Source organism: Lutra lutra, chromosome 11 (genome assembly GCF_902655055.1).
Source record: "Lutra lutra chromosome 11, mLutLut1.2, whole genome shotgun sequence".
Taxonomy (NCBI): domain Eukaryota; kingdom Metazoa; phylum Chordata; class Mammalia; order Carnivora; family Mustelidae; genus Lutra; species Lutra lutra.
The window spans coordinates 87,152,895-87,216,153 of NC_062288.1; the positions used below are offsets into that span (position 1 = coordinate 87,152,895).

At 44.7% G+C, this 63,259-nt stretch overlaps 1 pseudogene; it reads left to right on the forward strand.

Moving 5' to 3' along the window:
• The first annotated feature begins 45,243 nt into the window (after positions 1-45,243).
• On the forward strand, positions 45,244-51,343 carry LOC125080526 (homeobox protein OTX2-like; annotated as a pseudogene).
• Positions 51,344-63,259: the final 11,916 nt, after the last annotated feature.

The following is a 63,259-nucleotide window of genomic DNA, read 5'->3' on the forward strand; positions in this document are numbered from 1 at the left end:
TTCAAACTACATTCCCTCTCAAGTTCTTTTTTTTAGGTGGGCAGCCCCTTTCTGTGAGCGGGGTTGGGGGGGGGGGTGGGGGGGGTGGGGAGGGGAATAATTGAGGTTCTAAGGGCAAAAACAACTGGTGATATAGCGGTCAGAGATTTACTTTTTTCTTTCTTTTTTTTTTTTAGATTTTATTTATTTACTTGACACAGAAAGGATGCACAAGTAGGGGCAGCAGCGGCAGAGAAGCAGGCTCCCCACTGAGCAGGGAGCCTGACACAGGGCTGGATCCCAGGTCCCCGGGACCATGACCCGAGCCCAACACAGCTGCTTCACCGACTGAGCTACCCAGGCGCCCCATATCACAGATTTACTTAATTTTTTTTAAATGACAATGGGAAAGCAATCATCAAAAAAGAGGGTACTGCCTAGGGAAGGTGGCTGCTCAGAGCATTGTCACCAGATGACATTTACCTCTGGGAATTCAGGACTGTCTTTCAAATCTCTTGCATCCAAAAGTCTATCTCACTACATTTCCAGAAATGAATCCAGTACTGATTCAAGCTAACAAAGCTCATAAAAGACTGATGTATAAGGCTATACTACCTTTATATTCACATATAATGAAAACCGTCATTGCCAGTCTGGACACTTGCTCCATCCAGCTTGACCAATATATTTACATTTCTCTAGTCAACAGGTATTTCCTGAAATCCCAGGTCCAGGCAACTTATAGGCAGGTGAAAGGCAAATCAAGCCAAATCAACTGAAGCTTGTTCAGCAAACATATCAGAGCAATCATAACCTCGAAGCTAATGGCCTCCAACACTCTCCCCTCCAGATAAGTGTTCTCCTACCTCCTGCACCACGTCGCCCTAGTCCAGGCTCCATCAACCGTCTCCTGGACAAACTCAAGATACTCCCACGCACTCCCAGCTTCCACACTTTCCCTTCCGGACCATTAACCACAGTGTGTCCCAGGTTTACATCCAAAGATATGAAAATAGCTCATGGCCCAGCCTGACTCAAACCCCTTCAGTGCTGTGCACTGGGCTCATGATAAAGACCCAAAAAGCTGCCCGGAAGGCCTCACGCTGGCCCCGCGCACCTGCCCAGCTTCCTTCAGCATCACTCGCTCTGCCACCTTCATTCACTGCAGCCACGCTGGTCTACTTTCACTCTCTTGAATGTGCACAATCCCTCCGCACCTCAGAGATTTTGCATACCTCATTTCCTCTCCCTGGAAATTAATACACAATATTCTGCCCCTTCCCCCCTCAAAGCACACACTTGCCTAGTAAATGGCAGATCCTACCTTGAATGTGACCTAACCTCAGGACTGGGACAAATTCTTCTATTTAAAGCTCCCACACCATCTTGATCTCCTTAATAGCACTTACCAATAACAGCTTATAATCGCACATGTATGTGATTATTTATGCGTATTTCTCCCATTAGAGTAGTAAGAAGCTCCATGCAGGTGGACGCTGGGCTCAGTTTACGAGCACATTCCACAAGAGTGGACATGCAAGAGAGATTTTATCAAAGGAAGAAGAATGGCTTTGGGCTGTAAGAACCTGCTGCATCTATCACCGCAACAGGAACCATTCTGCCAGGTAGACTATATGGCTTCCCTGACTGGCTCCATCCTCCCCAGGGTGTCCTCCCACCCCTGCAACAGCAATAATCACATGGGCACTGTCTACACTCTTCAGTAACACTACTGCTACCTTGACTTCCACTGCCACAATAAATCTTGCGATACTAAAAGACAACTAGCACAAAGTTCGAGATACATTTGGGTAGCAACTCCGCACAGAGGACTTGTGGCAGTGGGTTACTAAGAAACGCTATAAACAAAAGGGAAAACATAAATTGTGGCCAAAGGAAGCCCTCGATGAGACAACACCAGCAAACATATACACAGGCACACACGCGTGCACATGAACACCCAAAGCGCAGCCCTTGGAGGAGGGGGGCACCAAGGCTGAGTGTGCGTGGGATCCTGCCATAAGGGCTGGTAGCAAGGAAGTGTGAAGACTCCTGAAGAAGGCCCCAGATACTGCTCTTCTGCTTCCTCCCCGGGCCCTGGTGCACAGGGGACCTGCTATGTACTGTGTGAGTCTCCCATTTGCCTTACAAATCAACAATTAGCCGGCATTTCCTAACATACTACGTACAATGCTTTCAATGGCTCACAGCTGTGCTTAATATTTTAAAGATGTTCTCCTAACATTTCAGTCCTCTTATGTGATGTGAATGAGAACAGTACTGGTGGGAAGAAGTCCCACAATGCCCTTGGATCTAAATTCACATCTAGTCATGGCGCTGCAAAGGGGGGACTTCACTCAGTCATTTCACAAATACGATGCTCCTCGAATAAGCCAGGCACTGTTCTAGGTGCTATGAACACAAGACGAACAAGACAAAATCCCTTCTTCTCAAGGAAGTAATATTCTAGGAGGAACCAAACAATGAACACATACTAAGTAAAACATAAAATATGTCCAGTGGTGGGGCGCCTGGGTGGCTCAGTGGGTTAAGCCGCTGCCTTCGGCTCAGGTCATGATCTCAGGGTCCTGGGATCGAGTCCCACATCGGGCTCTCTGCTCAGCAAGAAGCCTGCTTCCCTCTCTCTCTCTCTCTGCCTGCCTCTCCGTCTACTTGTGATCTCTCTCTGTCAAATAAATAAATAAAATCTTTAAAAAAAAAAAAAAATATGTCCAGTGGAGAAGGGTGGGAAGGGGAGATTAAATTTTAAACAGGGTAGTTAAGAAAATCCTCAATGAGAAACTGACATATGAACGAAATCCTAAAGAAAGTTTGGGAAGGAGTTATATAGATAAATTGAGAAACACAGTGCCAGACAAGAGAAATCAGCAAGTACAAAGGCCCTGAGGCAGAAGTGTGGCCGGTCTGAACTGGAATATGCAAGGGAGATGGTAATAGGATAGGGGGTCAGAGAGGTAAGCGATGGGACTCTTAAGGCCCTATAGGCCTTGGGCTTTTATTCTGAGAGCCCTAGGACACAACTGAGATGTCTGGGGCAGAGGCAAATATGATCTGGATGCTCTGGTGAAGACAGAATGAATCAAGAGGGAGACAGCAAGACCAGATAGTGGGCTCCTGAAATAATCCAGGCAAGAGTGCAGCCAGCCTCTAATCTAGAACAGAGGGGTGACAGGGCTTCTAAAAAAGAATCGATGGATTCTCCAGGGTCCTTGAAGGAAGTGCTCTGGGATTTAACTTTAACTCCTGCAAGGACTGATTCTAGTCTTAATCCTTTTCTCACTAAGAGGGTTTTTTGGTTTTAATTCTTCCTTTCATAAAAGCAAACTCAGTGGATGTTTATCTATATTCAAGTAACATACAATCATCACAGACAGTGGGGAAAAAACCAAATACAAAAAAAAAAATCTTTGCATCACTTGATGAAAGAACACCAAACAGACATACTTTTAAAAACCAGACTTGGGTCAGTATGAGCTAACCCTGACATTTGTCAGCTGTACCAGTCTGAGTTCAAACCAGAAAAAGAAAAAAAAAAAAACAAACACAAAAAAACGCTTGGCACATCACTGAGGAAGCCACACTTTTTTTTTTTTGCAGACTTTTTCCCCGACAAACCCATGATGATAACGTGATGTAAAGTAAAAAGTGGACATGATGAATTCCTAAAATTTTTTTTTGAAAATTTTAAGTAAGTACTCTTTTTATTCTCTCCTCTTTGGTTAAGGGTACGGTGGGGTGGGAGGGAGCAAGGCCCAGCTGTTGGCATGGAAACCATTCTGCCCCCGGGGCAGAGAAGCAGCGCTAGGCTGGCAGTCAGCAAGCCAGGGGTCAGCACCCGTGCAGTAAACAAACCCCTGCCCATCCCTAAACAGGGCGCCGAGGTTTGGTCAAACGCTGTCAGTGGGCCTGGTCTCTAGCTGCAAACAAAATTAAACTCTGACTGCCAGCCTTTAACACCTACAGCTCATATGCCTCATCTGTTCAGCTTTTCTCAAAGTGTGCAGGTGAATCTCTCACCGCCAATCCACTACTGTCAGGGGCCCTCTAAAGCAGCCCCCTTCCATTGGTGAGGCACACAGGGATTGCCTGGGGGTCTGTTCACATGCAGATTCAGTCTTGCTACCTCTGGGTGGGGGCTGGAGATGCTGCATGCGCTTCTAGTAGGCTCTCCAGTGGTGTTGCCCCTGCGGCTGGTCTGTGGCCCACAGGCTGAGAACGCAGTGGTCCAGTATTTACCGTCCTGTCTCCATCCCCGCTGCCTTCCATTTCCTTTGTAAGTACCAGTGACAGAGCCTGAGACATGGCCGTTTACGACTCTGCCCTTCATCGTGGGGGATAATGAAATCTCAGCAACAAGCAGCCTTCCCAAGGCATCGTTTGGTAACGGATCTGATTGGAAACTCCCGTCTGACCAACCGTGTAAGGTTCTCTTTCTCTTCTCCCTCCCCTTCACTCATCCCCTTTCCACGCGGAGGAAGGGTCCCCACAAAGGACCATGGCTGTCGGTAGGCTACAGGCTTCGGCGTGAGGTGAGGGTGTGGAAGAACCGAAATTGCTCAACATTTTCTAACATGTCCGCTTTTAGTGAAGAAACTAATCCACAGACAATTGTGGCATTGGCTGAGAACGTGCAAAATTCTCCTCACGAGGGGCGGGGAGGGGCGGGTGGCCTGGGCTGCTTCAGGTACCGGCACTACTGGTTTCTAGAACAAGCCCTAGAGGGCGCTTCCACAGGACCCGATCCCTCCACCTGCTAGTGGAGGGGTCTCCTGGGGTGTACACAGGGGTAACACACGCGGCCAGGTCGCTCCTTCAGAAGATAACTGATATTTCCTAATCACAGATAATTCATGTGAAAGTTTAACCCGAACCAGAGCACGCCCCTCTCCGCCCTGAGCCCTGAGCTAATATTTGAGTGCGTCCTCTAATTTTTATTACCATTTCACAGGTATGTATTTATTAGTCTGTTTCTAAATCAGAAGATCATAGTGGTGAGATTGTTTAAAAAAAAAAAAAAAAAAGGTACTTTCTGTAGGGTAAGAATCCCCTGTACATGTGTGAAAAAGGCCTACTTGTTTCTCTGAAACCTAAAGATGACCAAAAGGAGACAAGGCTGTGGGAAAAAGGAGACCATAGGGACCAGGGATGCAGAGGAGAGGGGGACTCACAGCCCCGAGTGCACCCCCCTCCACCGTCAGGGATCCTGTAAAAAGCCCCGGGAGGAGGAACCGGGCAGAAAGGGGTCACTGGACAGGAGGGTACGGGGACAGTGACCGCCCGGAGATCTACCGCATCAATCCAGGAGATGGCAGTCACTGGTCTGCAGACTCTGAAAGGACGAACCGGAATTGTCGTTGCTTATATTAAGGAAACAAGCTATTCACCAAAATCTCTTGGAAGGGATAAATGAAGGTATACACAGCTTGGAGCAAGATTTAAAGAAGCAAAATATCACTTACATACACAAAGGCGTGTGGCAAAGAACAGACAGGCTCATTCCACGCTGCTGCTGCAGTTTAAACCCAACGTGAGAAAAGAGATCTAACTTGGCACAATATAAGGCAAAACTTCCTAACACAACACACTTCTCGGCCATGTTTCTGTTCTGGCCAAGTAGTGAGCTCCTGTTGAGACGGAGAGAGCCTCATCCTGCCACCCAGCCGCTCCCCACTTTTGTACACCACAACGGAGCCAGGCGGCCGGTGGTCCCCAAACCCAGCTTCGGGATTTGAGGCCTCACAAGGGCTGTGCCTAGTACGGCTCCTGGTTTCTGGGCCACCCTGACTGGAAACCTCGGCTTCCACGTAACCTCCGTGAGTCCTGTGAGGTCTCTCTTCTGAGGGCAGGTGCACAGCCTGCCCCACGTCCAGGGAACTTCCCGCAAACGCACTCTGCTGTGCACGCCCAGACCAAGCGGCCTCTGCGGGCAGCATCCCAGGGACTTACCTGTGTACCTGCAGCTCCGACCACAGCGGCCACACCCGGTGTGCAGGTGAAAACTGGAGGAAGGCAGAGGACAGGGGAGGAGGTGAAGAGAAGCCGCTGCCCAAATTATTATCTGTTAGGTTTATCATAGAAGGACTTCTGATACTGAGAGGAAAGGCAGTCTGCATGAACCTATTCTATGGAGAAAGACATGAATTTCTGTGACATTCCTAAGGCATATCATTTTACATATTTTTTATAAGATTTTATTTATTTATTTATTTGAAAGAGAGAGAGAGGGAGGGAGGGAGAGCGAGAGAAAAACCAGGCTCCCCACTGAGTAGAGTGTCCAACACAGGGCTTGATCCCAGGATCCGAAGATCATGACCTGAGCCAAAGGCAGACGCTTAACCGACCAACTAAGCCACCCAGGTACCCCTATGTTTTAATCTAATTATTCTTTAATCTAGTAATTGTCTAGAAATAGTCTTCAAAATTTGTTTTTGCTTATGTACGTAAGTGCACATATGTACTTATTATTTAATAATAAAAATAATTTCCTTATAAGTTGGCACATAAAAAAAGAATCTTTCATAGTTACTCAGAAACCCACAAAAAATGGTCCAGGGTATTTCCCTAAAGTTTGGAATAAATCTATCATTAAAGCAGGTACAGAGGCCACGACTGGCAAAACACCTCAGCAATACTTTATAGGTGTTTCTGTTTAAATTCTGCATACCAGAAAGCAAATGATGTCGTCAAACTTTCCCTAATTCATGCAAGCCTTTACCTTAATTACCAATAAATACAAAAAGGGAATTTCTCCCCCCTGCCTTTTTTTAAAGATTTACTTACTCACCTAAGAGAGAGAAAGAGAGCACACATGCATACGCAGGAAGTTAGAGAGAGAATCCCAAGCAGGCTCCACATCCAGCAGGAAGCCTGATACAAGGCTCAATTCCGGGACCCTGAGATACAAGGCTCAATCCCGGGACCCTGAGATCATGACTGGAACCAAAACTGAGAGTCAGACACCCAACCAAGCCACCTAGGCACCCCACAGATAAAGGAAATTTCATTTCACCTCCTATTCTTGTTTTCTTAAGAATCTTCACCCAAGGGATGCCTGGGAGGCTCGGCTGGTTAAGCATCTGCCTTTGGCTCAGGTCATGATCCCAGGATCCTGGAACCAAGCCCCGCATCAGGCTCCTTGTTCAGTGGGGGAGCCTGCTTTGCCCTCTGCCTGCTGCTCCCCCCGCTTACGCACTTTCTCTCTCTCTGACAAATAAATAAAATATTAAAAAAAAAAAAAAAAGAATCTTCACCCAAGTTAATTGACTTCTTACCCTATCACTGGCAATACTCAAAAACAGGACAAGTCCATGCTCTGTGGTCACTTACAGGACCACAGAGCATGGACACAGGTCACTTACAGGACACTGACTGGGACTTCTCAGCGGAGTGACAGACAGGTGAATAAATGTGGGAACTACGGAAGGGTTGCTAATAACAATAATTATCATCCGTAAAGATTTCCATAACCTGCACCACCACACCTTTCTCAAAAGAACACATGACAACAGGTAAACGCACACCTGAGACCAGAAAACTGTCCCACAAAGCCCAGCTCTGCATCAACACGGCCCTGGGATCGAGTGTCCTCCCTCCTCCTCCTCCTCCCTCACAGAAAAGCCACAAACACATCCCCATCCTCACCTCCCCGGCATCTCGCTGCCTTCAGTCCCACTGTGTTTCCTGTGGTGCTGCCCCGGGTGGGGAGAGGATGGTTTTCGGACTCCGCAGGTGCCACATGGGCAACCCAGGTGGCTCTGGGACCAAGGCCTGACAAAGTGGCCGCAGCCTCCTTCTAGGGGGTGGGGGGCCGCCCCATGTCCTTTATTATGGAGGGAAGCACCGTGGACCTTCTCCATAACGAGAACCTCAGAAGCTGGTGAAGGTCTTTAGTTCAACTCATGAGGCTGAAAAAAAGAGCTCTGAGATACAGATTTCAGAGGCATTCGCCCAAGTTTTCTGGCCTGACATAGAGTCACATGATAGGATAAAGTTCTTCCGGCGGTTTTTTTTTTTAACGGAATGTCCTAGATTTGTGAAGTGGAAAAGGGCAGGGTGACGCGGCAAGCGGGCCAGATGCTGATTTCATCATATCGGCTCTCCAGGGGCAGTGAGAGGCGGCTTGGTGCCGGGTGACGGCGGGGACGTGGGTCTGTCCCCAGGCCAGGGTGCCCCGTGCAGAGCCCCGGGGACCGCAGCGCCTGACCAGCACACAGGCTGAGCGACAGGATGTCTGGTGGTTACTCTTGATCTGGGGCCGTTCGCAGATAGGGTGTCATTTTCAAAACAAGACTGTTTTACTTTTAATTTTGCCGGTTCTTCCTTACAACCCGAGCAAACGAGAGGGAAAATAAGCAGAAGCATCACACGTGGCTTTCTGCGGCCTCGGCCGTTCCTCGTCCAGCCACGGCGGAGAAGCACGCTTCTCCTTAGGTGGACTCATCAGAAGTCTGGCTCCTGATGGCAAAGCCCCCCAGGAGCCAGTCCTCCATGTGGAAGCCCGGTTAGGTAACTAGAAAGAACTGACCCAGGACCCACCAATCCCTACAAGAGGCCTGTGTTCCATAAGCCGAGACAGAAACAGGGGAAAAGGAAGGACTCGTTCCTGAGAGTTCCCCCAAGTCCCGCGTGGTTTCTCTCGCAGGCGCTGCTGGGCACAGAGCGACTCTTCTGGTCAAGTCACTTTCTGAGCTCAGCTCTGCCCCAGGAGACTTCCCTGAGCCTGAGAAGCAGAAGCCCTCCTTCCACTGCATCCCGGACTGCCTCCCACAGGAGAGTGCCTGATGCACGCCTGTTCTCATACTCAGGAACTCAGAGCAGACCTGCTCTACCGACAGCACTTCACCAGGACAAGGGATGAAGTGCCATGTAAAATAAAAAGAAAATCCAAACAATACAGGAACCAATAACTGAAGGTCACACAGACCCCATGTCACAGGCACCAGCCTCGCCCACGTCCCCAGGATGCAGACAGCAGGCGGACGTAGGTAGAAGCACCGGCAATAGGTCCCCGTGCATAGAGGGGGTCTCTATCCCTGCCTACAAGAACCAACAGAACATTCCAGGGCACTTCCAGGAGGGCCCTGCTGCAAACCCTGAAACTGGGGCACCACACAGGGAGCCTACAGTTCATCAGCAAGACATTGTACACTGTGTCCCTGGACTTGGGAGAAATGAGCACCAGTGAGATACCAGAGGACAACTACGAAGCCAAACTTGAGAAAACAAACCAACGGGGCTGGGGGGGGGCGGGTGGACCCTAGAGTTGGGAAAGAGAGAACATGAAAGACTAAAATGTTTGTTTCTCTATTTCTCCCACTGAGAATGGAAAGCAGTGACCAGGAAGCACTGGTAAGGCGGAGGGAGGGGGATGACCCCAGCCTCAAGCAGGAACAGGGAGTTCACATAAGCCTGGGTGTGTACTTGCTTCCACTCCCGCCCACCCACGGTTCCTGGGGCAAACAAATTCTTGGCTAAGCAGGTATGTGTGGGAGGCCTGATTTATTTTCCAACCAGTAGAGCTTTGCCCAGAATTACTTAATCAGAAAATTTCAAGGTCATACATTCAAATATAATGCTATATGGCCTTACAAAAGAAGGAACTCGGGGGTTTGTGGAGCAGGAGGGTGGGAATGTGAATGTGGGAAAGGAAGGCTTACTCATCTCGTTTTGATTTAGCTTCTTAACCACTCTTCCTTTACAGCTACTCTGTATTCTCAGAAAATAGAAAAACTGGAAAAATGCATAGCTGAAAGAAGTAACAGCTGATCTTCACTTAAATGCTTACTCTGTGGCAGGCCCAATTCTAAATGTTCTGAATGCATTCACTTATTTGACCTTCGGCAATCCTTTGAGGTAAGTACTAGTTATCATTAAAATCTGTATTTACAGGGGCGCCTGGGTGGCTCAGTGGGTTAAAGCCTCTGCCTTCGGCTCAGGTCATGGTCCCAGTGTCCTGGGATCGAGCCCCACATCGGGCTCTCTGCTCAGCAAGGAACCTACCTCCTCCTCCCTCTCTCTGCCTGCCTCTCTGTCTACTTGTGATCTCTGTCTGTCAAATAAATAAATAAATAAATCTTAAAAAAAAATCTGTATTTACAGATGCATACAGAGGTTAAATGACTTGCCCAAGGACCAACAGTCACCAATAGTCGCACCGTGCACTGGGGTGCTCTGTACGATACTCCCCCCTCTCCGTGTACTATTCTTCCAGCCCTCAAAAAGGCAAAATTGTAACAAGAACTCTTTTCCGTTATGGTATATCTAATTAACCATCCCCTTCCTGTAGAGTTTTCTTTAAGCGACTTTCCTGAGAGGAACATTAGAATATTATCAGAGCCAGTCCCCACCTTAAAGTACAGTTAGGACAAAACTAACCCTGCTTGCTTAGAAAGCCATATAAGCTGGAAAAGTCCCAAGGCTCGAACCACAGTTCCCTTTACACGCTGCCTGATTACAAAGTAGTTCTAGGCGAAGCTTTGATCCTTGTTAAAATGTGAAAGTTCTGGGATGTGCACACTTTAGGCTGTTACCAGTTTGTGGGAAAAGTTGCACTGTTATCTTTTTAAGTGTAGTTCAATGATAAGAAGGAAGGTGGTTTCCAGGCGTCCAAGTCCCCGCACCAGGGCTGACTGGTTCACTGCTGGGTGCCTAGAACTCTCCAGGACCTGCACTTTGTAAAGGTGCTGGATAGCACCAGCGGGGGTGAATGAAGGGATGAATGAATGGCTATCACTGGTTCAGAAGCCAGGTGTCTGGCAAATGTGTGGGGTGGGTCAGCCCAAGTTGAGCAGAGTATCACTGGGAAAGTGTAAAAGGGAATGAGTGAATCACTGTCTGACCGTAACCACTTTCAAGGAAACCTCAGGCAAGTTTAAATCTACAAAAATAATTCTTTTTTGAGATTATGAATGGATTACATTTTTAAATGTACATAGAGCTCATTTACTAGTGAAGAAGGCTGTTTAAGACAATAATGATATCTACACTATTTTTTACACTATTTTTGCATAAAGTTATCCTCTCCAAAAAAGGTGAAGTGCCCTAGAATATCATTTCTCCTCCCTAATGTTCTCATATCCGAGACCTAAACATCCTCAAAGGCCTCCTCAAATGTCTTCTCTTCCAGGAAGCCTTCCCTAATTTTCTGGCCAGAAGAGGTCCCTTCCCCACGTGTGCCCAAGAGTACTTTGTTCTTTGTGTATGCAAACTCACCTTCTCAACTGGAGTATTTTTTCTCATCTGTGACGACCTAGTTGTCCCCAACTTTCTCTGTCTTCCGCAGGAAACCATTTTTTCCTAGCATAAATCAGTATCAGACGAACGTTTCTAAAAAGGGCATTTCTGTGGAAGTGCTTCACGGATACCACCATCTGTGTCTCCTATTTGAACGGATTTTAGGTATTTTTAAAAAGCTGTAGTTGTTTTCAATGACATGGAAATGGTTAAATGACATGGTAACCTTTCATGTATGGCAGGTCACACCTAATGGCCCCGTCTGGGGAACCCACATGGCCCCCACAGTAGGCTCCTGGGCCGCCCGTCCGGGTACACATGGACTTCTTGGAAGTGTGACACGAATATGGGAAGTCTCAGCCCCGCCTCGGTCTCCTGTGGTCTCCAGTCGGCCGAGGGAACACGCCAGTAAAACCACACCCAGTGCAGGCCTCCATTGCACGCCAGGCGGGGCTCAGGGGTGTCCTCATGGCCTTGCTTTCACCGCAGTCAAAAAGTCCTTTGTGATAATATCCTACTTGAGAGAGGGTAAATATTTATTCTCAGAATTAGAGGTTTCCTGTATGACTTCTGATTTATGATAAGGAATGTACGCAATTGTTTCCATAGGTTTCGGTACAGGGTCAGGGCTCTGAGACAAATATTCCCTACCTCAGGCTGGTGCAAGTGAAAAGCATCCTGGGATTCCAAGGCAAGTTATTTAAAAACAAAACACACACATACACACAAACCCTGTTATAATTTATGAGCAATTACCTGGTAAGAGCAGATTTCTTAAATATTATGCATTTAAAGCAAAGGGTACAATTTTATTAAACACAGAAGCTGATGTGAATATAGCTATTACCACAGTTACTATCAACACCGGATTTAAAGGTTGTTTTTGTTTTTGTTTTTTCATTAAAAGCCTCACTCTTCTGACTCTTAAGTAAAAAATTATATGTGCAGGGGCACCTGGGTGACTCAGTTGGTTAAGTGACTGCCTTCAGCTCAGGTCATGACTCTCCAGTCCCAAGATCGAGTCCCACATACGGATCCCTGCTCTGCAGGGAGCCTGCTTCTCCTTCTGACCCTCTCCCTTCTAAGGCTTGCTCTCACACTCTTTCTCTCTCAAATAAAATCAAATCTTAAAAAAAAATTATATATGTAGACTTCAAAAAATTTATACTAGTGCTATATCACTTTATCTGTTTTACATGGTAGAGTTTCATACAAAATTTTATTTCAACAGGGGATTCCCTGCCCCCACCAAAATCTGGAAACTTCTGTCAAAGATGTTTCTCAAACAGCAGTCCATAGAATGGCTACGGTGGACCTGGATAAGCTTTTTTAACATACGGATTCCTGGGCCCTTTTCTCAATAATTCTCTTCTAATAGAGAACAGACATGAAAATCTGGTCTAAGGGGGAAGAAAAAAAAAAGAAGAAGAAGAGGAAGCTACTGATCTAATCAACATATCACCATCTTCATAGAATTCTCGGTCAAATGCCTTAGTAAAATTAAGACAAAACATGTCAATGACATACCCTTTATATGCGGACTCCTTCAAAACAGGAAATAAAGTCAGTATAGTATTTGTCCTTTTGTGAAGTACTAGACCTACTAATACCACATGATTTTCTAGAGGTTGAGAAATCATCTCTTTGACTCTATGTTTCACTGGGGAATGGAAAGTCAAAGCATCTGGTGAAGCTTCTGGATTCTTTTGCTTTATTTAAAATTTGGACAAAGGTAGTTTTCCTTCTCTATTGGACCCCTTTCAAGTCTGCTGTGATTCTTCGAAGGTAGTCAACACTGGGGCCTTCAAGTTTCTCTGCCATCCTCCAGCAAACTAGAGGCTGAGAGCTACTAATTTTCACCAGGAGTCACTGGATGTCTCCCCCATTGAGCTACACTTCCCAGGGGACCACTGCAGCTCTGTCCTCTTTACAGGGTCAAAGTTGTTCCTCTTGCTGACAAACATGGGCAGTAAGACAGCAGTGATGCACTGTCATAGACTTTCAGGTGCAATTACCCTGTACCGGCGTTTTCAGAGAAGGGAAACACATTTAGCAAAGATACGCAAGCTCAAAGGGTCACAGGCAATGGGAGAACCCAACCCAGCAAGCATGTTTCCAGGGTTCAGTAACCAAACATCTCTGTTCACCTAGAGCTTCTCCCACTCACAGGCTGCAGGCACTTGGTTAAAACCAACCCCCCAACCATAGGCCACAATCTCCTTACATGTAAACGTGGGAAGAACAGCACCCAGAATTGTTATGTAAAGTTAATAATAAATTATTTAATAATAAGTAAACATTAGTTAATAATAAAGATACTTAATGGTCTTCTAGGATAGCATCTGGCTCCATGTAAACACACAATCGTGCCAAAAGTAGCTGAAAACAGGTTTGGGGGCTGTTTTGGAAGGAAGTTGGTGTTTTAGAATAAACCTATGGAAACAATTTAGAGTAAAAAGAGAAGTTTCTAGGTGGGTGAACTGACCTAAGGGCTCTGAATTTTAAAGGTGGAGACCAAAGGAATTTGAGCACTAAAATCCCACAAAGCGATGGGGATGAAGGCTGGGGGCTTGTGGGACTGAAAATGTAAGTTATTCAACCCACAGAACTGATTCTCCCCAAACTGGGAGGGGAAAGGGTTAGGGTCCCATGAAGAGCAAAGCCCTGACCCATCTACACATCTGCTGGAAGTAAGACCTCAGATAAACATGTGGGCACAGTTCTTGTGGAGACTGTAGTAAACACAAGGTTTGGGGTGTTCTGCAAAGACCCCTTTAGTGGGCTGGCCAGGGGGGAAGCAGAGCTACTAACGAGCCCCCCTTCTGAGTGATGTCAGGGGTCCCCGGCAGGCGCACGAACTGTGGCAACCAGGAACAGATGAGGACCAGAAGTCCTGCTCTCCTTCTAGGAAGTAAGGGATCCCAACAACAGCCGAGACTGGGTTTCCCACACACCCCAAAAATGGGAACCTTCACCAAACATAATTCCATGTAGAAAAATGTCTTAGATCAGACTAGTAACAGTGGAGCTAGGAAGCAAACCCAAGCTTGCCTGACTCCAAAACCCTCACTCCTGTTACCCACACTGCCTTTGTTCAAAGCAGGAGTTTCCCTGGTAGTGTCTTCCAAGGTGAAGGTTAGTACATGATTTTCCAAATTAAAAAATTTTTTAACTGGAAAATAATCTTTTTGGTAGGACTATTTAGATGGACTAGATCTATGAGGTTGCACTACTTCTCTCTGTAAAGAGGAAGGTCAGAAGAAAGAATGTCCTGTGAAAACTGCTCAAAAAGATGCTTTGCATCTCCAAAGAGATGTTTAAGCCCAGTGTAAGAAACAAGAGTTCTAGAGAAATGAAGGCACCAGAGCAAGGGACCACAGCCATACCTCTAGGTTCCCTGGTTCAGAGGAAGTCTTGGGAGTGTTGTAAATAACACTTTGATTCCATTTCTACCAGCTAGTACCTGACAAAAACTGGCAAACCAGACTGTTTGGCCTCTATCTACGTTGGCATTGAAGAAGAATCTGATACAAGCACAAGTCTTGTTGATAGCCAGATATGAGAGTTTTGATAAGAAATCCCTGAGGGACTCATCAATTCAACTTAAACCAAAGAATTTTCTGTTTTCCAGCTACAGCCAATAACTAAGGCCAGATTTATACAATGACTTAGTGCCATATGCCACAGGAAATAAAACTGAGCCTTAAACAACCTGGGGGTTAAACACCTCCCCCACTTCAAACAGTCGAAAATCCATACAGAACAGCATATAACTTCTGATTCTCCTAAAACTTAACTACTAAAATAGCCTACTGCCAACCACAAGCCTTACTGATAGCATAAACACGTATCGATTAACACCTATTTTGTAGCTTATATGTATTACTTACTATATTCTTACCATAAAATTAGGTACAGAAAAGAAAATGTTATTAGGAAAGTCATAAAGAAGAGTGGGCACCTGGGTGACTCGAGGTCGGAAAAGCGTGAGACTCCTGATCTTAGGACGGGAGTTCAAGCCCCACATTGGGTGGAGAAGTTACTTAAAAATAAAATCTTTTTTTTTTTTTAAACAGAAAATCCTAAGAATGAGGAAATATATTTACATGACTGTACTGTATTTGTTGGAGAAAAAAAAAATCCACCATAAGTGGACCTGCAAAGTTCAAACCCATGTTGTTCCAGGGCCAATGCTAGTTTAAAATTTTTTAGTTTAGTTTTTTTTTTTTTTAAAGAATTTGTATTTATTTATTTGACAGAGAGGGAGAGAGCATACACGCAGGTGGAGTAGCAGCAGGTAGAGAGAGAGGGAGAAGCAGACGTCCCACTGAGCAAGGAGCCAGATGTGGGGCTTGATCCCAGGACCCTGGGATCGTGATCTGAGCCAAAGGCAGAGGCTTAACCAACTGGGCCACCCAGGTGCCCCTGTAGTTTTCGATTAATACCTGTTTCCCCGTTGTGAAAAACAGGACTTGAGCCTGTGAGAAAAGATGCGAAAAGGACTTCTGTTTGTCCTGCCAGAGGTCAATGTCACACACCAGTGTGTGTGGGAATGAAGTGGGTTTAGCTTGGAGCCTTGGCCAGGAGAGGAACCTCAGAAGGGTTAGGTCCACTAACGCCAGCAGTCTCGAATCACTTGGAAGCTCATCAGACATGAATACCCAGAGCTACCGAATCAGAATCTGTATTTTGTAACGTTCCCCAAGATTCGCGTGCACATGGGAGCTTGAGAAGTACTACACATAAATAAGTACTTCATTTTCAGAAATGCTGTCATTTGGTACCATCGGCTTTCTGTTCTGGAACTGTCACCAGATCTTTCTCATCATCTGCCAGGTCTTTCTCATGAATTAAAATGTTCCTCAGAGGGGCGTCTGGTGGCACAGTCAGCTGAGCGCCCGATTCTTGGTTTCAGCTTGGGTTGTGATCTCAGGGTCATGAAGTCAAAACCCGCATCGGCCCCCCTGCTCAGTGGGGGTCTTCTTGAGATTCTCTCTCCCTCTGCCCCTCCCACTCATGCGCTCTCTCTCTAAACTAAAGACATCTTTCTAAAAAATTATTTTAAAAATGTTCCTCAGATGTTCCAAAGGAAGAAAAAGGCTATTACTCTCCTTGAAAAAAATGGCCTGACATTCATCAAATCTTTCAGATGGGACTCCAGACGAGCCATGTCACATCATTTTCCTTGATATATTTTAATACCATAGATGCTTTGTTTTTAATTTTTGATCTGATTGTCCTGAAATGACAGCAACACCTAGAACTTAAAAAAAAAAACAAAAAAAAACTTGTAAACTTAAAAAAATTAAGAATTCCTCTTTCCCTCTTACTTCTGTTACCAAGTAATGGTGTATTATAATGAATTCTTAAAATATATTAATGGGGAGTTTTAGATGAAAACAATTCGCAAAAGAGAAACATTTATAACAAAATCTCATCCTCTACTGAACTTCCTCAGCCTCTTCCAACTGATCCGTTTCTTAGTTTAGATTTCTAAATCTGAGCTTCCTCAGAGCAAAGGGCAAACTTCATTCTCATTGATGTCACATACCCAGAGTGCCTACAAAATAAAGGGGAAGGACACTTACGGTTCACCATTTAGGTAAGACTTATAAACACAGAGACAATTTGTAAAAAATAATCATATCCAAACAAAAGACCGGGGAGGGGGGGACACAGAATTACAGGAAAATTCTGTACTTCCAAATTTAAAACAAATTTTAAGTTATGTTTGGGTGTGTGTATGGATGGGGGAGACCACAGAAAAACAGCTGAATCATCAAAATAAATAAATACATAAATAAGTAAATAAGCAAAGATTACAAAGGGGATCATCTACATGCAAATTAACCTTAAAAGAGATGAGTTGTGAACTATCCTGCATTGAAAACTTAGATCACTCCTTTCATAAAGAATATTAAATGAGCTACTACCCTATGCTAGTGTAGCATGTTTTCTTAGTGCCCCCCTCCTCCCCCATGAACCATGACTTCTGGAATTCACATCCTGCACGGCGCTCTCCCACACCAACTCTGGGCTGGACTAAAGGGATGTCAGCAAGCACGAGGCAAGCAGAAACTTGACAAGTATTTGCACAGCAGGGCTTGTCCTCTCAAATAACTACTGAATGCAGCTATCAGATATAGAAGACGACGAAGCAAGCCGTGTAGAAAAAGAGATCAAAACCTTCCAAATGACCAGATGCACATGAGTGAAGCTGTCTTGGATACTCTAGCCCCAGCCACCATCTTGCCACAACCACTGTAGGTCAGCAGGGAGACCGCAGAAGAGCCCCCCACCTCCGCTGAGTCCCAGCCAACTCACGGAGGCAGGAGCGGATAAAACAATTGTGTTAATCCAGTAAGTTTGGGGATGGTTTATTATATAATAACAGATAACTCAAAGAAGTAGGAACTACCTCTGGTTTAGAATATGAGAGTCTCATGAAAGAAACCTACGGTGATCCCCCCCCGCCCCGTTTCTGACTGACAAAAGGATAAGCTCGTACTTGAGAGTATTTTGTAAGTTCAAATGGGGTAAGTGGCTGAAGGTGTCTCCTTCAAAGGATTAGATAAAAGAAGATTCATCTTTTCTCTATAAATACAGACATGGAGTTGAAATACAGGGAATGCAAAAGCAACCAGAAGAATATTTTGGAACTCAAAGACCCTAAAGTCAGTTTTAAATACCCAAAGCCCTGGTAGAAGTTGGAACACAGCACCATCAGGAGGAGAAGAAGCCTAGAGCTGAAGCAGAGACTGGACAACTGCTTAAATCTGGAAAATTGTACTCATGTTTCTATTCTAGATCTTCTGCAACTAGAAGAAGGAAGCAGAGATGGGGAGGAGATACTACAAAAACTTCAATGTGTTTATTGAGGAATTCCAAAAGAGACGAAATACAAACTCAGTGATCTAAGCAGAGAGTGATTATAAGCTATTTGGAACAATGCTGTTTTTCACATTGCTAAAGCACTCTGTATCTATTATCTTTTACCAAATTCACAATAACTTCCAAGGCAGAGAGAGATTCTTAATTTGGAGGAAGGGAGTTCAAAGACTCCTCTGAGGATCCAAGAAAAAGGGTAAGGGCCCCAGACATACGTAACTACGTATGTGGTTTTAAGGGAAGACCATCTATGGATTCCAGGTTACAAATCTATGTTCTCTAATGAAATAGGTATCATTAGCCTCATCTCACTGATGAGTAAACACAAGTGTTCAGAAACTGTTACCTGAGATCATACAGGAGGGGACTGCCAGGACCTACAACAGAACCCCAGAGCTTCTACCACTAGGCTCTTGTTTCTGACTTCGTCTGACAACCAAAACAGGATTGCTGAGCCTGAGGAAAAAGAAATTCTTCCCAATTTCCAATTTAAACAGTACATGAAATGGCGAGGCAACTGGAGGTGGGGAAAAGAAGGTGAACAGCCAGGAGAGACCAGCCCTTTCCTGGCTACAGGATCAGTAGTGGGGTCAGTGGAACCGCATTCCTGTAAGATACACCAGGCACCGCCCCCCCCCCAAAACCAAAGAAGTGCCTGTCCTCAAAAGCAGTTTCTGCTACGCACATTTCTACACAGCAGTGTGTCACTGGTTTTCTAGCTCTAGGGCACGTGGGTTTAGATCCTCTCCTGTGTTCCCACTGGCTGAGCGAGACCCTCTCCAGCTCCTGTGGGCTCTCCTCAGAGCGGCAGGGCCCAGCTGGTGCTGAGGGAAGCAGAGGGCGAGAACACCACGCGACCGTGCTCAGACCATTCCCGAACGCTTTCCGAGGAGACTGCAGTCCCAGCACCCTTATGCGAGGACTCTAATACCCCGTTTCTATCATTGGCTCTCCTCATTGTTTAGAGTTTTAACCTCTGAGGGGAGCGTATAAACCTGATTCCATTACTTAATGGACTCAGCAGTCTGGGCGGTAGAGCTCTGTGCCCCCCCTAGGAGCAGTAATGTCAACTTTGTAGCCTAGAGACTGCACATTAAGGTCCACACTTGAATCTGGGTGATCCAATACCCAATAAGCATAGCACACGTCATTTCTTTCTTGGATGATCTACATTTACATGCTTCTTTTACCCCCTGCCTACTTCAAAGCATTTAGAAAAATGTGTACACAGAAAAGACTAGGGTCTACCCTGTATTGTGTGTGATTATGTCACCGTTAAGCTGAAAAGCCTCTTGCTGACGCATCTTTAGAGAGAGTCATCAAGTTGATTTTCCCCTTCTCTGTACCCACGGGAAATGCACCCAATACTGTGCTATCACCTGCCAAACCCAGAATACTGGTGATGTTGCTACCAATCTGTTTAACCACTTCCAACTGGCCTGGTAGCAACTACCATACTCGGACCAAGAACAGCAGGCCATCCAAACGCACGTGTGGGCAGCTCCGGCAGCTTTCGGAGAAAACTACTGGCAGATCAGTAGGTATTCACCTCCACTCTCAGTCTTTCACTGCAAAGTTCTACCACACAACAATTATTTTTTTAAAAGATAAATCTCTTAAAGTATTTATCTACCTCTCTAGCCTCCAGAAACACTGATTTGAGCCCAACCCACAATTGCCACCTTTTATATTAAAACTCTCTATAAACTAGATCCATTCTTTCTCTGGGAGAAAGACAGGCACTCCTGAGGCGCTGTTCCCCACCGTGTAACCCTGTATGGCTTTATTTCTTCTTTATGCAACACGAGCCTCAGACCTACATGGTATTGCCTTCGAATGCCTCGCATCTCGCACATGCACTGTGTGTGTGTTTGGTTGCGTGTGTGTGCATGTGTGAGAGAGAGAGAGAGACGTTGAGATCACTGAGCACCCACTGTGCCCCATGCACTGTGTTTTCCCTACTCCGATGCTTTTTATTTCTACAACATCTTGATCAAGTATTCGTTCTGCAGATTAGGAAACTGAAACGCAGAGAGGCTTAGGCTTGGCCAAAATCGCAGAGCTGGTCAACAGCAGAGCTTTTCAAACCCGGGTCCGACTGATTCTAGGGCCCATGGCACTGAAGAAGTTAATACGCGATGCTTGTTCAATAAAGGATTTAGCGGGCAGCGTTTCTGTTCAGGGCTTTGTGTGGAGAACTACTGGGAACCAGGAATGCTTTTAAGTTCAACTGTAAAGAACTGTACTACGAAGTAGTAAGTGACAAGGCCAAACCCGGGTTTGCACAAATGCGAAGGATGTTCAGGGGACCATGAGGTCATGTGTTCTGGAGGCAGGTGGGCGAGTGAAGAGGGCTGGGAGGAGAATTAAAGATGATCACAAAGAAGAGGGTGCCGTGTTGCAACCTGCATTTACACAAGCATCGGATGAGTGAGTGGTAACGGGACGTGAGCAATGGAACTGGCCTCACTCTACCATTCTTCCTAAGGCGGGAGAGTGGACCGACATGAGACTGTGTGTAACCTGGGCAGCACCATTTCACACACCTGCTCTTTACGCACTATCCACCCTGGAAAGATTCGGTAAATACGGATGGCAGAAAGGACAGCAAAAGGGTGAAAGGAATAGGTGGTTCATTTGTAGGCCTCCTTAGAATGTTTAATTAGCTCACTCACGCGTTCAGCACGCAGTCTGGTTTTCCAATGCATTATGAATAAGCCCTACCTTGGTCATTCACAGCCTCTCATTAGGTGGTCTGCGCTCTGCACCCAAGCACGCCTCCCCGTGTGCTCTATCCTTGTGTCCGCAGCCCCAGCTGCCATCACAGAAGCAGTCTTCCTCCCCAAACTACATACGAAGGTGTTCTGATCTATTTACCTGTACATTTAGGGCTTCTGTTTGGAAAAAGCTTTGTTTAAAAACAGGTAAAATTGGGGCACCTGGGTGGCTCAGTGGTTAGGCCTCTGCCTTCAGCTCGGGTCATGATCTCAGGGGCCTGGGATCGAGTCCCACATCGGGCTCTCTGCTCTGCAGGGAGCCTGCTTCCTCCTCTCTCTCTCTCTGCTTGCCTGTCTGCCCACTTGTGATCTCTCTCTGTCAGATAAATAAAATCTTTTAAAAAAAAAAAAAAAACAGGTAAAATTAACAAAAGGAAGCCCACCTACCTAAAAGGGAAAAGGGGAGCCATCCACATGCAAAACAATGTGATAGAAATGTAAAGGCAAATTGTTACAGTAAAATGTCAGATTCGCTTCAAAAGGGAAACGAGGGCTCCTTGAATAAATAAACGTGGTTAGCAGAGAAAATCAGCCAGCTGTATTATGCCCGAAGCAATGAAAACCTGTTTCCTCCTTTCCTTCTTGTCCTTTTGGAAAGACAATATGTCACAGTCAGACTTTTTTTTTTTTTTAATGCCATTCATTCTTGTGACAAATGTTTGCTAAGGTGAGGGGGGGCTGGGGGAAGGAGGAGGAAGGGGGACAGGAATAAAAAGGCGAAGAAAGCAGAAGAGAGGAAATCGCAAGACGCCATCTGCTGACAAAAGGGAGGAAAGAAAGAGGAGGAGAAATCTGAGAGCCCTGCTTTCAGACCAGCGCGTCTCAGGAAACACACCACCATCGACTTGTAATTCATCTTTGCGAAACAGAAAAATTTAACTGGGAAAACAAGTGAAATAAAGTTTTTTCACTTTTGTATATTTCATGTCCTGGGAAGTATTATTACTCCTGAATCAAATGATAAAGACCACCACGGCTCCCCAAGTGCAGAGAGAATCACACCCAAACTATTTTAAGCATCTGAGTAGTATCAATGGAACCTAAACATCCCAATGATATTTCAGTTCTCCAGGCAGAACAAGCTGAGGGATGAGTTCTTTGGCTAGAAGAAGTCACCGATGTTTAAAAAACAAACCTGGGACAGGAGAAGACTATAGGCTACTAAAAGAGTATCATTATTTATAAATAGGATGTTGGACATTCCTCACCACTGATTACAAGCTGGCCAAGCAATCTGTCAGTCCCTCACTCTATGCTACAAAAGGGCATAAAAGCTTACGAGAAGAAAAAGCCCCCCATGACTGAATGAAATCAAACTAAATGATAAACCGCAGGACTTCGGAGAAAGGCGGGAAAAGGGGAAAAGGGGTTTCTCTGCATGCACATCTTCAAGAAGTTGTAACACACTGGTTTTTTTCTCTTTTCATCAATCCAACCATACCACACACACATACACACACACACACTCACACGTATACACACGCACGCACAGCTGTTTCCATTTCTAACACGTCTATCTTTTCACTTGAGTTAAGACATCTCTGCTTTGCAGGCAGCTTCTAATAACTCCATTTTCCATATACAGCACTTCTCAACATTTAAGAACCACCTGTGTACGCAGCACCTGAGGGCCTATGCGGTGGGGGACAGAGGGTACTAGTGGACATGGCCCTGGTTTTAGAGCTGAGTGTGTTGTATGGAAGTTCTCATTCCACACCATTTGGGGCTCGTAAATTCATGCACTAGTATTGGCGTTTAACCTACACTTAACCCACAGCACAAAGTTTTCATTGATTTGTCTACAGACTATTTGAGTGTTTTGCATTAAGCAGATTTTAAGAAAGGTTGATATCTTGTTACCAAACTATGTTTTGTTTTTTTATTGTGGTCTTAGACTCTTGGTGAGCAATAGCTCAAGAAAAGTGGACAGAAAGCCGTACTATAGAGAACATATAATGCCTTTTTAGGTTATGTTGTGGTTAACTATGCTACTCCTTCAAGCAATTATGTCAATTTCTAACTGGACTTAATGCTGTGTTACCACAAATGAATGTCAGCTTGAGGAATGAAAGTCACTTACATTTTTCCTGTTGCAATTAACTGAATTATTGACAAGTTTTAAGAATTTGTTCTACAAAGGTTTTTCAGAACAAAGAATCCATAAAAAGCTAGGGCTTTATAAGTTGTTTTTTTTTAATTGCAAAGTTGTTTGTTTTTTCACTTAAAAGACTTATAAAACATCTTGGAGGGGAAAAAGAAATGTTGATAGATGCTAATACATTTTCACAGAAGAAAAATGCACCCGGGGCTTGGTGATCGATGCAGTTAAAGTGCCCGAATCCACTAACAAGCTCTCATGGAGAACCACAAAGGGTTAGGGGCACGGAACCAGCTACATTAGTTTCCAGAAAAAATCCCTCATTAAGAGAGCACACATGCTGTAGTGCTGAGAGGCTTGGAACAGCAGTCAGAAAAGCATGGCTCTTGTTCCCAGTTCTACCCCTAGCAACTTGGAATCTTGATTCCTGCCAGTCTTCTCTCTGAGTCCTTCCTGCCTTGTTACCATCAGCCTCACTGGCTAAGAAAACACACACACACAAAACACCTATCCACTGGGGCGCCTGGGTGGCTCAGTGGGTTAAAGCCTCTGCCTTTGGCTCAGGTCATGATCCCAGGGTCCTGGGATGGAGCCCCACATCGGGCTCTCTGCTCGGCGGGGAGCCTGCTTCCCCCTCTATCTCTGCCTGTTTCTCTGCCTACTTGTGATCTCTCTCGCTCTGTCAAATAAAAAAATTAAAAAAAAAAAATCTTAAAAAAGAAAAACACCTATCCACTAACTGAGCTTCCAGACAGAGCGTTTATAACTTAGGACTGCCGCATCGTGCATTAATAAGAAAAAACGGGCTCTGCTCAGACCGCTATCCTGAATTTAGTGCTTATTCAGCCCATGGGTATCTACATACACTTATCTCTACGCCAAGAGAAGTTAATGGGTGGGGTCTTCCTGAACTTGTCCCACCACATGTCCCACCATCTCTCTAGGGTATATTCCTGGAAGGAGAAAGGCTAGATGTGGGGGGTCTGCTCACATTAAGTCCATCTATACATCCTCAGTCCTAAGTTACTCACACAGAAGGGCTTCCTACAATGGAATCTACTCTTAATTCCAATTCTCACTGGTTTCTGACCCACATGGAGTTTTGCCCTTCATAATTTACACTCAACCCAGCTTTTACCAAATGGCTTTGCCTCCCCCCATCCCCGGGGCCCCTCCTGCTTAGGGATCAATCCTACCCAACCTCAGGACCGATTGAGGACCACGCAGGCTGTGTGCGGTATGTGAACAGCATTCCCACAGATACCACAACTCCCAATTTCAAAGGCCACCACTTGATATTTCAAAAATCGTCAAGTATTTATTGAGTCTTTGCTCTGTGCGCTTCACAGAGACCCAGCATGTATGTGCAGAGTCTGACTTCCCTACACAGACTCAGTGAGTGCTACACATCAAAGGCTTCAGTTAATAGATTTCAATGAACCAGCTGCCATGAGAAGCCCCCATCTGAGGTCTGGGGACATTTCCAGGTAAGGGGACAAAGGAAAGAGGTGTGCACGGGACAGGAAGGCAATATTCCAGCCCCTACCGTCCACCCTATTTCAAGGCATATGTTGGATTGGGGGGGGGGGCTGGGTGGTGAAGACATTTCTCTGCATGACAATGAGGATCCTGAACCTTGTTCCAACAAGCACCATCCTGCCGCCTCCTCATGCTGAGGGGTCACAATGGACAGGCAGCTGCCCAGCATGCCTGTTACGTCACGCCCCTGGCCAATCACTTGGTCTCTAAAATCATTCCGAATCTTCTGTCTCTGAATCCCAATTGCCTTACCTGCTGGACTTGTTATGGAGATTAAATGAGAATGTGTAGAACATACATTTGCAATGGGTTTTTGTACTTTGTTCCCGGAATGGGGCTAGAGGGCAAAACCGGGAACATAGGCCAACGTCCCCATATGGCAGATGTCCCCTCAATACAAGAACGATCCTAACTGCTCTAATAATTAGAGCAATCCTAAGACAGAGGAGCAGTTGTGTACCAAAGTTCAAGCAGAGGCTGTAAGGCCTGCTCAGTCAAAATTATCTCGGGGTGCCTGGGTGGCTCCGTTGGTTAAGCATCGGCGTTTGGTTCAGGTCATGATCTAGGGGTCCTGGGATCGAGCTCTGAGCTGGGTTCCCTGCTCAGTGGGGGTCTGCTTCTCCCTCTCTGTCTGCCCCTCCTATCCTCCTCCCCAGTGCGCACACTCTCCCAAAAAAAAAACCTAAAAATTTCTAAGGGAAAAAAAAAAAAATCAAAATGATCCTTCATTAACCTTCTCCCTTCTGAAGGAAGAATTACTCTAGTTCGACTAGGAGAAAACACTGCAGCTTTATTATTTCTCTCTGAATTTTAAGACTGTAGACAGTATTTCATAAAAACGTAAGATGAATACAAAAACCTGATGCCACAAAAATTGATGACAGATGAAATCATGACACTTAAACCAAAAAAGAACCTCTCCTAAGAGAAAAATCCAGTTGCAAGAGCCTACTAATTTCACCACGGAAAAAATAAAAATCTAAATTAAAGCGAAATAATAATTTGGACCCTAAGGACGTCAACGCTCTTGACCTTGCAAAAAGCAATTTCAGAAACCCTTCTTTCCAAACCCTTCAATGAAAACTAGACAAGTGGCATCTCTGGCAGGTAATGAGCACTGCCTGATGGGCTCAAGGCAGCTGCCGGTCTACAAAGTATGGTGACAGCTGCAAGACGGTCTGTTCAGTTGTTAACCTGGTCACTGCTTAGGAGCGCCCCACCTCCAACCACCGCCAGAAGTAACACAATTTCTACATTCTCTTTCACAGAGAGCTTATTTTAAGTCATTCTTAGCCACAAAAATTAAAAAAAAAAAATTTTATTTTGGGGTTTCCCCTGTGGCCCTTTTTATGTAGCAGCATCTACGCCTCCCTGGACACTCCCTCTTCTCTCATTTTGTACCAATCCCAAACGCTGGCAGGAAATCAAACATCAGTGCTTTTGCTCTTATCCATCCCAAGCAGGAGGAAGCACTAAAAACAAACTACTGAAAGTCAGGAACTAACTCAAGTAATTTCCACTAGGAACCGAGGAACGGCACATGGAGAGACTTGGCCCCTCACTTACTAGCTGTGTGGACTCTGGCAAACGACTTCACTTTTCTGGGCCTTAGTTTCCTCAACCAGCACGTGAAGGGGCACAATTTAGATGACCTAAACAGCCATTCAAGCAGGAAAGTTTTGCTGCTCTGAACTACACAGAGACGCATTACAATCTGGAGAATAAGGCCCGGCAAATAAGGACAAACAGGATGCAGGGGCGCCTGGGTGGCTCAGTGGGTTTAAGCCTCTGCCTTCGGCTCAGGTCATGATCTCAGGGTCCTGGGATCGAGGCCTGCACGGGGCTCTCTGCTCAGCAGGGAGCCTACTTCCCCCTTTCTCTCTGCCTGCTGCTCTGCCTACTTGTGATCTCTCTTTCTCTATCAAATAAATAAATAAATAATCTTTAAAAAAGAAGAAGAAGAACAAACATGATGCAAAGAAAGTCCCATGTTGTTAGATGCAAATCTTACATCTTCTCAGGAATCCAACCTATTCACATGGCAACTTCCAATGCCATTATTAACGGCTTATTGAAAGAATCATGAAGTAGTTTCCGTAAGAGGTCAAATTTTAAAAAAATACAATTTCTATTTTCAAATATGTTTCAGAAACTGGGTTAAATGAGGTGCAATAGATTTCTTACTTTAGGCTTTTAATTTTTTTTTTTTTTTTTTTTTTTAGGATTTTGTTTATTTATTTGAGAGAGCACATGCACACACACACGAGCTGGGAGAGGGAGAAGCAGGCTCCCCGCTGAGCAAGGAGCTGGACATGGGCTCAATGCCAGGACCCCGACATCATGACCTGAGCCAAAGGCAGACACTTAACCCGATGAGCCACCCAGGTGCCCCTCACCTTAGCCTTTTAAAATGCTAACTGTGCAGTGTGTATTTCCAAGACAGGTATTAGAACACAGCATTTTCCCAAACCTGTTTGCCATAGAATTCTTTTTTATACAGCAAACCCTGCAGATCCAGTGTTCTCAGGAACACACTCAAGAGACTGCTGTTCCAACCAATTAAGTGTCCACTGTGAGATTATAAAAATGAATGGACTTGAAGCATCGCCCAGGGCACCACCAGGAGCCCTGACAGCAGGTCAAGAGCCCCTGCTCGATTACGGTTGGCTGCCAGCGAGTTGCTTGCACTGGCCCCACTTCACCAGCCTCCCCAGACCTGCTGCGTCCCACCTGTGCTCCGGGCATCAGCTGCCAGTCTGCCCACTCCACCCCAGCCCCAAGCAGCATGGCACGCGGCCACCTCATGTCTCCGTTCTCCTGTCTACATTTTGTAGAAGTGCTGGCTGCCAAGGCTGCCCCATGTGACAATGGAAATAACGCATACCCTTCACCCCACTGTCATCCTAATTTCTACATCATCATACAACAGGTATGGGAAGGGAGGGATGTTCTGGAGTTGTGGCACAGTAAGGAGAATTCTAAAAGAATCCTAAATTTTCTTGAAATATCCTCCCATGTACATGTAACTAAAGAAAATGAACCACGCGGTCTCTCTTTGAACTATCCTCTTTTCACAGAAACGTCCTAATTAGAACATGACAATTAAGCAAACACTGGAAACTAGAGGAACAACACAGCTTTCTTTGAAATTGGGGGAAAAAAAAAGTATTCCTGATAAGTATTATTGACTGAAAAACAGTTAACATGTTTGCCACTTTCAAAAAGCCACAAATGAATTTCTCTGAAAAGCCCAACGTCTTTTTTTTAAAAATCCACAAAACTGGGGCTCTGCCAAAGCATGAACGTTACAAAAACCATGTGCCACATAGCCTTTATGTTTAACATTAATTACTAAAGCAAGGATTAAGCTCCCGGTGATTTGAAGTCAGAAAGATCTGACATGGGTTCAAATGCTGTTCTGGTATTTGGGAAAGTTCCTTCATTTTTTTTTTTTTCAACCTCCTAACCCATTAAATAGGAACCTGAAGACCTAGTTCACAGGAGGGTTAAGAGTTTAAATAGAATAGAATTTGCCTAGCGCATTAGGGACCTACAAGTGCTAGATTTAGGTTTGGCTGGGAGTGTCTGCAAGCCCAAAGTATCTGTGGTTTAAACAAGAGAAGTTTCTTTCTTCCTCAGGCAAGAGTCCAGAAGTTGAGTATGGCACTCTACCCATACTGTTGCTCTACCACGAGTGAGATCAACGTCATGGTTCACCATGGTGGCAGCCACATTCCAGGCAGCAGAATGGGAAAGGCATAAATAGAGAGAGGGCAGGGGGGACACATATTGTCCCTTGAGGAAGGTTCTAGAAACAGCCATGTAATGATGTACCTCCCATTAACCAGAATTTAGTCATAGGGCCACAAAGCTACCAGCTATGAAGTAGGGCTGCAATGACTCTAAAAGATGTGTGTTACGGACACTGAGAGGACGACCCACAGGTTCTGCCACAAGACCCAACAGCAGCACAACGGCTCACTTCTGGTCTCAAATGGACCTTGTTGCTCCGCGGGAGTGACACTCAGCCCATACACACGGGTAAAGCCACACCAGTAAGTGAGGCTGGCATTTATGCTCAGTGTGTGAATTCCTACACTGGGCTGGTTGTTAAATATTATGAAAATTAGCCTTGGCTTTGGGAAGTCCTTGCCTTAAACTTCCACAACAAACAAGATCTCCTTTGTAATGCATGTGGTTTAGGGTATCATTTTTCCCTAACTGATTTTCCCTTACTTTTCTTTGCTGAAAAAGTACAAATCCCACCATTTGCTTTAATAGAAAAAGATCAATTCTGCTGAACTCCAGGGTTCTGTAACACTTCCCTTTGGCTCTCTGGGCACTCCACGCTTGATGTCATGGTTTCCTGGAAGCTGGGATACACAGACATGATGTAGAAGCAAGCAGCTCTGTCTGGTGGCCCATGCCTCCCGCCTGCTGGACCCTCCCACCCCACGGTCACTGATAATGGTTGTAGGCAAAGGGTGGGGGAGGAGATGGGGCAGTGTGGGCTTCCAAGTCCATACTCGGCATACACGTGACTTTTATGTGAGCAGTACATGTTGAGCAAAGCTGTGGTACATCACTGTTCAAATTAAACTCAGTTAACACCAATATTCATCTTCTTGAAAGACTGACGCTAAAGCAGGGTCCCTAGAACTACAACAATTTCCTTTCAACCTCTTCTTTCTGGGATAATGATTTCCAAGAGTTTAAATCAGCATTTCCTAAGCTGTGTTCCACGAGTGCTAAGGATGGTGGCATGAAAAAAAAAACAAAAAACTCAGTACTGGGAGTGTATTTTTTCTGCTAAAATGTATTAACGTTGAAGTACCAATACAGTTGTATATAGTTTTAATTACTGCAAAATATCCAGCCTGTAAGAAACAGACTGCCAAACGTGGGACCTGGCAGGCCCCGAGGCCTCACGAGGTTTCATCTGATGGTCACATGAAACGTCAGACCAGCCCTCTGCTCCCGCTGAACGAGAGAATTCTTTCTGTTCTAAGTGACCCTTATCTCCTAAGCCATCTTTTCTGCACCTTGCACATTTTTTTTTAAAGATTTTATTTATTTATTTGACAGAGAGAGATCACAAGTAGACGGAGAGGCAGGCAGAGAGAGAGAGAGAGAGAGGGAAGCAGGCTCCCTGCTGAGCAGAGAGCCTGATGCGGGACTCGATCCCAGGACCCCGAGATCATGACCTGAGCCGAAGGCAGCGGCTTAACCCACTGAGCCACCCAGGCGCCCTGCACCTTACACATTTTTAATGATGTGTTTTATTTTGTCCTTCACTGTTTTATTTATTTATTTATTTTTTACTAAGGAACATAGCACATAGTTACAAGGTACATAAAGCAAAGGGTATAGAGTGATGAAGTCACTCTATTATACCTTCGTCTCCCTCTTATACTATCTCCATTCCCAGAGGGAATGTGTCCTGTGAATCCACCCAGATTACACATTTTCTCACATAAATGCAGCATTTTTCACAAAAGGGTGTCTTTCCAATATCCTTTTCTCACTTTAAAAAATTTAAACCTAATCTATTGTCAGCACTCACCGTAACTAATGCGTCTAAATACTTTCCATTTTTTTTTTAAGATTTTATTTATTTTTCTGACAGAAAGAGAGCGCACAAGCAGCGGAAGAATAGAGTATTCAGTTCAGAACAGAAAGTGCAGGGGCACCTGGGTGGCTCAGTCAGTTAACTCAGGTCAAGTCTTCAACTCAGGTCAAGATCCCAGGGTCCTGGAATTGAGTCCCGCATTGTGCTCCTTGCTCAGTGGGGAGCCTGCTTCTCCCTCTGCTTGTGCTCTCTCCCCTGTTCTCTCTGACAAATAAACTACATCTTAAAAAAATACTGAACGGTAACATTTACTGGATATATAGGTGCTATGTAACAGCATCTATACATTGCCAATGATCAAAATAACATTCTAACCTTGAAATACCATTGGTACCAATTTTCTTTCCCAGAATTAACTTACTATGGAACACTAACTCTCAACAGATAGTCAGAGGACAGACACCTTCAAAGGGGATCAGAATCTTGAGAGGAAAGGGCGTGGGGTGAAAGCTCTCCACTCACTCCCATAAATTCTGAGATATCCTCCTTGACAGAGTCCCCCATTCCTCAACCATGGGGAAATCACTGCAATGAATGAACTGTGTATTTGAAGGAAGCTTCTGGCCTAGGGCTGTCCTACAGAACCTTGTGCAACATAGCAATGGTGCAGATCCACACTGTGCACCAGCCACAGACAGTTAATGAACGTAGACTAGTACAACTGAGGAAGTAAATGTAATTTCCATTTAAATAACCACCCATGCCTCATGGCTACCATTTTGGACAGTGCTGGTCTACTGAACAGTGAAATACTAAACAGGAGAAGGTTACTATACCTGCTACAAAACAGGAATAAGAGGAAATGTGTGTGTGCGCGCCTGTGTGAGTGTTGAGCATAGTAGACTAAACTCAAGCTACAGCTTCTGAATCGTCTTTCTTCATATACCCAAGGCTGATTGGACTATCTCCAAAAATAATTTATTTAGTTGAAGTTGGGACAAGCATTAAGGATGTGTTGCAATTACCTCTAAAATCTGGAATTAAAATACTTTTAATTTACTAAAACTCTACATTTGATTATGCTCTCGGTTTTAAATTTTTCCTGGCATGATGTTGCGTGTGGATCACACCAAATTAACAGTTTCTCTGTTAGGTGGAAAAAACAAATTGCAGAAGAGTATGTACAATATTATGCCAACTGCACAGATATATGTGTGTGTGTGTATGCGCATATATCCACATACACACACACATTTGTATATGAATAGAATTCATCTAGAACCATGCTGCTCGACAGCCCGTTCTGTGATGATGGACATGCCATCCGGTCTGTCCAACACGGGAGCAGCTGGTCACAGAGGGCCACTGACCACCTGAAATGGGGCTGGAACGACAGAGGACTCAACTGTTAATTGTATTTAATTTTATTTCATTTAAATTCGAATAGCCCCAAGTGCCAAATGGCTACTTCATCAGACGGCACGGGTCTAGCAGAATAAGGGCTGCTCAAAAAAAAAAAAAAAAAAGAATAAGGGCTGCTCAAAGGGCCACCTCAAAGGGGTTAAGACTGGTGGAAGAAAAGAAACTTTCACTTAAATTGTACACACCGCTGTAGTGTTTGAATTCAGTATTCAGGTCTATCCGCCTGGCATGTAATAGCTCATTAAACCAGTAACTAGGAAGGGAAGGTGTTTTAGAGCTTGGGCGGCTGTAACAGAACACCACTGGCTGGGTGGCTTAAACAACAGAAATTATTTCCCTCAGTCCTGGAGGCCTTAAGTCCAAGATCAGGTGGCAGGAGGGTGGGGTTCTGCTGAGGGCTCTTCCTGCTTGCCCATGGTTGCCTTCACACTGTGTCCACGCATGGGGGGAGGGGCAAGAGCTCTGGTCACTCTTCCTCTTCTTACAAGGACACCAATCCCACCGTGAGGACCCCGCGCTTATGACCCTTAGATGTAAACCTAATCACCCCAAAAATCCACCCCCTAATACCATAACACTGGGGGGGGTTCGGTCACACCCCACAACTGATGTATCAGCAACGATACCAACTCTACCGTCGGGGTCCCCACTCCAACCACCTCTCATAACCCCCACTACTACCAACCCAGTCTCATCCAGAGCATACCCCGCTTCCACTCTTCGTCCCCACCCCTAGCCCCACAGCATCCCAAGTGACCTTTTTAAAATGAAAAGTCCTAGCAGATCCGTCCCTGCTCAGCAAGGTTCCCCAAGCCACTGGGAATCAAATCCAAGTTGCCCACCACTAGGGCCTTACATGGACGGGCCCCTGGACCTCTCCAAGTTCATTTCCAAATGCTCTCGCCTTTGCTGCCCGCTCTGCCCCAGCAAAAACACTGCAGCCCGCAGAGCTGTTCCTCTGGTGTGTCTCATCTTAGGTCTTGGAACCTGCAATCCCCAGGGCCTGGAAAGCTCTTCTTACTTCACTTAGTGCTGGAAGACTGAATGCTTGTGTTCCCCCAGGACTTCTCCACTGAACTCCTAATTGCCCGTGGGGCTATTTGTACATGGCCTAAGCCATGCACGTGGAGGACCAGGGCCCTTCTAAGAGGGAGAAACGACCCCTCTCTCCCTCTGCCACAAGAGGACATGGCAAGAAGGCAGTTGTCTGAAGCGGGAAGACTGGGTTCACCAAGAACCCGACCCCACCGGCACCCCGCTCTCAGACGTCCAGGCTCCAGAACTGTGAGAAATGAATGTCTGTTGTGAGGCCACCCAGTTTATGGTTATCTTGTTACCGCAGCCCAAACTAAGACACTCTGGTCTCCGGGTACATGTCACCTCCTCAGAAAGCTGAGGACTTCGCTAAATGGAACAGCAGCGTGTCCTGCCACCCCCATGTCTCCCCGTCCCTGTACTTGGCTTTACTTTTCTTCACAGCATGTATCAGCATAGGGCACTTATCATGTTCCTGGTTTCCTGGGTGCCTCCCACACCAGAACGAAAGCTCAGAGAGGGCAGGGAGTGCGTGCCCTCACCAAGATGGCAACCGAGGCCACTGGGAATCAAATCCAAGTTGCCCACCACTAGTGTCTTTCTTGTTCCTGACTTCACGCCCTTCACCACAACAACTAACATCTGTTGGAGAACAAGGCACCGCTGAGAGAATCCTAGAACACAGGGATGAGGCCAAAGCATCCCCTGCACCTTGGGGACCAAGAAAGACCGCATCCGAAGGGTAAGGGTTAAGAGAAGCAACTACGTGTTGACCACGTTGCACCGCCCCCAGGCCAGTGCCGCACACGGAGAGGTCTCCAGTGGGAAAGGAGAACTCAGGAGGGACAAACAGCAACCAGCGTTGTGGGTCACTCTGTAGGAGCCCCCACTCTGATTCCCCACCACGGGGACTGCAGGGGAATGTGAGGGGCTCCATCACTGGGGCTGAAACTCTGAGGGAGGGTGGGGGAGGGGCTTACAACAATCAGCACAAGGCTCTTGGCAGATGAAGACCCTCCTGGCAGCGCCCTCGGAGTCATCCCAACCAGTGGGCCTTGCTCATCTACAGAACCAGGCTGGTGGTGCACCCTGACCCGGGAACCCGGCAGGGTGCAGATCTGCCAGATTCGGATCCCCAAATGAGGAGTTTTTCCAGTGCCTGGTTGGCAGTAATGCTCAGAAAACATTTATTGGACACATCAACTAAGCAGTTCTCACAAACCAGCTCCTAGAATAATCTGTGAATTGGGTGCCTGGAGGGAAGCGATATGGGCTCACAGTGGGGGAGAGGGTAGGAACCACTAGGATCAGAACAGAGGAAACCGAAGCCCCTCCCACCCACCCCCCACCTGAAGCCCCACCCCCATCAGGACTCCAGGCCCAGCCCAGGACCAGAGCAGGTCTGGCTCCTCGAAGCAATGCCAGGGGCTAGTTTGCTACTAACCGGAATGGACAGAAGTGGACCATTAATGTTAACACTGTTCTCTTCAGTGATCCAGAAAGCAGGTCCTTTATACCCTCTGTGACAAATAACCCCATTTTTTTTCTCTTCTAGCTGTAAGCCACTTAACATTTAAACCTATACTGAAGTGGAAATTTGAATCTGGCTCTTAAGAGGGTAACAGATGGGCAAATAAGATATTTTTGTATAGAACATGTTACACATGAGAAGCCTAGTGATAACAAACGCATTATTAACTGCGTAACGGCGGTATCATTTCCAGGCAATTCCACAGAAACAACCCAAGAATAAAAACACACCAACCAAGGACTTCTAGCCCATTATAGTTCCCAGCTCCTCACTAATATTCAGTAGGTCAAGAGTCTATTTCGAGATTCTACAGTTCACGGTCAGCCCTCGGAGACTGGGAGGCGGGACACTGGATTCACAGTGGCAAAGAGCGTGAGCGTGGCAGCTCAAATGGGGGACTGTATTTCCCATGGGGTGACCTGCTGTTTAAGTGACCCTGACCAAATGACTACACTTCTCAGAGCCTCCGTGTTCTGCTCTGTAAAACAAGGACCAAAAAACCAGGAACCTCACGGGAATTTTTTTTAGGATGATATGAAGGGATGTAAATAAAATACTCAGCACAGACTTCAACAGTCTTTATTACAATATACTGGAACGCTGCATTTCAATGTTTCTCTCTTACGGTCACCAGAAGGGCAGCACTGTCATTCTCTTAATGTTTGCATCCTCCCCAGGTGCCCAGCTCTGGAACTAGACAGTTAATAAATCAATGAATTGTGTCTACCACATGTTTGTATTTTTTTTAATGTTTTATTTATTAATTTACACAGAGCGGGGGGGGGGGGGGAGTAGGGGGAGCAGCAGGCAGAGGGAGAGGGAGAAGCAGGCTTCCCGCTGAACAGGGACTTGATGCCAGGACCCTGAGATCATGACCTGAGCCGCAGACAGATGCTTAACCGACTAAGCCACCCAAGCGCCCCCAAATTTTTGTATTTTTATGTGAAAGCCAACAAAGAGCTGACACAAAGAAAGAGGAATCTTGGGGCGGGGGGGGGCTGTTGGATGACAGGAGTAAGGACCTGCAGAGCAGCAATCCTCCAGAACAGATCAGAGAATCAGCACAAGCAAGTGTAGAAAAGAAGATCTGAGGTCTCCTTGGCAGAAGTGGGGGCCAAAACACCCACCTCACTGCACCCTGATAACTTGCAAAAACACCAAAGACAACACATACAGCGCACTGTGATGATGATCAAACTGATCTGTCTAGGAGATTCCTGCCCGTTGCTAATCTGAAAGATGCCCCTGTATGTTTGCAGAATAAAGCCCAGGGGACTATTTCTGCAGGGTGCAGAACCCCTGAGCCGCCGAGAGAGACGGTTCCTGTCTAGGGCTCGACGCAGCAGCGAGCTAGATCACAGAGTGAAGTCCTCTGGCCATGCAAACACCCACATGCGCACCAGGGACATGCGAGGGGCCTGCCACCCGACAGTAAATCCCGGTTCTCTCCAGCAGTGCGAAAATGTGTTACTGTACTTGAAAGAGGAAACAGACATCTTGCACTTGCCTTCTGACAGAAGTCACTTTGACCAGAGATGAAACAACAAAGATGACTACGATGGTATGAAAAGCAGAAGAAAAAGCAGGTTGCCGTCAGCTCATGGATGCCAAGGGACAGGAGGCGGCTCCGTGGCAGGGAGGACAGAGAGCCCTATGGCAGGAGAGCGTCCTCTGACCGACCAGAGGAAACAGGGAGGAGGAGCAGTCCTAAGGCTTAGTGAGAGTCCGCATGAAGAATCAGCGTGGCAGACAGCTAGCCAGGAGAGCAAGAACTGTGCACAGTGCTGAGCAAATCACCTGAATGGATGTGACCAGGCACCAACCTGCCCAGTTGCCGGACTTTCTCCAGCGCGGCTCAGAGGCAGGTGGCAAGCCAGAGGACAGAATGGTCAGGATGCGTAGAGCTTGGGCGAGAGACTGATTTTGCACCTGGACCATGGATTCTAAGTTGAATCAGGACAAAAAGAAAGATGGAAAGGTATGGAGCAAAGCAGGCAGCCAATGAGAGGTCTCAAAGGGATCAAAAGAGAGGTGGGGTACCCGATGGCTGGAGCGGGCAGGGTGTGGTCAAACAGGAGACTTCTGACCAACTAAATTGAGCCATGAGTAGCCACGGTCTAGAGAGAGGGGAGATGGAGGAAGTTGGGGAGAACAGCCCTGGTGATGAGAAGCCCCCACACCCACACAGTTGGGGAAGCAGGTGGGCCACCCAATGTAGCTGAGACAGGGTGGGGGAACAATAAGGCGGTCACAAGTGAGGGTGGGAGTAAAAAGAGAGTCAGCAGGTCATGGTTACGGGGACAACAGAAGGTTACCCATGTGGCTTGATGCTAGGAAAAAGCAGGGGTTGTTACCGGAGGGAGAAAAGCAAAAATCTAGTACCACCGCGCCAAGCATGGGGGCCGCCACTCCACTTCCCGAGTAGTCCTGTCCCTCCCCAACGATAACGTTCATCTACCTAATCGAGTGGTTCCTGCCAGTTTTTGTTCTGAAGGAAACCCATCTTTCCCCAGCATTTATTCAAAGTAAATACCAGAAGGCTATCATTTCTCCAGGTGAGCAGAGCTTTCCTAAGGGGAAATCTTCAGGGATGGGGAAATTCATCTCAGAATGCGAAAGGGGGTCACACACACTCACCCCCATGCTGACAAAGTATAAATAAATTAATGGTTTTATTAGATTTTTTTCTAAAGGCCAAGTTTTTGTTTTGTTTTGTTTTGTTTTAAAGGCCAAGTTTTTATCCTATCTTCCGCTAACTAGAAGCAAAGGTTTGCCTCAACACTGGAAATCTACGTCCTTGTCATTTATACTGAAGATTGTGGAGACTGGGTGCATTTTTTACTATCTCCCTGTCACCAATACTCTGTCACCGACTGGTTCAACCGATGAGCCCATTTATGAGGCAGTACTTCAGGTCACTAGAGAAGGATTTCGGGGCTCTCCCACTCCTCTGAATAGATCTGCTCGGGGATGGTCTGCTTTGGGAAAATTTCACGGATTCCCATGCATCTGGTCCCTGTTCTCCCAAAGAGATGCTATGCCGTTCTGCCAGGCCTTCCCCGGGCAGGTCTGTTATTGCATTTGACACACCCAACAGTTAAGTAAGACAAGCCTTATGATGGAGGCCAAGCACCTAACCTCAGAACATATGCACGTATGAAAGAGTAAGAACTTCACGGCGCTTTTGTATCCCTTCATGAGTTGAAGTTCATGCCTAGAAAGTGCCTGGCATATGGTAAGAGCCACAGAAGTATTTGCTGTTCTTATGAGGATATGTACTTGCAGGTCTCCCTTTGTGGACTTACTAGCACCTTTTTTTTTTTAAACTAGCATCTTTAAAATAGAGACTAAGTCTTTTTTTTTTTTTTTTTTAAAGATTTTATTTATTAATTTGTCAGAGAGAGAGAGAGAGAGAGCGAGCACAGGCAGACAGAGTGGCAGGCAGAGGCAGAGGGAGAAGCAGGCTCCCCACAGAACAAGGAGCCCGATGCGGGACTCGATCCCAGCACGCCGGGATCATGACCTAAGCCGAAGGCAGCGGCTCAACCAACTGAGCCACCCAGGCGTCCCGAGACTAAGTCTTAATCACTATCCCCAGAGCCTAGTACAGTGACTGGCTACTTAGAGTCATTCAGGGAATGAACGCATCAATCCACTGACAGGCCAATTTTTATCTCACAAGAAATGTGAAGACGTAGATATTTAAAAATAATAAAACAAAGGATTACCTCATTTGTAACCCACCTCATTTAAAAATAATCTCAGGCAGTTCATAAACTACGGTCTGACCTTTCAAATAGGTAATTAAATGAAACAAGTTAAAATTAAGGGTAGAATTCCATTATCAGTATCACTGAAAAGTCAGTGGACTTAAGAATTAAGTACACCTACATACATTTTTTACTCCAAGGATTAGAAAATTTTCACTTTGTTGTAGGAGAGTGGAAAAAAAAAAAAGCCCAAGGCCTCGGCTCCCCACCACGAATTGCTATTCTCATTTCTTCCACAAGTCTAGAAACTAGGGAGGAAAGACCGTAACAACAAAGTTCACCTACTTCCTGTCACATGTCTGCAAGAGGAGAGTCTCAGAGCTGTTGGTGATCGAAGGGAACCACGGAGGCATCCAAAAGAAAATTCAAATTACTGTGACTAAAAGCTCAAAATGTTCATAAAGCCCACAGGTGCTCAGAGCGGACAATCTCCAGCAGAAGAGAGCCATTCTGTAGACTTCATCTCGTTTTCAACACTTCTACAGAACATCTGATCTAGGATCACAGCATAGCCATACTTAAAATAAGCATTGCTAATATGTTAATATTCTGGTCCACCTCAGAGGATTTCTAACACTATAGAAAACGAGTCTATCACCTAACGAGCAGGACTTTCCTCTTCCACGGGTGCGTGAAAAACACCACCGTATGCATGAAAATGGAATTCTATCAAAGTCCCTGGGAAATACAGTCTGGGAGTGCCGGTGTTTCCCAGTGGAAGAGAAATGTTTATCTTAGCCTTACGGTCATCCAAGAAGAAACCTGTGCAGCAAGGAGGAGAGCAAGGAATGAGAGGGACATCTTCCCGAGTGGAGGCTGTGTCTCCTTGATGGAAGAGCCCCCCGGTTTCCGTTCAGGGATGGCCCTTCCGCTCCTGCCCTCATGCTGAGGGCATGACCCCCATCAAAGGCAGACTGAACGATGAATACAAGTTCAAGCACGTGTACTCAAAGTAGCAGCAAATGATAAACTCCTCTTTCCATGCCAAAGTTCTCCTGATGGCTACAAACTCAGATACAGGCACATCCAAGGAACGCCTGCTTTTCCAATAACTTCCCAGTTAACTGAAATCATTCTGACCAGTAACTTCTCTCATGCTTTTCCAAGAAAGCCAGCATTCACACCTACACACATTCCCATCAGAGAAGAGTGTTTAGAAGGTAAGGATAAAACACAACACAACACACACAACACAACACACACACACACACATATGTACACACACACGTCTTAATAATAGTGTATTTTTCCATAATTGTTAAGCTTTTTTCACTTCTTTTTAACGAACGAAACAAAAACTAAGGTCTCAATCCAACAGGGAGTGTATCTGAGGATTAAAATTTCCAAGGACGTACCCTCCTAGTTCCGCATCCTTCCATGACTGCATGAACAGTCACCTGGGGAGCTTCCTCGAAGAGGTGAAGATGAACCCATTCCCGCGCTCACAGGCATGACTCACTCACTACATTTGCGCCCACAAAGTCAGTCTTCCTGAGTTCTCACAAGCAGGTATTTTTGCAATCTGGAGAACATTAAAAAAAAAAAAAAAAAAGGAGAACAATTACAAATTTTGAATGTGGATTTCTAACAGCTAAAAAAAAAAAAAAAAAAAAAAAAAAGTCCCCGTTCCCATGAAGTTCAGAAGACGATCGTAGATTCTCCAATATGCCCATTCCATCTCCTCCACCTAACCATGGAGTGTGATTTTCATGGCAGTATGTTGACATGACAATGATCAATGTCACAACAAAAGACGCTGGAACAATAAGGCCATGTACGCAACAAAGGTGAGTACAGTTGGAGGGTCATGATAGCCTGGCCCCCCAAAACACTGCACACTTACCCCCAAGGTCAGGTTCCCTGATGTTTCTTGCCATCTGTCTACACCGCTGCTCACAAAGACACCACAACCCCGTGAACCAGTGACAACAAAACATATCATCAACCCCCGACCCTGCCACCCTATCTCCCCCCTAACCTGTGCCAGCGGAGCGGCCGCCCAGGGCAAGGGCACCTCCGAAGTCTCTATTTTAACTCCCTCAGATGCACTGAAGGAGGTTCTGTCTGCAGAGTCCAGGGAAGGGCAGCATCTTCCCTAATCACAGCAAACCCGGGTGGGAATACCACTAACAGCCTCGAGGCCAAGGCCAGGTGACAGCAAGGTTCTGAGGCTGCTTCTGGGGCCTCAGGACAGAGATGGGACCCGGCCCAGCGAAGGAGAGGGGCAAGGTGACAGGGCCCAAGGCTGGACACTGATACTACCATCAGAAGGGCTTGGTCTCCCTCCTCTGAGCTCTTACCCCAGCCTTGGTGCTGCTTCCAACATCTCAGAATTGTCTTAATATCACCGTATTTTCTTTCATTGTCGTGAGAACAATCACCACTTAAAACTGAGTAAGTTAAAACCAACCCTGCCGGAGGAAAAGCCAACTACCAACTTCCATCTCTACTCCTCCACTCATGGCTCTCAGAGCTGCACCGGGCTGCCGCAAGGTGGGACGAGGGGCAAGCGAAGAGACACACTTCAAGTCAAGGCTCTCAGTAGTGTTTCCTTGGAAAACAAAAATAGTCAGCTCACTTCCATCCAGCTGCAGCCGTCTCACACTGTGGCTCACCCCACGTGGCTGTCTGGGGGTGGTTCAACTAAGCTCAGTGGCAAGGGCCCTCGGGATAACAATCCAAACTGAACACTGGACTGCCCACCATTGGACTTCTTCAAGAAAAACGGCCCTAAACCTGGTTGCTTACTCTTCATTGACAAGACCCTAGTGGGAGGAAATCAATAGCATTCCAGATGAAATATTTTTTCTGATGCAATTTTTTAGTGAACTTTAAAGAAGATTAAGTCTTGCTCTGGGGAACTCATTACCATTCACCCAGATGACTGTCAGTTATCAACTAGACTAATTAGAGTCTAAAGATTTTTAACCAGACATTCTTTTCAGTGATGATTCACTCATTCTTTCTTCCAATGACAGAGCCCTGCGAAGAGTGCGTCTTCGGAGTACAGCTACTGGTACGCGCTTCCCTTGCACTGCAAAATGGTAATGAAATGTTGGCATGTGTTCATAACTGGACTGTCTCAGAAGTTTTCTTTAACCAGCCCTGACCTCAGGCAGGTCCTCATGCTCTGCCGTTTCCAGCATGCTCCTAGTCTCCAACCTCTACAGGCCTTTGAATACAGGAGCACCCCCGGAGTCTGACACTCCTGCTGGCTCCCTGTCTCCGCCCAGCTTATCACAACCCCCATCTTCTCTCCATTTACTGGTATGCATCGTTCCAGTGCTGGGTCTTAGGGCGGTTTCTCCAGAAGGATGTCTCGAGCATCTGGCCCGCAGGCCCTCCCCAGTGCTTCTGTATCAGAGCTGCCCCCACACAGCCCTCCATTTCCCTCGCTGTACTGGAGGCTCACTGAAGTCAGCACTGGGACTTCTCATTTCCATACCCCCACCTCACCAAGGAGCCCAGCTCAGAATGAGCACATCATAAATGTCTGTCAGATGAATGAACGTTAACCACCTCGGGCCGGAGTCAACCTTCCAGGCATAGGTGTCCCATCTGCCTGGCAACCCACTTGTAGATGTTCTGCTTTGGATCGAGTCAAAATCAGACAGATACGTCAACATTAAAGAGGGATGCTTTTGTATCTTAGTGTTAAGGAGAAAGATAAAGCTGCAGAAAAAAAAAAAAAAAAGGAAGGGAAAAAAAAAGGATGCTGCAAGAGGGACTCCCGGTGCAGCTTAGAAAGCAGGCCTGGGATGCACCGTGGTTCTGAAGACAGTCTCTGTCTTCAGAAGACGCCTCTGCACCGAGGCAGCCCACGCAGCACACTCCGGCAGGCCTCACACCGAGCGCCACGCACTGACCCACTCGAATCCACTGAAACACAGGCGGGCCCACAAGGGCCGATTCAAATGGAAAACCTCCTGAATGCTCGCAACTAGAAGAAAAATGCAGGGGATTTTAGAGGAGAAGGAAAATTTATTAGGGGGAAATTAAAGACGGATAACTATTTTAAGGCAGCCTTACAGATCTGAATTTCTGAGCACAAGAACATAAAAAGTTAGTTTTCCCTGGAAACACGTTAGGTAGGTGTTGGGGATGTAAAGGCCTGAGGAGGAACCAGGGATCATTCAAGAGGAACTCTTTTTCTCTGTTTGTTGGCTTTTGAATCCAGGTGGAAGGACCTTCCCGAGGCCTGAGGGGAAAGGGAGCCTCTGCTCCCTGCCCATTCCCCCTGATTCTTCTAACCTCTGGAACCCTGTCCCTGGGAACAAACCCACTGAGGCCCGGGCAGGGGCTGCGGGATAGGGCAGAGGCTGTCCTTGCCCAGGGGCTGCTGTCTGTGCCCAGATAAGCGTCTTCCTCTCCTGCAGGAAAATCTGCACTCGGTACTAAGCTTTCCAAGTGGGCTTATAGAGTCAGAGGATGGATGCGAGGCTCCTGTCTACTGCTGGGGACTTTCACCTGTTCCTAGCAGATCAGGGTGACTGAGCAGACAGGGGGTGTCCCTATAGAAGCCACTGTATCCCCCGACACGAGCTCAAGAAAGTACGAGCCCAGCACAGGTGGTCCACACACCCCTGCCTTTCTCCCAGCAGACCAATGACACAGGAGATGTCATGACTCTTCGTCCCGCATCTTCTCCCCAAAATGGCTCAATACTCATGGTCTTTTTGAAGATCACTTCAAGGACTTAACTGACCTGAATAGTAACAGCAGGCAGCATACTTGACAGATCTGAGCAGTGGAAATATACCTGACTCCAAGCACGAAGGACAGGAGGGCCCCCGGCTAACCAGAGAGGACTCGGTGAGCACAGTTAGTCCGGGGAAAGGCAGGGAAAGAGCACCCGTGTCCAACACTCTGCAGAGTTCTCTTTGCTCGCTATGGAAGAAGAGAGTCGGTATATACCCAAAGATTTTATATGTAGCAGATCTTTAACTGACCTGCGAACACACTAATTCTTTGTATTTCACTTTATAATGCTCAGCCTTTCTCGCTCTTGCACATCTGTACTCAGAAAAAAAGAATGAGTAATATTAAAACACAGGAACGGTACGCGGAACAGTCCTCACACCACTGAGACATGAAACGTGTGCAGTATATTCTCCCTCCTACACATATATAAAAACCTTAAAGGAAACTTAGAATAGAACACGTGGGAATCCCCCACATGAATTTAAGAGTCTTTTGACAGACTGAAAGTAGCTTTGAGGGGCCAGGGAAAGGATTTCCCGTGTGGCTGATTCAAGGTGGTATTCTGTTTCTGAGCTGTCATGCCAAGTGGTCCTCAAGTGAGCAAAAACTCTTAAAATGTATTTTTGAACCTCTCTCCCTAGTGCTGAGCTCCAAGACTGACTTAAGGACCTAATATACTCAAAACGATTTCTTGGAGAAGTTCACAGTAAGAAGAAACCATGAAGTTTTAATGTTCTGAAAATACGCTCTAGCCAGTCCCGCTCAGTGAAACATTCACATCTCTCTATGAAATTAAGTGTCTACAGATGTGGCTTTGCAGATATGATCATTTTGGGGGCATCACAAATTTCTCACAAGATTTTTTTGAAACAGAAGTTCCTAAGAGCACATAAAATGTGGATTCAGGGAACACAAATCTGATTTATATACCATTTCAAGAACATTTCCTGTTCGATGCTAAAATAATGATACGTTATCCTTTTTAAATTTTTTTTTAAATTCTGATTCAGAAATGGACTTGAAGTGGAAATGTAAATAAAGTCATTTGAGTGCAAAAGGAGTGATCAGACCAAAAAAAAAAATCAAAGTCACTGAGAAATTCACCCCACAAATAATAGGACAACAGGCAATCTGTAATCTGAACTTGTAAGGTGCGGCAGCTTTCCAGACAGAGGCGAGGGGTAGGCTTGCCTATTATGGTATCAAGAGAGGTGTCCAGGAGCATTAAAACTCATAAATCTTTAACATAATTTTTACAGAGAAAAGATTTCCATCACATTAAGTAGAATAAATATACTGTGGTGTTTACTAGATAAGCTTCTATATGGATAAACATGTTCTTATGCTGAACTTTTTCGCCAACAGCCAGAGCGAAATGAAGCTCCCTTAGGCTAGAAATGAGGTACAAGCTGTATACACAACCATCTGAACAGAAGAGAGCAGCCTATGTGGTATGAGGATGTGGTGTACAGGGCATACACATTTTTTAAAACATTTTATTAAGTAAGCTCTATGCCCAGTGTGGGGCTTGAACTCACAACGAGAGATTAAGAGTCTTGTGCTCCACCAACTGAGCCAGCCAGGACGGAGCACCTGGGGTATAAAGATTTTTTTTTTTAAAGATTTATTTATTTGACAGAGAGAGAGAGATCATAAAGAAGCAGAGAGGAAGGCAGAAAGAGAGGGAAAGCAGGCTCCCTCCTGAGCAGATCCCAATGTGGGACTGGATCCCAGGACCCTGAGATCATGACCTGAGCCAAAGGCAGAGGCTTAACCCACTGAGCCACCCAGGCATCCCGGGTATAAATAGTTTTAAATAAAACCAATAAACCAAACGTAAGAGGAAGGGAATAAAGATTCAACAGAGCTACTAACTACTTCAAATCCTTCTTAAGCAAAGGCAACTTTAATTTTTTCTTAGGGCTTTCAACACAAAATCTACTCACGCGGAATACCAAAAAGTAACAGGCGCAGTTTAAACATAACACAGTGCAGACGGGTGAGACAATTAACAAAACTCTTAAATTGAGTCTACACTGTGCTCAGTGATTTGCTTCTGTACAGCAGAGTCTGGAAGAGGTGGGGAATAAATTTACAGAAGAAACCTACCAACACTACTCCGGCCAGGGGATCAAGGTCAACGTCACGAGAGCTAAGTCATGAAGATGGCATGTTCCCTTCATACAACATGGTAGGAATAGCATGTCACTTTGTGGTTTTCCTCTCGAAAACCCATAAACCCCCATGTAATCAGGAAAAATATGAGAAAAACCTAGACTGAGGGACATCCTAAAAAATATCTGACTGGTTCTCCCCCAAAGGAGCAGGGTCATCAAAAACAAGGAATGTCTGAGAAACGGACACGGACCAGAAGAAATTAAGGAGACATGAGGACAAAATGTAATGTGATATCCTGGGTGGATCCTAGAACAGGAAAAAGACATTAGGGAAAAACTAGTGAAATTGGAATAAAGTGTGGGTTTGAGTTAATAGTAATGTACCAGTCCTTGTTCCTGAACTGAGCCAAATGCAGTACGATAATGGAAGAGTCAGCAACTGGGGTAACTGGGTGAGGGACATACGGGAACGCTCTGTCCTATCTTCGCCATGCTGCCCCAAATCTAAACTCATTCTAAATCAAGAATTTACTTAAACTTTTCAAAACTGAGTCCACAGCCCCGATGGATGGCACCGCAGGTGTGTGCGGCCACACGGGCCACACTGGCCAACACGGGCCAGGACCCCGAGCACCGCGTACGCTGACCATCACTTCAGTCAATCTGGGAGCCCGTCTAAGGTGCCAGGAGATCACAGATGGTGTGCAGGCGACAAGAACAAACATCTCTGGAGTGCCTAACACACCCCATGTGAAGTGAAAAAGAGGCAGTTTTATGCAAGAAAAAAGACAAAGGCTAAATGGGCTGGCCCGGTGCCATCAGTGCTCTGTGAAAACACATGACAAACCAGCCTTCGTCCTTCACTTAGCGAGTACCACTGCCAGAATCCAAGCAGGTGTGAAAGAGAGTTATGCAGCCTCCCCTCCTGCCCGACACGTTTTGCATCTTATTTTCTTATCATAAAAAAAGGTGAATCAGAGAAGTAAGGGCACAGAATTCCTTTTAAGGATCTGTGGGAGAAAGGGAGCCATATTAAAACAAAAACAAAAACAAAACACTTCTCTAACCAAACAGCACACAAATTATTACCTGTTTTCAAGAATCTGTCTGGACGGGGAACTTGGGGTGCCATGTGAGCCATGTTTTGTAAGAAGGAGGCAAACCCTTCCAAGTGCTGCTCAATATAGAAAAACATTTTGTCTTTACAGAATAAACATGTGGCATGATTCTGTTTGCTGCAATGAATTTCTTTAATTGCCTTGAATTTTAATTGAAAAAGAAATCTGGGGATTTATCTTCTCTAACCAAAAAGTTCCAGAATTTGCAAACTAGATGAATATGCAGTACTTATTAGGCCAGAAAATTTAAATATAAATGTCTTTAAATTTTTCAGAAAACTAATATACTGTCAATCAAAACCGTTAACAGTTTTAAAGGAACAGTGACCGATGTATTTCAAGTTCACATGAGGGCACCTGGGTGGCTCAGTCAGTTAGGCATCTGACGCTTGATTTCGGCTCAGGTCACGATCTCAGGGTCGTGGGATCGAGCCCCGTGATGGGCATCCTGCTCAACAAGGAGTCTGCTTGAGATTCTCCCTCTCCCTATCCCCTTCCCCGGGTGCATGTACACATGATCACCCTCTCCAATCAATAAATAAAATCTTAACAGAAAATTTTAAAGTTCATGTGAAAGAAAAATAAGGCAGAAATCGCCCAGGAAAATCTGAAAAATAGTAATAATAATGATGATGATGGTGATGATGAAAGCGTACCTGTTCTACCGGCTCTAATAATCCAAACTCTGTGGTATAGGCTTAGGAATGACAGATCAATGTGAACAATAATTAACACATCTGAAAATAAACCAAGTATTAAAAACTGGTTCAGTTACTCAAACTTTTAACAAATGCACTGTTGATCGTTGCCGGATCGTGAAACAAAACAGGCTAGGTCAGTCAAACCAAAAGGACGAAGTACGAGAAAACCAGTTAACCACATGGGGAAAAAATAAGTTAGAATCTTTCTCATCTCTTACACATCTCAACGCATCTCAGATAAATAACTAATTACACAGGATATCCTAGAATTACTAGGAAAAAACATAGCTGCAAATATGATTTTGTGATGGGGAAAGATGGGGTTCCAGAAAAATCACTGTGAAATATGTTCCTCTAAATGTCAATGGAGGCATCGTTAATTAAATGACTGTGTAGCCAAGGAATGGATTGTTACGCAGTCATTAAACTGTTAGTGAAGATATTTATTAACATGAAAGAGTATCAGTATCTAGTAGAAAGGTAAAGTTATAAAAATGCTGTGCACAGTAGGAAGAACTATATACAGGTATTAAGTAAGACATCGACAGGACTCATCCAGTGTTCCATAAAGATGTCAATTCTCCTCAAATTAATCTATAAATTCAGTGCAGGAACTCCATCAAAGGAAGGTTTTCATGGAAGGGAACTCTAAGATGCATATGGAAGAGTGAAAGACACCAAAGCAGGGACAATTTTAAAGGAGAGTAAGAAGGGAGGAGGATTTGCTCTACCGGACAACAAGACCAAGAAATAAAGAAAATAAAGATGGTGTGAAATTGGAGCAGGAAAAAAAGAAGCGGATCAGGGCAACAAGAGTCCCCAGAAGATCTTCATCAATGCAAACACCACGACAGGAAGGCTGCAAGGAAAACCAGCGCCCAGAGAAAAGTAAAATGAGGTTTCTGCTCCTAACAATATACACACAACTCCAGGTTAGACAGACTGCAGGTGAGACGGTGCAAAGCAAAACTTTAAAACTTTTAGTAAAAAATGGGGAGTATTTTTATATGACCTTGCCTGAGGAAGAATTTTAAAAATAAGATACAAAGACACAATGCCACACAAAAAAAAGGATTGACTGCATTAAAGGGAAATTCCTATTCAGCAAAAGAGATTATTGAACGATCAAGCCCCAAAACAGGAGAAGATGTCTGTGCACATACAGACAACAAAGAATGAGTAAGAAAAATATATAAAGCTTGCCTACAGATTAACTTTAAAAAAAAAAACAATAATACACATAATTGGAATATACACTAGAATACACAGTAGAAACCCAAGGAGCTAACAAAAACATAAATTCTCAATCTCACCAGAATTCAACAAAATTCTAATTAAAACCACAATGAGATACCACTTCATACCCATGAAAACTGGCAGAATCAGTCGGACAATGACAAGTGTTCTGAGGGTATAAAGGCACAACCACTGTGGAGAGCAGTCTCATTACACTGTAGTTAACTAAATTTGAAGTTGTCCATATCTTAAGACCCAGGAATTTTCTGGTTATATAACCCACTAAGTGCATGCAGTAAGGAGATAAAATTCATAGCCACATTTTTTTCAAGAGTGAAAACTTACAACACTTCAACATCTGTCAACAGGGATATGTGTTTGAAAACTGTGAGGTATTGGGGCACCTGGGTGGCTCAGTGGGTTAAAGCCTCTGCCTTCGGCTCGAGTTATGATCCCAGGGTCCTGGGATTAAGCCCCGCATTGGGCTCTCTGCTTGGTGGGGAGCCTGCTTCATCCTCTCTCTCTCTGCCTGCCTCTCTGCCTACTTGTGATCTCTGTCTGTCAAATAAATAAATAAATTTAAAAAACAAACAAACAAACAAACCTGTGAGGTATTTTGGGGCTCCAGGGTGCCTCAGTCAGTTGAGCGTCCGAGCTCAAGTCATGATCTCAAGGTCATGAGATCGAGCCCCGCATAGGGCTCAGTGGGGAGTCTGCCTGAGAGTCTCTCTCTCCCTCTCCCCTCCCCTCACTCATGCCTACGCACTCACTCTCTCTCTCTCTCTCTCAAATAAATAAACAAATCTCTAAAAAAATCTGTGAGGTATTTATAAAACTGTATACTATGAGACTATTAAAATGAGTGACTACAGCTATAGACGTTAATATGAATAAATCTCAAAAACCTACCACTGGGCCGAAGAGGCAAGTGGAGCACACACAACATGCACTGTAGTGAATGCGGAGATCTTGGTGCCGCCAGGCCTCCTGTAGCGCTGCCGGGTTTCCTCCCCCATCCACAAGGAGTGCTGTGGCCGTGGGCTCTCAGCTGAGAAGAGTCACCTCACCCAACTGATAGCCCCTCTCAGTGGCAGCCTGCATCCAATTACTGTTCCATGTGTGGCCCCTCACCCCAACCTGGGATGATTCTGAAGGGCGATCCCTCCTCCCGTGCTCCCCTCAGGAGGCCTCCCTTGTGACGACACTGCTGCCCAGTCTCTCTCTCTCTGCCCAGTCCTGCTTCCGTCTCTTTCACGGTGTTAATCCTAAAATTTCCTTAGTAAACTTCCTGCATGTTAATCTCCTTCTACAGAGTCTGCTTTCCTTGGAACTCTACTTGCTTTCAACAGATACAATTTATATCTTGTTTGAAAACATGTACCACTCAAATTTAGGAAGACGGAAGTCATACCAAGTTTATTTTCTGACCACAGTGGAATGAGACCAGAAATGAAAAGCAGAAGGAAGACCAGAAAATTCACAAGCATGTGAAAACTGAAATAACATGCCCTTGAACAACCAATGGATCATACACAAAATAAAAAGGGAAATTCGAAAATACCTTGAGAAAAAACAAAAATGAAAACACAACATATTAAAACTTATGGGACACAGCACAGACAATCCTCAGAGAGAAGTTCATAGTAAGAAACACCCACATTAAGAAAGAGGTAAAGAGGTTAAGACCCCCCCAAAAATAAGCCAACTTTATACCTCAAGGACTAAAAAAAGAGCAAACTAAGCCCGAACTTAGGAGGAAGAAGGAAACAAGATTAGAGCATAAACAAACAAAACAGAAAGTAGACAAATAGGGAAAAAAAAAAAAAAAACTAAGAGCTCGTTTTTTGAAAAGAGCAACAAAATTGACAAGCCTTTAGCTAGACTAAGAAAAAAAAAAGAACATTCAAATAAATAAAATCAGAAATAAAAGAAGAGACATTACTGATGCCACGGAAATAAGGGATCGTAAGAGACTACTGTGAACTATCCACCAACAAACTGAACAACCTAGAAGAAATGGGAAAAATCCTAGAAATAGACAACCTACATCAAGCCTGAATTAAGAAGAAATAGAAAACGTGAACAGATCTGTAACTCGTACGGAGACTGAATCAGTAATTCAAAGCTTCCCAACAAAGGAAAGCACAGGACCAATGGCTTCAATGGTGAATTCTACCAAAAATTTAAAGAAGTAGTAAAGTGACTTCTTTTCAAACTGGTGCCAGCCTTAAGACACACATGTGGCCCAATGGAACAGAAGAGAGAGCCCAGAAGTAATTGGTCACGTTTACAGTCAACTGATCTTCAGCAGAGGTGCCAAGATGGAAAGGAACACAAAGGGAAACGACGATGTCTTCAATAAATAACCCTGGGAAAACGGGATCTCCTCATGCAAAAGAACGAAACTGGATCCTTGCCTTACCCTACACACAGGAGTCAACTCGAAATGGGTGAGAGACAAGCCTAAGGTCTGAAGCTGGACAACTCCTAGAAAAAAAGCAGAAGAGGAGGCCACAAAACAGCATCTCTGTCCGTCTGTCCTGCCCTTAGTTCCTGCACTCCAAATCCACCTACAGAGGCCCCGGAGCCTGTCCACCCAGGAGAAGCGTGACCTTCTAGCTGGGTACCCTTGATCTTGGCCAAGAGTACACCTCCCAACAACCTTGGCATGATGGCTCACACAGTCAATGGGCATGGAGTCTGACACCTTGGGGCTGCTCCTCAGTGGGCCACCTAGCCACCACCCACCTCCCTTGAGACAGCATCAGGAGAGGATGACATTCACCCAGGTGCAGCTAGACATGCTGCTGAAAACCAGCTTGCCCAGGGGCCGGGGCACAGGCATGGATTAAGAATCGAAGATGGAAGGGCCATCATCGAGCAGGAACAACTACAGCACAGAGGTCAAAACAAAGTCAGAGCTGCCGAGAAGAGGATATCTCCAGCTCAGGAAGTGAGTTCAAAGAGGGGAACCAGTGGCCGATTAACTCTCTCCCCTAGCACCTCGGTCTCAGCCGTTTCCCGCAACAGGGCTCCTAGGTCTATCTGGACCCCAAATTCTGTCTCCCCACTGTCCGATCCCTTGTCCGCCTCCTCTTCCTGCAGACAGAGGCCCTACCCTGGGACCCATACTCAGGCTTCAGGTTACAGTCAAGGATATGCTGCTCAGTATCCTACTCTGGAGACATGGACTGTGGATTTTACCTGACCCCTGAGATCCCCAGCTTCCTGGGCCAGGGATGCTCAACCTCACGGGTACCAGTGCAGGTACCAGCTGTCTCAACCAGTCCAAGCTTCTCTTTCTGACCAGGCATGTGAGGCTTCAAGCTTGTGTTCTAACTAAACCACTGACTGCCTGGATTATAAGGATCGAACTGCTTCCCAGCAGCTTAACTTCAACGCTGAGCGCTCAGATTATAAAGATCAGGCATGCTCGTCGTGGAAAACTCCAGGTCTTATGAAGACCTGCAGAACCTCTTCTCGTGGGTGATTTTTTAATATCCTAGGCTGGACATGACAGTTTGAGACAGACACTGGTTCGAAGAGCTACACGGTATGATACTCATCTTCTGATTGATGTTCCAGGAGTCACAGAAGGAAGAAGGAAGGGCCTTAGAGGGGCCCACCGACCAGCAGCCTGAAATGGACAAACCGGTCTACTCAAGACCCCAGCATCGTTTTAGATCACTGGCTTTCCTGATGTGCAAAGTGATCAAAGCATTCCAGCCACGCGCAACCCAACACCCCCAAACTAAAGTGTGAGGGGAAGGAGGGGCCAGAGGTGTTCGAATGCTTCAGCAGTGCCTCAAACTCACTCGTGTTTCATCACCAACTGGAAGCGGACACTGAGAAACTTCTCAAGGCTGTGCGAATCGGGGGACTGATTGTCCTAGATGCACTATTTAAAAAATTATGTTCTCATGGAGTCCGTACGTAGTTTAAGAGATAATCAGCGCGTCTGGTAGAAATGCTACACCTGTGGTTTTTAATCTGCACTAGACTTTAAAACTGGGATGATGTCTTAGTGCTGTACACAACCGTGAACTCCATGTCTGCAGGGTTTCTTCTGTGACTGAACAGGCTATAATTATAAGCAAATTCGGAGCAACAGAACTTAGCTAAAAAAATGATCTTTGGCTGGAGGTGAGCTGCACTGAATCCTTACAACAAAATGTCTCTGGACAAGGAGAGTGAAAGAAGAGAAAAGAGGACACTAATGCGTCCGTCGTTTCCTGCTGGTAAGCCCAGCAGTAAAGACCCACTGCTCAATTGCTCAGACTCTGATGAATTTATAAACTGAGATTACGGCATGTGTGCTTGCAGATGTTAACTGGAAAAGTTATACAGGCAGAAACCTTTTCTTCCTCAATATGACAAATAGGTATAACTATATTAAAATTCTAGCATTTCCCCCCCCCTCAAATAGGGGAAAAGCTTCATGACACTTGTCTTGCAACAAGAGCAAAAGTAGACAAGAAGACACACATCAAACTAAGAAGATTTTGCACAGCAAGGGACACAACCCACAGAGTAAAAAGGAAACCTAGAGAATGGGAGAAAATACGTGGAAACCACATATCAGGTAGGAAGTTAGCGTCTGTGATATCTCAGGACCTCTATAACTCCACAGCAAATACAGATGAAGATGGATGGATAAACACTACCAAAATGGGCAAGCGACATGGGCAGACATTTCTCCAAAGATGACATACAAATGGCCAACAGGTGCTCAGCATCACTCATCACCAGGGAAATGCAAGTTAGACCACAATGAGGTACCACTTCATCCCTGTTAAAACGGCAACTATAGAAAGAAAGAGAGAGAGAGAGAGAGAGAGAAGGAAGGAAGGAAGGAAAAAAGAAAAAGAAAAAAAAAAAAGAAGAAAAAGAAAGAGGAAGGAAGCCAGCCTGCCAGCCCACAGGGATAGCTGGGTGGCTCAATCAATGGAACAGGTGACACTTATTTAGGGGTTGTGAGTCCAAGATACATGTTGGGTGGACAGACTACTTTAAAAGAGTAAAACAATAAAATGACATCTTTTTAAAAAAGAAAAAAAATGGGGAGCCTGGGTGGCTCAGTGGGTTAAAGCTTCTGCCTTCGGCTCAGGTTAGGATCCCAAGTTCCTGGGATCAAGCCCCCCATCGGGCTCTCTGCTCTGCGGGGAGCCTGCTTCCTCCTCTCTCTCTCTGCCTGCCTCTCTGCCTAGTTGTGATCTCTGTCTGTCAAATAAATTAAAAAAAAATTTTTTAAATAAATAAATAAAAAGAAAAAAAATAACAAGTGTTGGCGAGGATGGGGAAAAAATAGGAACCCCGGTGCCCTGTTTTTGGGAATTTAAAATGGTTCAGCTACTATGGAAAACAGTAGGGAGGGTCCTTAAAACATTAAAAGTAGAACTAGCATATGCTCGCGCAAATTCCACCCCTGGATGTTTAGCTCAAACACAAGGTACCCGGAGTTCGAAGAGATACACGCACTTCCCTGTTTACTACGGTGCGATTCACGGCAGCAGAGAGGGGGAACAACCTCAATGTCCACCAACAGACGAATGAATAAAGATGTGATACAAACATAAAATGGAATATTAGGGATGCGTGGGTGGCTCAGTTGGTTAAGCGGCTGACTTCGGCTCAGGTCATGGTCCCAGCGTACTGGGATCGAGTCCCACATCGGGCTCCTTGATCAGCAGGGAGCCTGCTTCTCCCTCTGCCTCTGCCTGCCATTCTGTCTGCCTATGCTCGCTCTCTCTCTGACAAATAAATTTAAAAAATCTTAAAAAAAAAATTCACAAATACTTTAAAAAATAAATAAAATGGAATATTAATTAACCTTAAAAAAAGAGGAAATCCTGCTGTACAACATGGAAGGACCCCAAGGACATTATGCTGAGGGAAAGAAGTCCATCACAGAGGGGCAAACACTGCACGATTTTCATTTTTTTTTTTAAGTTTTTGGTTGTTTTTTTTTTTTTAAAGGCTTTATTTATTTATTTGACAGACAGAGATCATAAGTAGGCAGAGAAGCAGGCGGGGGGGGGGGGTTGGGCAAGGGCGGGGAGGCGGGGCAAGAAGGCTCCCTGCTGAGCAGAGAGCCCAATGTGGGGCTCAATCCCAGGACCCTGGAATCATGACCTGAGCCGAAGGCAGAGGCTTTAACCCACTGAGCCACCCAGGGGCCCCACGATTCTCACTTATATGAGGTATCCCAAATCGTCAAACTCATAAAAGCTCAAAGGAGAATGACAGTTATTAGGGGCAATGAGGAGCCGCTGTTCAGTGGATATAAAGTTTTAGAGCTACTAGATGAGAATTTCCAGAGACACACTGTCCAACATTGTGCTTACAGTGAATAATGTACTGTATAGCCAGAAACTGGTTAAGAGGGCAAAAAACATGGACTGCAATTCTATTTATGTTTAGGAATACATCTGTATAGTGAAGCGTAAAAACAGGAATGAGGAGAAACACCAAATTCGGGACAGGACACCTGGCAGAGAGAGCGTCAGGCTTGTGGACGAATGCACATGATGTTTTAATAGCCACGCACCACTTTAAATCTTTAGTATTCCTTATGATTTCTTTATATGCCTGAAATAGCCCATATTTTTAAAAAGTAACTTTAAAAGAAAAGGGTCAGCTTGCCCCTATATCAACTGTTCTCTACCTTATTTTTACAAAAACAAGAAGGATGACATTCATATGAACAACAGATTACCATGGGCGTTCCCACATTTTGAAACAAGAACAAATTTTGCAGTAGAAGCAAAGAAAATAGAGCCAGTGCTTTTTTTCTTTTATATTCTTTCTTTGGGGGATGTTGCAATCTCAAAAGTATTTACAAGTTTGTAGCTCCTTATAGTGTCCCCGCAGCCATCATATTAAATCGGCGGCTCCACAGATAAAATGATGCGTAACTTCTAGAGTTATTCCTCTTCTGTTCCTCCTCCTCAAGAAATTACCAGATTTCAAGCAAGTGAAAATGAAATTATAGGAATAACCCTGCTTTTGTCAAGTTTCAAACACAGTGGTGCCGTGCCGTAACATGAGCCAGGACAGTCTGACCCCAAACTTGGACAAGTTTACTACTAGGAACAACCCCCAGAGAATTCTAAAAGTAGGGTTCGAAGTAAGGCGATGCCTAGGGAGTATTGTTTTTCTAAATTCAGAACATTTTCCAATACAAAAAGCATTAACAGTATAATTACTGTTACGTGAAAAAACTATGTGCTCCTGGTTTTTCATAAAGGGACTGCCTTTATTATAAAGGGATAATTTAAATAAAAAAACCAACATTCACATGAAATAGTCACACAGTTGAGATAAAAACTGAATACTGCCCTAAATTTACTGGAGTAATTCCACAATTGCCAGCTTCGCTCTTTCTGTTTCGCTTTGATCTTGGTTGCAAATTTTTAAATTTCACTGTATAATGTAATTACTTCCATGTCCCTAGGGTTCATCCACAGAACAATGTTTTTCCTTGTCCACACCCAACCTTCTGAGCTATGTATGACAGCAAAACATCACATAAAAGAATTCAGAAGCATAAACAAAGGAAAAAAAGTATACAGAGCGACAATGGCAGGATGAAAAAAATTCACGTTTTTTCCAATTTCCTAACTGAAGGCCAACACATTTCGTACACAGCCAAGACATGAAGCACAAACAATCCAATTTATCTTTAAGCCATACTAATTGTTCAGGACCGCTGAGAAACTAAACTTCTACATTTGTTTGATACAAAAGATTTATAGACACAGTTGCAGAGAAGAAGGAAAACAAAATAAATACATCAAAATTCTCAGATACAGACAAAGAAGAAAGGTTGTTGACTGGGAATGTAAATCCATAATGATGCATGTCAGCAAAAGCTTTCACATCTTAAAATTCAAGCCCTTCCTTTTCATCACTGTGTTTTGAGTATCTCTTTCTCGTGACACTGTCAAAACAGTCTTTGCCTTTCCACATTTTCCCAGCAATCCACTCATTCCGAACTTCTCCACCACATTTTAGAAAGGCGTTCAGAGCGCAGCTCAGGTTAGCAACGACACAGGAGCTCCCTCTTGTGGTACAAAAGGGAACTGCCTATGGACACAGGCACTTAAGACCAAGAAGTTATTTTTTTTTTTTTATCTTTGGAGGAGGTATTTCATTATCCTCATTTTATAGGCAAGGGAACAGCCTGAGGTCCAGCAACTTACTCCCTCAAGATATTTCAACCAGGAATACATTTAAAGCAGGACTGACCACTTATTACTAAAAGATCAGTCTGAAGTAATAGGCAGAACCTAATTTTAACTTTACTGTTTTGATGTGGTCTCAAAGCAACTGTTTACATAGTATCTTTGGTTTAATGTACATTCGTGATCACTTAAAAAAAAACCAGAAAAGTAAATAATGGGCAAAGTTTTTCATGAGAAAGGAGTTATTTTCCAAATTACTCTTCAATCTTCTCAAAAAGTATAAAATATGGTACTATTTTGTGTATCACAAATCTACTTTCAAAAGAAGCACAAGGCAGAAATAAATAGAATCTCTAAAATAATTGTCATCCTTGTTTACATGATAAACTCAATGGACATGACTAAGAATATATATTTTGTGTTAATGCCATGTCAAAAAAAATTTAAATCTGTTGATGTCTAAATCCCTTTACAATGAATCTTTAACATGAATTAAAACGATTAAAAGTACCTCCTTTAAGATGCAACATGGGGGGTTAAGGGGGTATGAGAAGAGTAAATGAAACAAGATGGGATTGGGAGGGAGACAAACCATAAGTGACTCTTAATCTCACAAAACAAACTGAAGGTTGATGGAGGGAGGGGGGTTGGGAGAGGGGGGGTGGGGTTATGGATATTGGGGAGGGTATGTGCTATGGTGAGTGCTGTGAAGTGTGTAAACCTGGCGATTCGCAGACCTGTACCCCTGGGGATAAAAATATATGTTTATAAAAAATAAAATTTAAAACTTAATGAGAAAAAAAAAAGTACCTCCTTTACAAGGTTGTTTTAAAAGTTAAAATGAGCCAATACACATAAAGGATTGAGCGGTCTTCTCTAAAATTTATCCGTTTTCATCTTCTTTATAGAGTATACCTTATAAATGACCAAAAAAATAAACTAAAGGAACAATTAAATTTTTTAATGTGATAGATTTTCATGGGCAAGGATTTGTACTCTCTGTAATTACCCTGTTTTCAAGAATGATTCTACCTGTAAACATGAGACAGACTATAGCCCGTGATAACTGCACGCACACACAGCCGGCCAAGACCTTGTCAGTTTCCACTTTCCTCCCTAATTCTCCAAGTGTGTCCTGCCAAAGCTGGACAGTGGGTCACAGCATCATTTTTAAAGTTCAATCAAGTATGTGCAAACAGCTGCATTCCTCCAAAGTGAATTCTCGTTTTTCCCAAATCAACAAGCGAAACAAATACAAGCCCCAGGGGTCTTACATTCCCACCTCAAGGAATGATACACCATCACCTGCTGAGATACGGAAAGTTGAACCAATCCCCGGCTCTTTTTTTTCTCCCATATCCTTCAAATTCAGCTAGTCTCAAAGTCAAAAGTCAGTCACTGAATCTCTTCACTCTTCTCTCTTCTTTAAAGCCAATGTCTCCAGCAAACTTCCCCCCACCTGGTTAATAGCCAAGTCCTATTCATCCTTCAAACCTCAGCTCTCCACATGCCTTTCTCCAGAGCCTTCCCAGCTCCTCGCCGTAAGTGCCCGTAGTCGCTACTGAGGCAGGTTAGGTTATCAGCCTCCCACCTCTACCCCCTCTCCCTACTTCTGTTATCTTTGTAGTTGTATCTCATCTTCAGAGTCTCTGACTAATATGAGTGTTCCCTAAATCTTTGTTGAATAAAGGGTTTACTTGCTGGGAGGGAAAAGGAGGAAAAGTAGCATTTGGTTAAATAGCTATTTGGGAAAATGAATGAATGACTTCCCGTTAAAGCACTGGTTGTTTCCAAAATAAATTTTTCAAATTTGCACTGCATGAGGCAGAATCATGGACAACACATTCCAGGGTTGTTGATTATTCATCAAAATTCAGCAACTTTGTACCAGAAAGAGATGCACTTTGACCTAAAGAAGTAAAATTCAGGGGCGCCTGGGTGGCTCAGTGGGTTAAAGCTCAGGTCATGATCCCAGGGTCCTGGGATCGAGCCCCGCATCGGGCTCTCTGCTCGGCAGGGAGCCTGCTTCCTCCTCTCTCTCTCTGCCTGCCTCTCTGCCTACTTGTGATCTCTGTCAAATGAAATGAATAAAAATCTTTAAAAAAAAAAAAAAGAAGTAAAATTCAATTTCCTGCTTTATATATGAAGATACGCAGGAGGTGAAGGCATGAAGGCACTAGCCCCTGAGATTCTGGTCCCTAGTCTGGTGCAGAACATGGCCAGGCCCAGCCAGAGAAGTGCTCTAGAAGAACTTCTCTTGGTTGCACTCTATATCCCCATTCCCCACACCCACGGGATCTTAACGTCCAGAGGACCTGCTATGTCCACCTGTACGGGGCTGGGGACAGGTGGACACCTACAAGGGTATGCCTTTCTGTATCTAGATCATGCAAAGGTGTTAGGCTGCCATAAATTTCCTTCCTGATAACCTACCTCCACACATTTGAACCACTTTACACGACCAGAACATTAATCTAAGAAACTACCATTTCTTCCAGTGGGGGAGGTGGGTGTTAATAGTTTAATAAACATAAAACCAATGTTCACATGCTAGGGAAATACAGTTGTTAATGGCCACTAAATTCTGTGAAAGACAACTAATGATGATTTGTTTTACAGTGAGAACCCGAAGAGTACTTGACATAGAACATGAATTTAATGGGTCTCACCAGAGTATTCCAAACCGATATATTACAATGAAATCAGCCTATCTAGTCCAACTTCTTGAATGGTCACCTTACAAGAATTTAAAATTCTGAGTGGCTACTCACTTTTTTAATGGCTTTACTGAGGTATAATCTACATGCCACAGACGTCATTCATTTTATGTGTAAAATCAGATATGCTCTGGTACATTACTACAGCTGCACAACTGTCACCAAGAATGGTTCCATCACCCCAACAGTTCCCTTGTACTTCTTTGGGGCCAGTCTCTGCTCCCACTGTGGCCCTCTAGGCAACTGCTAATCTGACCTACAGCTTTGCCTTTCCTAAAATTCTCACAAAAATGGTATCATACAATATGCAATCCTTTGTTTCCGGTTTCTTTCACTTGGCATAAAGTTTCTGGGATTTACCCATGTCGTAGCATGGCTCGATAGCATGAATTAGTGCTTCATTCTTTCTCACGGCTACATAATACTCCGTTGTAGGAACACAACACACTTTGCTTATCCATTCACCAGCTGATGAACTGGATTGTTTCCAGTTTTTGTCTATCACAAATAACACTGCTATGAACATGTCTTTGGTTTTTGAACGGGCACAATTTTTACAACCTCATTCAGGTAGAATTCATATGTAATAAACTGTACATATTTGAAATGTACAATTTGATGAATTTTGACATACGTATACAGCCATGAAACTACTGTGCATAATCAAGATGATGAACCTATAATCACCTCCGATGTTTGGTGTGCTCCTCCCTTTAGAATCCTTTTCTCCCTCCTCCCTTACGCCATCCACTGATCTGCAACCAACGGCCTGCTCTGTCATAATGAATCAGTGTGCATTTTGTAGAGTTTCACCTAAATGGAATCAGACAGTATTGGTACTTGTGGGGCTGGGGTGGGGGGGAGATTAGCTTTATTCATGCAAAATATTCTGAGATCCATACATGCTGTTTGAGTGTATCAAGAGTCCATTCCTTTTCATTACCGAGGAGTGTGCCATCGAACGATCATGCCAATTTGCTCACCCATTCATCTACTGATGGACACTTACACACAATTTTCAGTTTCCGACAATCACAGATAAAGCTGTTAGGAATACTGCATGTAAGTTTTTGTCTAGATACAGGCTGTTACTTCTGAGGACCCAGGTGGGGATGGACCTGTTGGGTCATACATCAAGTGTGTGATGAACGTTTTAACAAACGGTTTTCCAACAATGGCTGTACCATTTTATATTCCCACCAGCAATGTGTGAGCTTCCTAGATTTTGTGTGGTTTTTTGTTTTGTTTTTTTACATGCTTGCCAAAACATGGACTGTCTTTTTAATTTTAGCCATTAGAGAGCATGTATAGCAATATCTTATTATGGATCTAATTTGCCCTTCCCTAATGATTAATGATGCTGAAAATTTTTTTGTGTGTGCATTTACCATTCATGTACCTTCTCTGGTGATATATCTCTCCAGATCTTTTGTACATTTTTTTCAAAATTATGATTAAATTGTGATTAAGTTAATCAGTCTTATGACTGAGTTTTATGAAATTTCTTTATGTATCTTCAAGATACAAATCCTTCATCAGACATCTGCTTTGTAAATATTTTCTCTAAGTATGTGGTGTGACTTCTCATTTTAACAGTGGTGTCTTTTGAAAAGCAGAACTTTCATTCTGATGAAGTCCAGTTTATCCTTTTTTCTTTTATCTACTTCATGCTTTTTATATCTTATTAACTAAGTCTTTGTCTAACACAAGACACAGAAACGTCCTGCTATCTTTTCTTCTTTACGTTTCCTATGATCCGCCTTAAGTTCATTTCTGCGTGTGTCGTAAAGATCTGGGCACATTTTAGTTCACATGGGTGTCCAACTGTGGCAGAACTCTTTGCTGAAAAGATGATGTTGTCCCTACTGAATCATATCAGCACCTCTGTTTAAAAGTCATGGGTGGGGGGGGGCACCTGGGTGGCCCAGTGGGTTAAGCCTCTGCCTTCAGCTCGGGTCATGATCTCAGGGTCCTGGGATTGAGCCCCGCGTCGGGCTCTCTGCTCAGTAGGGAGCCTACTTCCCCCTCTCTCTCTGCCTGCCTCTCTGCCTACTTGTGATCTCTCTCTCTGTCAAATAAATAAAATCTTAAAAAAAAAAAAAGTCATGGGTGGGGTGGCTCAGTCAGTTAAGCTTCCGACTCTTCATTTCGGCTCAGGTCATCACATCAGGGTTGTGAGATTGAGCCCCACATCGGGCGCCATGCTCAGCAGGGAGTCTGCTTGAAGATTCTCTCCCTCTGCCCCTCCCCCCACCTGCTCAGACATACACCTCTCTCAAATAAATAAATCTTAAAAAAAAAAAAAAAGAAAGAAAGAAAGAAGAAGAAAAAGCAAAGTAGTGGATCACACAGGATCTGTATCTGCTTCTAGATATTCCATTCCACTGATCTCTATGTCCATCCCTATGCGATCGCCATGCTGTCTTTATTACTACAGCTTTACGTAAGTTTTGAGACCAACTTCTTTTTTAAAGTTATTTTGATTATTCTCTATTCTCTGCATTTCCATGTGAATTTTATTTTTTAAAATTTTTTTTAAAGATTTATTTATTTGAGAGAGAGAGAGACAGCGAGAGAGGGAACACAAGCAGGGGGAGTGGGAGAGGGAGAAGCAGGCTTCCCACCGAGCAGGGAGCCCGATGTGGGCCTCGATGTCAGGACCCTGGGATCCTGACCTGAGCCGAAAGCAGACACTTAACAACTGAGCCACCCAGGCACCCCATAAGAATTTTAGACTCTGTTTTTTCTACAAATACTTTCAAAAAATCTTTTCTGAAATTCTAACGATAACTCTGTTGAATCTACAGAACAATTTGGGGGGCAACTGCCACATTAACTATATTGTCTTCCAGCCCATAAACACAGGTATTAAACATAAGACCAACGGTCATGTGCTAGGGAAATACAGCTATCACTGGTCACTAAATTCTGTGAAAGACAGCTAATAACGATATTCCTACTTATTTGGGTATTCTTACTAAATATTGTTCTCTTAGTAAACATCTCTCATTAAATTTATTCCTCTGTATTTTGGCCTTTTTGATACTATTACGAATGGATTTGTCTATTCTTGACATTTAATATAAATGGAACTTTCTTCTTTCACTTGGTATAACGTTAAGGTTCAGCCACGAACACAGCATGTGTCAGTACATCCCCCCCCTTTTTTTTTTTACCACCAAATAGTATTCCACTGTCTGGATACTCCACATTTTAGTTATCCACTCATCCGCTGATAGTCCTGAGTTTTCTAAGGGGTATGGTTCCTTTAGTAATCTGCTTGCAGTTAAACTGTAGAATCTGTCTCTTCCATGAATGTAGCTCGTTATCTTTACTTACTTTTTTTTTTTTTTAAAGTAATTCTACACCCACCATGGGGCTCAAATTTACAACCCTGAAATCAACAGTCGCATACTCCATCAACTGAGCCAGCCAGCCAGGTGACCCCCCCAACTTAGTTTTTAAAATTCATTATTTCTGGAGGCACCTGGGTGGCTCAGTGAGCTAAAGCCCCTGCCCTCAGCTCCGGTCATGATCCCGGGGTCCTGGGATCGAGTCCTGCATCAGGCTCTCAGCCTAGCAGGGAGCTTGCTTTCCTTTCTCTCTCTCTGCCTGCCTCTCTGCCTCCTTGTGATCTCTGTCAAATAAATAAAATAAAATCTTTTAAAAATAAAATAAAATTCGTATTTCTGTCCTCTGGTTTAGTTCCCTATGAGTTACCCCTGCATCTGCCTAGGGTACTGGTCAGCCACAGTGATTTGGGCAGAGTCTGTGTTCAAATACTCTGTACCTGTTAAGGCTTCCACCCTCCACTGAGGAAGCTGCATGTGGATTGTAAAAGCATTCAGAGTTGTCCCCAGCTCTCAAGAAACTCCCCTGACTTTGGCTCTTTGCTGGGTTCTCTTGAGTTTTATCGATCCCCAGGGCATGCAAACTTAGCAGCCAGCCGCAACTGTGTGGAGAGCTGATGTCAGCCCTTCTATGGCTGTCCCATTTCTGGGATCGTCCTGTTAAATTTCTGGATGGTAGTTCCAAACCAGGACCGCAACATTGAGGCAGCAAAGCTGTAGGTCTTCCCCTGTCCATTACGAATCGGGTATGCCACTCTTGGCCAACAAAGCTGTGCGTTTCTACCACCAACCCCCATCAAATTGCATCTATCACTTCTGATAAAAAGTACAAATTGGTAAAACTGTAGTTCTCACCGAGTGAGATAAGAGGCGGGAGAGGGGCCCAGGCAAGAGGGCCACAAACTCCCATTCTTTCTAGCCAAGGCTGCAGCCTGTTTATTGTCTGCCTTCCCAGTCTATTTCCAGTACCCAGAAATGACTGGTTTTGTCAATCCTGTCCCATTCCAGACTTGTTTTATTGAGAAAGAACCACCCATCCTCTTCACATCATCATGAATGGAAGTGACCTTGCCGTCCATATTTAATTTCTCACCCTCCCATAACATAATCTCTTTGAAAAATAAAGCAGGACAATAATTCCATGTCAAGTATCAAATACAAGTCTGACATAAAATTTATCATCAGAACCTGAATATTTTCCATTAAGAGCCCTTCCACACAGCACCAGCAAACCAACATTATATTAAAAGTACCAAAACAGTCAGATGTTCAGTA